Source organism: Nicotiana attenuata, unplaced genomic scaffold (genome assembly GCF_001879085.1).
Source record: "Nicotiana attenuata strain UT unplaced genomic scaffold, NIATTr2, whole genome shotgun sequence".
In the NCBI taxonomy this organism is placed as follows: domain Eukaryota; kingdom Viridiplantae; phylum Streptophyta; class Magnoliopsida; order Solanales; family Solanaceae; genus Nicotiana; species Nicotiana attenuata.
Window position 1 is genome coordinate 584,361 of NW_017670431.1, and position 72,089 is coordinate 656,449.

Here is a 72,089-nt window from a genome sequence, read left to right on the forward strand (position 1 = left end):
AGTGATGAAAAAGTGGGAGTTCCCAAGGCACATAACCAGAGCTGACAAAGTCTGGTGGGCTAAGTTCAAACCTGAATCATAGCGTCGGCTAGCTGTCTCATCTCCATATCTTTGTAATAAAGTATTTGTACTATGTTGAGGGTTTCCCCTCATATAAGGGGGTCCTTGCTACTTTGAAAAGGCGGTTGCTTCATACTAAATACACAAGAACATTCTTTGCTCTCTAACATATTCTGTTGAGTTCATTGCTTCATTTATTGCTTACATTCATTGTGTTCTATTTATTGTTCTTCATTTATTGTTTATTATTGGCTATAAAGAGCCGTCATTGATCTTATTACAACCGTTAGTCGCCCATCGACTACCCTCGATAGCTCCCAGCCGAGCATCCGACTCGACCTCGAGGCCCCGAATAAACAATCTCGAGGCCCCGATTGACAGTGATTCGGTTTGGTTAATATCTCGTTTTTAAGCTCTTATCTCGCTTCTAAGTCTTCCACATAGCATCAACTGCTTAACAACTAGCACAAAAATAGATCCACGTAATTTTTAGAACTTCACTAAATCAAATTTAATTGTTATTACCATTTTCACGGTAAACAGTTTGGCGCCCACCGTGGGGCTAAAAATAATAGTGATTATTTCTTGTTGGTTTAACCACGTAGCGCAAGTTATCTTTCACGCTTTTTCTTGTCCAAGATATTCGATTTCAGGTCAAAATGTCTAACTCAATAAATGGAGGTGAAAACAACAATCTTGAGGACCACGGAGAGAACGGTGTGAATGTTCCAGGTGTTGGTGTACCACCGCAAAACCCTGAGAGTACGCCGGAACCAATTCCCGAGTTTAAGACCTCATACAACACCCAACACGGTAACGACGGTCCTCACATTAGCAAGGGAGCATGCCGAGAGATTCAGCAGGAAATCCGGAAAAATCCAACACGGGCTGAGAGAGAGAGAGATTCCTCAGCATGTCGCTCATATGATCATCGGGGGGACCGACATTCCCCAAGGACCCGTGATCAAACGGATAAAAATATCCACCGCAATAGAAGGGTCGATCCGAGACCGCACGACCGAAGATGCCCTTGCATTCAGCGAGGAAGATCTCGGGACTTTAACACAGCCACACAACGACGCACTGGTAATTTCATTTCTTTTAAATAACATTCGGATTAAACGTGTGCTCGTGGACCCAGGCAGCTCAGCCAACGTAATCAGGTCAAAGGTAGTAGAACAGCTCGGGCTGCTTGAACAGATCATACCCGCCTCCCGGGTCCTCCACGGCTTTAACATGGCCGGTGAAATAATGAAAGGGGAGATCGCCCTCTTGGTTGACATGTCCGGTACAATTCAAAATACCAAGTTCCACGTCATCAGTGGTGACATGAGGTACAACGCATTGCTTGGCAGGTCGTGGATGCATAGCATGAGGGCAGTGCCATCAACTCTACACCAGATGATGAAGTTCCCAACAAAGGATGGTATAACGACCATATATGGAGAACAACATGCGGCAAAAGAAATGTTTGCGGTTTACCAGGATGCGCCAAATCCTATACGCTCTGTCCTGGATGAGTCTGGAAGCGTACAAACACCCGAAGATGATGAAGAAGATTTCCTCGCTCCTCGGGCTTTCGTTGCCCCCGAAGAGTCGGATGCAACGAAATCGACAATCGAAGAGCTGGAGCAAGCTGTTTTGATCGAGCATCTCCCAGATCAGAAGGTATACTTGGGAACGGGATTAACCCCCGAACTCAGGAAAAAACTCATTCAATTCCTTATTAATAACATCGACTATTTCGCTTGGTCCCACTTAGATATGACAGGAATCCCGCCGAAAATAACCACCCACCAGTTAAGTGTCGACCCCAGGTTTAAACAGGTAAAGCAAAAAAGAAGACCCCAGTCCAAAGTAAAACACGCGTTCATCAAGGACGAGGTAACGAAACTCCTTAGAATAGGGTCTATTAGAGAGGTAAAGTACCCCGAATGGCTGGCCAATGTAGTAGTAGTGCCCAAAAATGGAAACAAGTTAAGAATGTGTGTAGATTATAAAAACTTGAATAAGGCATGCCCCAAGGATTCATTCCCGTTGCCCAACATCGATCGCCTGATCAATGCCACAGCCGGCCACGAAACCCTCACGTTTCTTAATGCCTACTCGGGGTATAATCAAATTCAGATGAACCCCGAGGATAGGGAAAAGACTTCGTTCATCACGAAGTATGGTACCTACTGTTACAATGTAATGCCCTTCGGGCTGAAAAACGCAGGGGCCACATACCAACGTCTAGTTAACAGAATGTTCGAGCATCAAATAGGCAAATCCATGGAAGTTTATATTGATGACATGCTAGTTAAGTCCCTGCACGGAGATGACCATTTGAATCATTTCCAGGAAACATTCGACATTCTCAGAAGTTACAACATGAAGCTTAATCCCGAGAAATGCGCCTTCAGAGTGGGTTCGGGAAAATTCTTAGGCTTCATGGTATCGAACAGGGGGATCGAGATCAACCCCGACAAAATCAAGGCCATCGAGGAAATCACGGTGGTAAATAATGTAAAGGCCACGCAGCGGCTGACAGGGCAGATAGCGGCTCTAGGCAGATTCATATCAAGGTCGTCGGACAAGAGTCATCATTTCTTCTCTTTACTCAAAAAGAAAAACAACTTCGAGTGGACTCTAGAATGCCAACACGCCTTAGAGGAATTGAAACGATATTTGACTAGTCCGCCTTTGTTCCACACGCCAAAAGAGGATGAAACGTTGTACCTATGCCTGGTCGTATCCGAGATAGCGGTAAGCGGTGTGCTGGTTCGAGAAGAGCAAGGTACGTAATTCCCTGTTTATTATGTAAGTCGGACCCTAGGGGATGCCAAAACCAGGTATCCGCACCTAGAGAAATTAGCTCTTGCGTTAATAAGCGCATCACGAAAATTGAAACCCTATTTTCAATGCCACCGTATTTGTGTCCTAACAACGTACCCTCTCCAAAGCATATTACATAAGCCCGACCTATCGGGTCGATTGGCCAAATGGGCCGTCGAACTCGGGGGATATGCTATCGAGTATCAACCACGAACGGCCATCAAGTCCCAGATTCTGGCAGACTTCGTGGCCAATTTCTCGCCCTCCCTCGTGCCCGAGGTAGAAAAGGAACTTTTACTAAAATCAGGCACGTCTTCCCGGGTATGGACCCTGTTCACTAACGGCACCACAAACGTGAGAGGATCCGGGCTCGGTATAGTCTTGAAGCTGCCTACGGGTGGCATAATCAGGCAATCTATAAAAACTGCAAGATTGACTAACAACGAAGCCGAGTATGAGGCTATGATTGCAGGTCTGGAATTGGCCAAAGGCCTGGGAGCTGAGACCGTCGAAGCAAAATGTGATTCACTCCTGGTAGTAAACCAGGTAAATGGGAGCTACAAGGTCCGAGAAGACAGGATGCAAAGGTATTTGGACAAAATCCAAATCACATTACGCCGTTTCAAAGAATGGACCTTGGTCCACGTACCTCGGGAGCATAACAGCGAGGCCGATGCCCTCGCAAACCTGGGATCATCTGTTGAAGAAGATGACCTACTCCCCGAGGCTGTTATTTAGCTGTCCAAACAGCGGTCGAGGAAGGTCATGCCGAGATTAATTCTACTAGCCTGACATGGGATTGGAGAAATAAATATATTGACTATCTAAAAGACGAAAAAATACCCTCGGATCCAAAGGAATCGAGGGCACTGCGAACCAAAGCAGCCCGGTTCTCGCTCGATGAAAATGGGACTCTGTACAGAAGAACTTTTGATGGCCCCCTAGCAGTATGTCTGGGGCCAGGAGACACGGATTATGTACTCCGAGAAATTCATGAGGGTACTTGCGGAAACCACTCCGACGCCGATTCCTTAGTTCGAAAGGTGATCAGGGCAGGCTACTACTGGGACAACATGGAAAAAGACACTAAGGAATTCGTGCGAAAGTGCAACAAATGCCAGAAATTTGCCCCTATGATTTACCAACCCGGCGAACAGCTACATTCAGTCTTATCGCCATGGCCGTTCATGAAATGGGGAATGGACATCGTCGGACCTCTACCAACAGCGCCAGGTAAAGCTAAATTCATTTTATTTATGACTGACTATTTCTCAAAATGGGTGGAAGCGCAGGCTTCGAGAAGATAAGAGAGAAAAAAGTCATTGACTTTATCTGGGACCACATTATGTGCCGATTCGGGATTCCTTCCGAGATAACATGCGATAATAGGAGGCAGTTCATCGGGAGCAAAGTAACACAGTTCCTTGAGGATCACAAAATCAAGAGAATCCTGTCGACGCCTTACCACCCGTGTGCAAACGGCCAGGCCGAGTCCACAAACAAAACCATCATCCAAAACTTAAAAAAGAAGTTGGAAAGTGCTAAGGGTAAATAGAGAGAAATATTGCCCGAAGTACTATGGGCATACCGAACAACTTCAAAATCAAGCGCAGGGGAGAAACCTTTCTCTCTAGTGTATGGGGCCGAAGCTTTGATACCAGTAGAGGTCGGGGAGCCAAACGCTAGATTCCGACACACCACTGAAAGCTCAAACAACGAGGCCATGACTACGGCCCTTGAACTATTAGATGAAAAGCGAGAAGCCTTGCTGGTCCGAATGGCCGCCCAAAAGCAAAGGATCGAAAGGTATTATAACAGGAGAACAAACCTCCGACATTTCGGAGTCGGGGACTTGGTCCTAAGGAAAGTCACCCTCAACACCCGAAACCCTAATGAAGGTAAGCTAGGCCAAAATTGGGAAGGACCGTACCGCGTCCTCGGAGTAAAAGGCAGAGGGTCTTACAAGCTCGGTACCATGGAAGGCGACCAGCTTCCGAGCAACTGGAATGTATCAATGCTAAAGCGATACTACTACTAAGGTGTCCGATGAAAGATTCTAAAACACCCTCAAGCTCGAGGACCTCAGGCTCTTAAAAGCATGCGTGGCACTCTTTTCCTTCGACCGGATTTTGTCCCTGGAAGGGTTTTACTGGCAAGGTTTTTAACGAGGCAACATCCATATGCTGCCTAAGGAAGACTCAACAAGTATTCAAGGTTTCTTTTGCAATCAACCTCGAATACTGGGGGGCATCCCCCCGAAAGGTCACATACTCAGAGAAGCCGAGATACATCAAATGGGGTCTCGATAGGAAAGTAATGTACTGAGCCAAACGGTCGAACGAACCGTGTCCGTATAGAACAACTGAGCCCTTAACAGCAAAGGCATGTATACTTGTACCAAGTAATCAAAAAATACTTCCCAAAAGCATTCTGTGTTTCAAGAAAGCCCGATATTTTTTGCAAAAAATGGCTCCAGATCCAAAAACGTCCCGAACACTCGGGGACTGGCGTCGACAACTCGAAACGATACGACCCCCGGGTTAGAGCTCCTAACTCATAAGCCCTTAGTGAGGCAACACTAAGATCACAAAACAGCTCTAGAGTAAAAAATGTCCTGAACACTCGGGGACTGGCGTCGAAAACTTAAGTCCACATGACCCCCGGGTCGGAAATCGTAAGCCCTCAATGAGGCAATACCAAGTTTGCAAGTAATGGCTCCCGAGTCGAGAAACCCTCCACGACTCGGGGACTATCGTCAATCGCCATCTCCATCGTAATGGCTCCCGAGCTGAGAAATCCTCGATAACTCGGGGACTCCCGTCAATAGCCATGTCCATCGTAATGGCTCTCGAGCCGAGAAATCCTCGATAACTCGGGGACTGCCGTCAATCGCCATCTCCATCGGCTTATCAAAAATTCGAGGCCATAAGACCCCAAATGGGCAGCCTCAGTCTCGTAAGACCTACATATGGCAACAATGAGGCAACACTAAGATCACAAAATAGCTCCAGAGCCAAAAATGTCCCGAACACTCGGGGACTGGCGTCGAAAACTCAAGTCCACATGACCCCCCGGTAGAAAGCTCCGGAATCGTAAGCCCTCAATGAGGCAATACCAAGTTTGCAAGTAATGGATTCCGAGTCGAGAAACCCTCCACGACTCGGGGACTGTCGTCAATCGCCATCTCCATCGTAATGGCTCCCGAGCCGAGAAATCCTTGATAACTCAGGGACTGCCATCAATCGCCATCTCCATCGTAATGGCTCCCGAGCCGAGAAATCCTCGATAACTCGGGGACTGCCATCAATCGCCATCTCCATCCGCTTATCAAAAATTCGAGGCCATAAGACCCCAAATGGGCAGCCTCGGTCTCGTAAGACCTACATAAGGCAACAATAATATCTGTAAGACCTCAAGCAAGCATGAACCACACTTGTACCAAGTGGCAATATCTGTAAGACCTCAAGCAAGGCATGAACCACACTTGTACCAAGTGACAATATATGTAAGACCTCAAGCAAGCATGAACTATACTTGTACCAAGTATCCAAAACTGTAAGACCTCAAAGGCATGTAAAACTTGTAAGACCTTACTAAAGGCATAAACCCGATCTCAAAGTTAAGGCTATATATCGAACTTGTAATATCCCTAAAAGGCATACCCTCGATATAGACGCCGAAGCTACTTCACTCGGGACTAAAAATGGCTCCGTCCAAGCACACATGACTACGGTCACAAGGCTGTACCAGCCAAACTAACGCAACTCGGGGACGCCCGACCGTCGCTACAAAATCACAGGCCTTCAATTACTTCGAATCTACTTCGAAAAGAACCGGTTAAACAGGCTACACTCGACATAGGCAAAAGAGCTTCGACCATGTCAGGTCCTAAACACTGGCTTCGAGATACTCAGCCTCCGAGCCAAACCTCCTGAGGTGCTCGATCATCGCCATATAACGACTCGCAATCGAGGTTTTTTATTAAACCATCGAAGAGTCAGGCAAACACTTTCAAAAAAAATCCTTATCGAGGGAAAAATAAAGCCTACATAAAAGGTCGCATCGACCCAAGGCGTAAGAGCCATTGTCGCCAGCCCATACATAAAAGGTCGCATCATCCCAAGGCGTAAGAGCCATTATCGCCAGCCCACACATAAAAGGTCGCATCGACCCAAGGCGTAAGAGCTATTATCGCCAGCCCATACAAAAGGTCGTACCGACCCAACACGTAAGAGCCTAAGGGCCAACTTTAAATTTCAAAACTTGAGGGTCGAATGAGCTCGAGTCGAAACCCGATTCGGAGACTGAACCCAAAACAGTTAACTAAATATGCCTAAGAGCAAAAACGTAAGAGAAACTGTCGCTAGCACTAAAATCAAAGGGCGTACCGACCCGACGCGTAAGAGCCACTGTCGCCAGCACTAAAATCAAAGGGCGTACCGACCCAATGCGTAAGAGCCACTGTCGCCAGCAATAAAAACAAAGGGGAAAAGAAGTGATAAAGAAAAAAAAGCATTTTATACATATTGCTCACAGAGGCATGCTTACAAGCCCTGTAAAAACCTTTACAAAGAAGGAGACAAACAGACCCTAATCTATCATTGAGCCTACATCTTCAATGGCTCCGCTAGAGGGTACGCCCCAACAGTTCCGGCTCCAACTTCGGGTCCTTCAATGGCCTCCTCCTCTCTGGGGGCTCCACCTTCGTTCTCATCATCTTGTAAGCCGCTACCCTATGCACCTCCAGAAGCGAACAAGGCAGCACCCTCCTTTTCCAGGGTCTTCACCCTCTCGAGCTCGGCAAACAAATTGATACCTCCCGCTTGTATATCTTCGAGAGTCCGCCTCCGAGATTCTAACCAAGCTTGCTCCACAGCTCGAGTCAATTTCAACTCGGCCTCCTCAGGCGCTCTCCCGGTTTGAACGTTTACTACAACGTCATCCTCTTTGTGCGGAGAGATGAGCGCCTCGGCTTCAGTTTTGATTCCGGATAGTACAACAACTAATTTAGAATGGAGACCTCTGTACTTGTCACTATCCGCCCTCGCATCACGAAGTTGATGTCCAACTAAGGCCATCATTTCCTGGAGGATGTCCCTCTCGAAAGTTATCTCGCTCACGTGCCGTTTGAGTTCTAGAACTTCGGAGTTTCTGGCTCGGAGCTCCTACCCCAGTAGGGCATTTTCCCTCTCAAACTGCACAAATCAGATCAAAGATGTCAAAACGCTGGAATTTGGCAAACATCCAAACAATAGCCAACGGAAGCTAGGAAACCTGCTCAACAAGATGAGTCTTCTCACGCTCGTGACGAGTCACCTCAACCTGAAACCAAGCGAAAGTCTGATTATAAAGCGCCCTGGCCTGAAACCATGAAGAAGACTAGTTAGGAAGATAAAGATCAGGACAACGGGCAGGACTTACAAAAACTACCTGCTCATAAAGCATGTTCATCTCGCTGAAAACAAGTGAAGCATCGAGCTCAAGGATTCCCTTGGGAGCAGCTAAAGGCCTCTCAAACGTGTCTCTGCCTCCGATGGGTACCCCCACATTGGAAACTCCTTTATTCTAGGCATCTTGCGCCCCCTAGGAAGGTAGAATCGTCGTCCGAGGGGAATCACTCACGACAACAACACTAACAGGGTCAGTCGGGGCCTTTTCTTGTCCCCGTAGAGCTTCAGAATTGGTTTCCTCCGAGCCGCCTTCCGGGTGCGTCACGGCTCGAGGGATATATTGACCATCAGCCGGCTCGGGGACATCGCCCAATGCTTCCTCGGTGGCCTCTCCAGCCCGAAGTCAGACCACGACGACATCAAGCCCCGGCTCAGGAGCCATCGTATCTCCGACGTGAAGGTCGATCGGGTTTTCCCCCCTTTTGGGCGCTATCAAGAAATTATTTTCTCCCTAGCCTTCAGCTTGGGGACTTCCCGCTGCTTCTGGGGCTAAGACTGCTGGGCTGGCCTCAGTTTCTTCCATCTTGGTTTTCTTGGCTCCTGAAGTTTCATTCAACGGACCTCCCTTTCTTTTCTTCCCTTCGTCGGGTCTCAGGGTACCCTCTTCTCCAAGCAATATTTCCTTCATCAAGGGAACCTCCCCCAGACCTGCACGAGTGCAAGAAGTGAGCACAGGGAATAAGGACGCCATCGGTAGCAATTTAGATTAAAAGGTACGACTGCAGCAAAAGTAAGAGCTCACCGTGACTCTTGGCTTCCCACGAGCTTGGGCAAATCAAATCCAGCCGACCGATCCAGCCCGAGAGGTCTGCAACCGCACCGGGGTAAACTGCCACGGCTGCATCAGTAGAAGAAATTAGCGCATGGAAAGATGTACCCAAAAGGAAGTAAACAGATGCTGGATAATGTATCTACTTATGTTCCATGTTCCATCTCTCGGGGAACGGCATCCTTTCAGCCGGAATCAGGTCCGAGGCCCTAACATGAACAAAACGGCTCATCCACCATCCGTTCCCAACTTCATCGATGCAAGAAAAAAGGGCCCTCGAAGCTCGGCAGTGGAGCTTAATCAGGCCCCCACGAAAGAGACAAGGGTTGTACATCCTGACCAGGTGGTCGAGGGTAAAGGGTATCCCCCCAATCATTTTCACATAATACCTGATCATATAGACAACGTGCCAGAACGAAGGATGAATTTGGCCGAGGGTCACTCGATACCGTCGGCAGAAGTCGAGAACCACATGATCTATCGGAGGCGAGGATGGACCCACCGGCCCAAGGGTAAATGGATAAGTATACACACTGAGAAAATTGGCTTTGTATGTCGTTATATCCTCCTCTCTAGAAGGGATCTCCACAAGCACCGCATCCCCCCAGCGACAGTCAGTCTTCACCCTTCCCACGTCTGTTATTGAGCTAATATACTAAGACACAGGCTCGCGACGCCCCGGCTTCAAAGACTGTTTCTCGACCTTGAAATCGGAAGCCGTTGTAAAGAATCCCGGAACGCATTCCTCAACAGGAGGAGGCACTACCGCTTTGCCTTTAGATGAAAGCGAGGAGGAAGAGGTCGCGTTCTCCTGAGAAACAACGGCGAAAGTTCTAGCCATTCCTAAAAGATTTCAGAAGAAAAGGGGGAACTACGTCTCGAAGAATGAACGAAAGTGAGGGTAACAAGAACCTTTTTGGGAGCTTGGAAGTGCAGAGAGTTATGAAGAACGAGAAAAGGGGTATTTATAGAGGACCCGCACGCTCATTGAAGAAGGCCAAAAGACAGCCAGTCACTGTAATCAATGCAAAGGCTTTCAAATGGCTGTGTGTATGCAATCTTTGGCACCCTATGACTGCCGTCATTACGGAAGTGCCAGAGGGGGCAGGAATTCAAGGTCGTTTCTTATCATTTTTCACTCTAAGAAACGCGGGGACTATCTGTATGCAGTAAAATCGGAGGGTCCAATTTTCTATCGTTGCGACAGCTCGTAAGCATATTTCACAGGTTCGAGATTATGGTCGAGGTTCGCCCTCGAGGGCTATAGACGCTCGATCTCGGGGCAGTGCAGACCAACGCTAGTGATGAAAAAGTGGGGAGTTCCCAAGGCACATAACCAGAGCTGACAAAGTCTGGTGGGCTAAGTTCAAACCTGAATCATAGCGTCATCTAGCTGTTCCATCTCCATATCTTTGTAATAAAGTATTTGTACTATGTTGAGGGTTTCCCCTCATATAAGGAGGGGGTCCTTGCTACTTTGAAAAGGCGGTTGCTTCATACTAAATACACAAGAACATTCTCTTTGCTCTCTAACATATTCTCTTGAGTTCATTGCTTCGTTTATTGCTTACATTCATTGTGTTCTTTTTATTGTTCTTCATTTATTGCTTGTTATTGGCTATAAAGAGCCGTCATTGATCTTATTACAACCGTTAGTCGCCCATTGACTACCCTCGATAGCTCCCAGCCGAGCATCCGACTCGACCTCGAGGCCCCGAATAAATAATCTCGAGGCCCCGATTGATAGTGATTCGGTTTGGTTAATATCTCGTTTTTAAGCTCTTATCTCGCTTCTAAGTCTTCCACATAGCATTAACTGCTTAACAACTAGCACAAAAGTAGATCACATATTTTTAGAACCTCACTAAATCAAATTTAATTGTTATTATCATTTTCACGGTAAACATATGGTCAAGAAACAACTACTTTTAACTCTCCAAATCTTATGTCATATAAATTGGGACAGTGGCAGTATAACTTATTTGTAAAAAGTAACTAGACCAAAATGTAAGAATAGAAACTCAAGTGCAATTGTTAACTTCCACTCTATTACTCAACTCTCTCCTTCAGCTCGGGACTGTTCGAGTTCTATTCAGTGTGATCACAAATGGCTCAGAAGCGAACTAGACGAGTAGGTCAGAGCTCGAGCCACCGGTCCGAAGGAGTCGAGTCCTCATCCCAGAACCACCAGACCCACGGCTCAGTAAAATCTCACACAAATCGACATCGTTGGCTCACCACCTTCTGCATTCTGTTCTTTGCATTTTGTTTACTTATTTACCGTCAAAATTACTATTTCTCTACTACTGTTCGTGATGCTGATAGTAACAGACCGTATGTTTACCAGCGTGGCCTCGTTAAAACCGATTTGACCTACCGTGAAATTCTCACTGTACATTTTATACTCCGCCAATTTCTATTTCTTTTGTAAAAAATACATCTTTTTTTTTGATTTATTTGGGGAATTTTTAAGAATTGCAGGAGAATTCCAAAGTCTCAGAAAATATAAGTCAGCGGCATTTTAGGAATCCTGTCCTGGCCTATATTACTCCATGGTATTTGCATTTGTTTAACTCTATGTTGAATAATGTTTAATTGTTACTGCTTCAGTTTATATGACATAGTTTTACTCGGCTTAGAGTTGTAAGTAGAAAAAAAAGGAGACTTTTGAAACTTGTGATGTTAAAACATGCCATAATATTTGTGTTCTATCAAAGCTGCTCTCATTAAGAATAAATCGGGAAGTTTATAGTTAGATGTTTCTAAATATAGAAATATGTCATTCTTTTTTAAATGGACTAATAAGGAAATAGTGTCACATAAATTGGAACAGAGGAAGTATGAAGTTGTATACGTCGAAATCCACCTTTTTGTTAATCTTAGTGAGTGGTTGGTGGTTGGAAAGGACAAGAGAATATAAACTGATTTAGACGCTAAACCCTACTCCATCCGTTTCAATTTGTGTGAACTTATTTGACTTGACACAAAATTTAAGAAAGAAAGGAAACTTTTGCAATTTGTGGTCGTAAACTTGCCATAAAATTTGTGTGTCTATAAAAGCTTTGTCATTAAGAGTAAATCGGGAAGTTCAAGTTGAACTATTTTCAAATTCAGAAAAGGGCCATCTTTTTTATTTTTTTGGAATAGACTAGTAAGGAAATAGTTCCATCCTTTTTGGAACGGAGGGAGTACTAGATTATAATACCTGCTCTGGGTAATGTCCATAATGTCATGTACTTAAATAGGAAACTTCTTTTAGTGTAGAACTCCAATTATGTGGCTATTGAGGTTTGTAGAGCCGGAAGATGGTTGCGGTAGGTTGATGACTATTCTAAAAATAGTTAAATTATGATGAGTCTTCATAGGTGGAATGGATATAGAGGACTCTTATAGTCGAACCAACTACTTTGGGATTGAGGAGGAGTTATATTAGTAGTTTGTTCTTTGTTTTAAGCAAAGGGGTTATTTCGTGACAGGAAAATTCTACAATCAGTGAGGATTCAAGTGATGGATAAATGTGGAAAAATTAAAACTTTGAGAAGGGGGAACCTTTTACTAGCTTGTTTCTGTTCATTTTGGCATGAAAGAATGCTGATAGAAATTTCTTAGATGTGCCAATGTGGAACTACCTACTAAAAGAAATTGTTTTGACAGTGATAGATGTAGCTTTGGATTCTACAGTTCATGACGGTATGACCAATGGTGCAGGAATTCAAAAGGCTATGACCTGGCGAAGAAGTTCAGTTCTAAAATTACACATCTGTCACCTGTTTGGTATGAACTGAAGAAGTAAGTGAACTCATGATTAGCTTAACTGTTGAATAGTGAAAGTACCTTGGGGATACATTGAAGCATAATGCAGTTATCGTAAACTATGTGTTTTCATGCTATTCAATTGGCTCTGTGACGTTGTACATGAGATGATTAATTTTGAAGCCTGATCCTTCTCTTGAGAACAACGACTAAGCTGTTAGATATAGTTTTATTTTGTTGTTTTCTCTATAACCACCAGGTCCTTGCTACTATCAAATAAATGAAAGTAATGAATCAAAATTTAATCAAGTATAGGAATGGGTACTGATTTAGAGGGGCTGCAATATCAGGAATACTCTTCAATATATTACGACTATAAGAGAACTGTTTGTATTATAAGCATTTCCACGTTTTAATATCATTACTTCTTGTACTTTATGATGCCAGTGAAGGAAGTAAATTAGTTCTGAATGGAAGACATAATGCTGATAGAGGATGGATTTCAGACATTCGAATGAAAGGAAATTCTCTGGTATGGTAACCGACCACATTGAAATGTATATTATTGCAAATATATTATGTAATTTGTGGCACTCATACAGCCGGAACACCGTGAAGTGAACAAAAGGGGGGAACATGATTTCATCAGGAGTCTAGGGTGAAGTGTTGGGTTACTGCTTAGAATTGGTTCCTTTACCACTGTATTTTATTTCTGATAAGCCGAGGGAGGTTGGGTTTGGCTCGGGGGTCGAAGGCATCTGGAATTCTGTTTGTCTAATACTTGTTCGACCACTTGCTCCCAAGAAAGTTTTTTTCTCGGAACTGCTTGCCGTTGCCTAACAGGTCCCCTGAATAGAGAAGCCTATAGAGATGATGCTAATTGCTAACAGCTGAGAATTAACTAATAGTCTAATCTTTACCTTAAGTTGGGTCACCAACTTGTCTAATGGTCTTCTTCTTGTTCTCTATGTATAGATTTTACCTAGAGTTGTCCTGGAGGCAATTCCAGTGGACCTGCTTAAGAAGAAGAGGCTTAGGGAGAAAGCAATCAACCTTATCATAACGGAGTGCAAGTGAGTCTCTGTTTTAGCTGTCTGCTTGAATTTTCTTATCTTTATTGACTTTTCCATGAAGGTGGGGGGAAGGGGATGGTGTGGGTACTCAACTATAAGCTAAATTGGTGCTATTTGCTGCCACCTGTGCTGTGTACAAAGATAGTGAATGAATAATTTATGCATAGTATTATGAAGTAGAAAGTGTATGCTCTATCAGATAGTTTTGTTCTCCGGCTTGGACTATAGAGATAAGTTTTGCCAAATGTGTATCTGGTGAGTGTTTGCTAGCGATTTTCATTCTATTACCTACTTATTTTGGTTAAATTTGCTTAGAGATATTGTAACTGATTTGATATCTTTATCCTACCAATAATGATTGCTGACTTCCTATACTGTTACAAATAGTAACCTTCATTCAGTGGTTGGAAATGCAATTAGTATATCTTTTCTGTCTATACATTTTCTTCATCCACATACTTAGGAATCCTTTTATCTTATGTAGGGATTTGGAGTATGATGGTATTGTGCTTGAATCCTGGTCAAGATGGGTAGCTTATGGCATCTTGCATGATTCAGATAAGAGAAATATGGTTAAGTGCTTACCTTCTTTCTTCTTATTCTTGTTCTTTGCTTTTTCCTTTAGTAATACACTTAGTGTCACGACCCGGATTTCCCACCATCGGGAGTCGTGATGGCGCCTACTAATAGGAGCTAGGCAAGCCAATTGATTTAATATTACTCTTAACATCATCAACAAATATAAAGATCAACAAGACAGTTAATATAAAAGCGGAAGTCTTTAGAACTTAAATAACTGAAAACCCAAAAATTTGCGGAAGTTAACATTTCTCTACCCAAGACTGGTGTCGCTAACTCACGAACTACTAAAGAGTGCTAAAAAACAAGTCAGAATAGAAATACACCAATATTTGTCTCGGTACAAGGAAAACAAACTAAAAATATGGAAAGGTACCCCGGCCTGCGAACGCTAGCTAGGCTACCTCGAAAGTCCCTGGACTGATGCCAGCTCCCAATCAACTACTGCTGTGGTCCAAAAGCTGCTCCGGTACCGTGATATGTGCAAAAGAGCACAGAAGTGTAGCATCAGCACAACCGACCCCATGTGCTGGTAAGTGCCTGGCCTAACCCCGGCGAAGTAGTGACGAGGCTAGACAGGACCACCAATCAACCTGTGCAGATATATGTGTACAAGTACTACAAAAATAACAGCGGAAAATAATAATCAAGACTGGGAGGGGAAAAAAAAACATGCTTTTGGGGATAACGGATAAAAATAGAACATAGGAGTACATAAGGAAAAATCACAACTGGTTCCTTCCAACACAGATTACGTGGACGGCGTGCCACACGATCCCATCTTACAATATATAAGTGGTCGGCGTGCCACACGATCCCATTTTATAATATATAAGTGGTCGGCGTGCCACACGAGCCCATTTTATAATATCAACAGTTCTTCCAATGAAATTTACTCCATACAACGCAACAATTTATACGAATTCATAAGACAACAAGTACACAATAATTATGACTCACCGAAGAAAACAAGTAATGACAAGTAACACAATAAAGAAAAATGCCAACATAAAGAAACTCAGTAATAACGGAATAAGACAACTAATGCACTTGAACCGATAACAACAAGAAAATCAATAAATAGAAGTAGAGGACAACGTAACTCAATTATCAGCAAAAACATCAGGAAAATCAAAGACAAGTGCACGGTATCACCCTTCGTGCTTTTACTCTCGTACTCACCAAAACAATCAAATAAAGTGCACGGCATCAACCTTCGTGCTTTCCCTCACATAACTCTCATATCATGGCACAAAATGATCCTCGTGCACATTGTAATCAATCACAGCAGCGGATGTTCTTCGTGCATAAGATAATCAAAAACATGGCACGGAATGACCCTTCGTGCAAATATAATCAAACATGGCACGGAATGGTCTCCTTCGTTGCATAAATAAATCAAAACATGGCCGGAATGACCCTTCGTGCAATATCACTCTTCCTACCCAAACAACATATCAAACAACGGCGAGGGGATAGACAAACAATTAAAATATCCGGCAAGGGAGAACAAGCCAAACAACTAAATCTCGGCAAGGGAGCAACAACAATATGTTCAAAACATCCGGGGCGGGGAGATAAATACATTCCTTTTTACTACGTTCCATTCCTTACTTATAATAGTCAAAAATCGAGCAACGCTCCAAGGAGTTTACAAATCATTATTTCTTCTCTTCCTTCCATAGCATATAAAAACCACCAACTTAACAAGGAAGAGTCATACCGAATGCCCAAATAAGCAACAATACAGGACTCTCACGGTCATGTGTTAGACACCGGTGTATAGATACTCGTCACTGCTAATACACCGTTACTCACATTTACAATTAGCAAATAATACTTATCCTATTCCTCAGCCAAGTTAGATCGAACATTACCTCGATCCCAAATCTCACATCAAGCCTCTAGTATAGCTTTCCTCGAATTCGCCCGAACTCAGTCAAATTATGAAAATGACTTTACAATATTAATAATAGCTAACAAACTAAACCGCAATACTTAAATATGAATTTTCCAAGCTCTCTTCTAAAAATCCAACAAAATCGCTCGCCGGGCCCGCTTGTCAAACAATCAGGTTCGAACCAATTCATGTTCCTATTCCCACGAGCCCGAATATACAATTTGTTTTCAAATTCGACCCCAAAACGAGGTCTAAATTCAAGAAAATCGAAAAGCCCTAACACTACCCATTTCCCCCAATTTCAACCCTAGATTACATGTTCTAGGCCTAGGATTTCATTGGATGATGATAGAAAATGAAGAAAATGAGTTAGGTAATACTTACCCAAGAATATTTGGTGAAGAAATGCTCCAAGGATCGTTACAAGGCTGTGGAGAAGAATGGTTTTCGTGAAATGGGTAAAATTCCCGAAATGGGTTCTGTTTTGGGTATTTAAAATCGCTGGACAAATTTGCCTTTCGCGTTCGCGATATGGGGGTCGCGTTCGCGAAGAAGGGGGGCTGGGAAGCACCGCGTTCGCGACAGGGGGAGTGCGGACGTGTAGAGTAAATGGCTGGGGTCTGGGATCTGGGCCTACACGAACGCGTGAGGAGACACGCGAACGCGTTGAAGGAAGCAGAAAAGCTTCGCGATCGCGATGGCCAGAACGCGAGCGTGAAGGAGAAAAGGGAGCAAGGCTATGCGAACGCGGGAGGGCTAGTGCGAACACGATGAAGAAAATCCCTGTGTAAAAATTGCAGAAAATCTGCTAACTCCCTAAGTCCAAAACAACCCCGAAAACCTCCGAAAACACTCCCGAGCCCTCGGGGCTCCTAACCAATCACACTCACTAACTCGACAACATCTTACGGACTTAACCATGCGATTAAATCGCCAAAATAACATCAAAAACGAGGAATCAAACCTCAAAATCATCACTTTTTCATCAAACTTCATAAACTTCAAATTTGAGATATTTGGGTCCGAGACACGTCAAATGATGTCCGATTTCAACCAAATTTCACAGAAAGCGCTTAAACCATATATAAGACTTGTACCGGGCGTCGGAACCAAAATACGAGCCCGATACCACAGTCTTTTAATAAATTTTTATTTCAAATTTTCATATAAATTTCAGAAAAATAATTTCACAGAAAAATTCATTTCTCGGGCTCTGGACCTCGGAATTCGATTCCGGGCATATGCCCGAGTCCCATATTTTTTTACGGACCCTCCGGGACCATCCAATCACGGGTCCGGGTCCGTTTACCAAAAATGTTGACCAAAGTCAACTTTAATCATATTAATATCAAAATTCATCATTTTTCACACAGAAGATGCATATTTAAGCTTTTCCGGCTACGCGCCCGGACTGCGCACGCAAATCGAGGCAAGTAAAAAAAAAGAGGTTTTCAAGGCCTTGGAAGCACGGAATAAATGAGGAAACAGGTGATGACCCCTTTGGGTCGTCACACTTAGGAATGATGACCATTTGTGTAGAGCCTGAACTATAACACGCTTTGTTGTTCTTATAAGATGGTGTGTGGTTCTAACTTCTGCAAAACAATTGACCCCTAAGTTTTATAAGATCCTATCTTGTACTTTTCAATTTTCTTTTTTTGATTGCATCCAGAATTATACATGTTTGTGCAAGAGTACTATGATGTGACATCCTTGGGAAGTCTTCTTTGTTGTATCTCTTGCCGATCCCAACTTATTTGGTATTGAGGCATTGGTTGATTGCGAAAGTGAAAAATATTATTTACTAGAAAGTTGTAAGGATATGACTGAGTTGTGCTCTTAAAGAAAGCATATGTTTTTCCCATTAATTGCAAAATGGTTTCATCAGTGAATTGAGAATGTCACACTAAACAGTGCATATGTAACAGTATAAGACTTCGCATTTTCATTCAGTTTTTGGTTGGGGAGAATCATTTTTTCCTTCCCAACTGAGGTAAATGCCAAACATTATGTGTCATAGTATTTAAGGTTAGACCACTACCTTGATAGTAATTTTCCGGTAAAATGAGTAGTTTATTACCTATGTAGAAATTTCTATTCACTCTACTAATAAATACAAGGTGGAACATCATTTCCCAACTCTTTCAATCTACGCAACCCCTTCTAATTGTCATTTAAGTGCCAAAGGCCTTTAATTATTAGGAAATAAATGTCAAAAGCCCTAAAATTGTGGAGATATATTTTTTGCTATGCATCTTCTTGATGCCATTTAATGAAATTCCCTTACTTCATCAATTTTTTTTGTGGAGATATAACAGACCCTATAATTACTATTATATTATTTAAGTAGCACTCGCTTACAAATAAACATATCTGCCCATCAGTTCCTTTGCAAATCTAAGCTCAACAATGGTTCAAGTTGCCCACTGATATTGCTTCAAATAGGTATAGTTAGCCATTTCTTTCTTCTTTTGGTTTCGTTAAATGGCTATGTGGGTATGCTGATTACAAATATATGCCAAGGAGCATTGCCCCTTTGAACAATGCCGTTCTAATCAGTCCTTGAAACGATCATTCATCGAGGAGGTCCGAATTGGCATTATCTGAGCCCACCTTACTTTTGGTGTATAACGAGTCTTGTAAACAATTAATGGTCTCCTAACTTTTTTATGTCATAAAATTTTTACTTTTATTATCAATAACTTTTTATCTTCTGGCTGTCAATTATACAATAGTCAGCTTCACCCAAAAATAAAAGTAAAAATTATTTAATAAGTCAATTGTAGTCATTTATCCATTTTATTTTGACTAATTGGCTTGTGAGAATGTGGTGAATCCTTCTGGAAGAACATTTAAGTTCTCTATGTAAAGAAATAATAAAAATGATGAAAAACATTTAAGTCTAAAGCCCCGGGTTGCTGTTTCTGTTTGGTGACTGTGCCTAAGATGTAGGCGGGAATGTTCGGCTACATGCACTGTGACGGTAAGATTGGATGTAAAACACAGCTACAATGAAATTGAGGTTCTAAAGGCACAAATTATTTTCCTCACTAAACCAAGAGTGTTAGTTGTTGTTTCCTTTGTTCGTATAAGTCAATTTACAGTATGGATGCAGAAAAGTATGTTAAAAGATTTTAGAGAATCAGGGGAGTTTGACATTTAAATCTGCATTTTTGACCTTTTGGTAAGATGATTTGAACCTTCTTAGTTTATAATTTCTCTTTTTTTTTAACTTAAGGAACTCTGCATGGGTGAGTGTAATTTTGCTATATGGAGTAGTTCACAAGATTTTTAGAGAAAGGAGTTTACAAGATTGCTGATGGTTTTTTTAAACTTCTTTGATGGGTTGCAAGTGTAGGCATTACTATTTATAAAGCAACTCGGAGAAGCTATGCATTCTGTGCACTTAGAAAGGAATGGCAAGACAAATCTACAGTTAGTGTATGTGATAGGTCCACCACGTACAGATAAGCTGCAGGAGCATGATTTTGGACCAGAAGATTTACAAGTCCTGAGTGATGCTGTAGATGGTTTCTCTCTTATGACGTATGACTATTCAAGTCCTTATAATCCAGGTCCCAATGCACCTCTGAAGTGGATACGATCGACCTTGCATCTTCTTGCTGGTGCAAAAGGTAGGGGATTAGCTGAAAAGATATTTGTCGGGATCAACTTCTATGGCAATGATTTTGTCCTGTCAAAAGGTATGTATATATTTATCTTGCTGTGTTATATGTAGCAACAATACCCCCTCCCCCCCAAGGAAAAAGAAGAAAAAGAACCTCTAATGATATCTAGGATTGCCTTATAGAAAATGCTAGAAGTGCAAGGTTTACTGAAACTTACCAACAAATAGCTAAATGGAATTCTATCTTTCCCTAATCTGTAAAGTTTTGACGAAGATCATAGGAACGTTCTGAAATCATAGATGTAGCGACCAAGTTAATATTCATGTCATGCAAAGGACTGCTAAATTTTATTTTAAATGATTCAGTTGATCACTCATCTCCGTTGAAATCATGGGATATATATTTTGCTGGAAGGAAATGCAACTAAAATATTCAGTTAGCTATGGGTGAATGCAAGGATGTAGTTTCAAGTTATCTTGACCTATGAGAGTAACATCAGCAGAATATTTAAGGATAAATTTTAATGATTCAAGTGCAATGAAACACTCTTTAAAGTCGATTCAAGTATTAGTGATTAACAACAACAACAACAACAACCCGGTGGAATCCCACAAGTGGGGTATGGGGAGTGTAGTGTGTACGCAGACCTTATCTCTACCTATGAAGGTAGAGAGGCAGTTTCGAAAGACCCTCGGCTCAAGAACGTAAAAAATGGAGCAATAGAGAAACAATTGCAACAACAATGTAATAAGACAGTATGATGACAGAAATTCAGGGATATGAAACTGCAAGAATAGTGCCACATACCGTATAGAAACAAGGGACTAGGAATAAGAAGGTACCCGATTAGTGCTACTACTACTGGTAAGACAAGGCAAAACTCTAGACTGTTTATCAACCCACCATCCTAATTTTCGACCTCCACACCTTTCTATCGAGGGTCATGTCCTCGGTAAGCTAGAGCAGAGCCATGTCCTGCCTAATTACCTCACCCCAGTTCTTCTTAGGCCTCCCTCTACCCCTCCTCTGTCTCGCCACGGGAAACCTCTTGCACCTCCTAACCGGGGCATCAGCGTCTCTCCTCTTCACATGACCAAACCATCTCAGCCTCGATTCCCTTAACTTCTCTTCCACAAGAGCCACACCCACTTTGTCCCTAATATATTCATTCCTAATCTTATCTTTTCTGGTATGCCCACACATCCATCACAACATCCTTATTTCTGCTACTTTCATCTTCCGGACATGAGATTTCTTGACTGGCCAACACTCGGCTCCATACAACATGGCCGGTCTAACTACTGCTTTGTAGAATTTGCCTTGTAAGTCTAGGTGGCACATTCTTGTCACACAAAACATCAGAAGCAAGCCTCCATTTCAACCACCCTGCTCCTATACGGTGTGTTACATCCTCGTCAATCTCCCCGTTACTCTGTATAATAGACCCAAGATATTTGAAACTATCTCTTTTAGGGATGACTTGGGTATCAAGCTTCACGTCCACTTCTGCTTCATGCGTCCCAACACTGAACGTACACTCCAAGTATTCTGTTTTTGTCTTACTCAACTTGAAACCTTTAGACTCCAGGTCTGTCGTCACGCCTCCAGTTTAGCATTAACCCTACCGCGCATCTCGTCAATAAGCAGTATATCATCTGTAAATAACATACACCATGACGCTTCTCCTTGGATGTTACGCGTCAGCACATCCATCGCTAGGGCAAATTAAAATGGGCTAAGAGCTGATCCCTGATGCAATCCCATCACCACTGGAAAATAATCCGAATCCCCTCCCACAGTCCTCAACCGAGTCTTAGCTCCATCGTACATGTCCTTAATCACCCTAATGAACGCTACCGGAATGCTGCTAACCTACAAACATCTCCATAGAACCTCCTTAGGGACTTTGTTGTAGGCTTTTTCTAAGTCAATGAATACCATATATAAGTGCTTCTTCCTCTCCCTATATTGCTTTATCAACCTCCTCACAAGATAGATGGCTTCTGAATCCGAACCGATTCTCCGAAATAGACACACTCCTTCTCACCCTCCTCTCCACTACCCTCTCCCAAATTTTCATGGTGTGACTCAGCAGCTTGATACCCCCATAGTTGGTGCAATTCTGGACATCACCCTTGTTCTTGTACAATAGGACCATCCCACTCCACCTCTATTCTTCTGGCATCCGCTTCGTCCTAAAAATGACATTAAACAATCCAGTAAGCCACTCCAAGCCTGCCCGGCTTGCGTCCTTCGAAAATTCCACTGGAATTTCGTCTGGTTTGGTCGCCCTACCCTTACTCATCTTCCGCATAGGCTCCTCGGCTTCCCAATCTTAATACGCTTACAAAACCTGAAATCTCGCTCGCTTTCTGAGTTCTCCAACTCCCTGAGCACAATGCTCCCGTCCCCATCTTCGTTTAGGAGTCTATGGAAGTATGTCTGCCACCTGCGCCTAATACACGCCTTTTCCACCAACACTGCACCTCACTTGGTTCAGGTCTTGAGCCTTCTTCTCCCTCGCCTTGGCTAACCTGAACAATTTCTTGTCACCGCTTCTGCCCCCAAGTTCCTCATAATGCTCCCGTCCCCATCTTCGTTCAGGAGTCTATGGAAGTATGCCTGCCACTTGCACCTAATACACGCCTTTTCCACCAACACTGCACCTCACTTGGTTCAGGTCTTGAGCCTTCTTCTCCCTCGCCTTGGCTAACCTGAACAATTTCTTGTCACCGCCTCTGCCCCCAAGTTCCTCATACAAGTGCTCAAAGGCTACAACTTTAGCTACCGTGACCGCTAACTTCGCCTCTTTCTTTGCTTTCTTATTGCTCCATGTTCGTCCTCTTCTCCTCCTCGTCGGCGCTCTCCGTTAGCTTCATAAACGCCGCTTTCTTGGCTTCCACTTTTCTTTGGACTTCTCCCCCCTTTGTGACCTCTAGAGTGACCCTTCATGACCCCTAGCACCTCCCTAGCAGCTTCCTAATATAGCCCACTGTCATGGTCTACATACTACTCGCATCTCCACTACTCCTCCAGGCCCCCATAGTCAACAACTTCTCCCCAACTCTTGAGCTTTGTCCTTAGTCAAGGCTCCCCACTAGATCTTGGGTTGACCATTCACTGCTCTCTTCTTCCTCACTTTCTTAATCTCCAAGTCCATTACCAAGAGCGTATGTTGTGTCGAAAGCCGCTCACTCGGTAAAACCTTGCAATCCGTGCATAGACCTCTATTCCTCTTCCCGCAGAGAAGATAATTAATCTGGATCTTGACCACCATACTCCGGAACGTGACCCAGTGGTCCTCCTTCCGAAAACACGAGTTAACTACCACTAGATCAAAAGCTTTAGCAAAATCCAGCAGAGAAGCACCACCCTCGTTCCTAACTCCAAAACCGAACCCGCTGTGCACATCGTTATACCCCAGCCGTCTTCCAATATGGCCATTAAAATCACCTCCTATGAAAAGCTTCTCGGTGTGCGGAATACCGCGCACCACCTCATCCAAATCCTCCCAGAAATGCCTTTTGACCTCCTCGTCCAAGCCTGCTTGCGGTGGGTATGCGCTAATCATGCTTAAAGTAAGCCCACCAACCACTAATTTAATAACCATCAACCTATCGTTCACCCTTTTAACATCTACCACCAGCTCCCTAAGATCTCTATCTACTAAAATTTCAACCCCGTTTTTGCCCCTAGAACGTCCCGAATACCACAGTTTATACCGTTGATATCCCGCGCATTAGTACCCACCCATCTAGTTTCCTGGACACACACTCTGTTGATCTTCCTCTTCTGGAGAATCTTCCCTAGTTCTATAGACTTCCCCGTCAATGTCCCAATATTCCAATATCCAATTCTCAGCCTAGTGTCCCCCTTGCCGCCCTTAACCCCAGCCCTCGACCCACCCGAGGACATGACCTCAATACACCCCAACCACTCTAAATCAAGGGATACTATGCTAGTACCATTACAACACGCAACAAGGTAAACTAGGGAAAGAAACTAGTCTACCGTGAAAAAACACAGAGACAAACTAAGAACATAAAAAATTAAAAGAACACAAAGATGCTAATATGAATACAGTAAAGCAAGTAAGTTCTAGAGCAAATAATCTAACTAAAGGTACAAATACGACAGGAAAGAAAAGAATTCAAGAAAGATATAACCTTGACGTCAACCGGAAATGTAAGGCGCCGCCGCTAGAAAAGGACCCCTGGATGGAATGTCGCCGGAAAGAAATGGGCACACCGGAAAATTGAATGTATTGGCCGTATCCCGTCGTATTGCTGGAACCCTACTGGTTGGATACTTACGCTGGTGCGATTGAGTTCTGCCGGAAAATCCGTAGTCACCCGACCCTGATTTGCTGCACACGCCCGTAAACAAACACACACACACACACGCACATGGCTTCGGGAAAAGGGAGAGAGAGAGAGAGAGAGAGAGAGAGAGAGAGAGAGAGAGAGAGAGGAGAGAGAGAAGGGTTGTCGCCGGCACTGGGGTGTTCGCCGGTGACGAGCAGAAAGAAACAGAAAAGAAAGGGAAAGGAAAAGAAGAAAAGAAGAAGAACAATAGAGAGGGGAGAGCGGGGAGAGGGAGGAGAGAGAAGCAGAGTGACTTACCTGCCGGAGCTGATGGTCGCCGGCGTTTGGCTAGGTCACCGGCGTGAGTGACCGTTGAAGAGGGAGTCAGAGAGTTAGTATAATAAAATTTAACCAGACGATTGGGTGATTATTTCATCCTATATGGGTTTCCATGAAGTGGCACTAATCATAATCTTTAAAGAGCATAATGATTCTGTAGTTGTTTGTATCTGTTCATCATTTGCGAAGGATCATCACGTGCACAGGTTTAGGTGGGGGGCCTATCATAGCACACGAGTATCTCTCTTTGTTGGAGCAACACAAGCCTGTAATTCAGTGGGAGGAGGACAGTGCTGAGCATTTCTTCTTGTATTCTGACAATCAGCAAGTCCAGCATGCTGTATTCTACCCGTCGCTCATGTCACTTGCAGTGCGGCTTGAGGAAGCTCTTTCATGGGGGGCAGGTATTTCAATTTGGGAAATTGGTCAAGGTCTGGAATACTTTTTTGATATTATGTAGTAGTTTAATCTTCACTTGGCATTGTTGCCTAGTCTTACATTTCCATTTGTTTAATTGAATAGTAGAAAGAGACTTTGTTGGTGCATCTGTTGCGGATTAGTTTCTGAATCTAGATTAGTAACATCAATAGCAGCTCTATGTTTCCAGTTTCACTCCACTTGCACTTTTCTTGTATAAGATCCGCCTTCCTTTTTTTTAAAGAGTGTGGATCTTAAAATTGTTCTCTTTTGTCAATAGCAAGGGGTGATTGAATATTTCTTTCTTTGGTGAAATCCCGGGTGTTGTCTAATTTTGTAAACGTGCACTATTGTGCGTGGCTCTTTTCACTACTGCAATTGCATGAGTTTCACTCTGTTATCCAGTTTGGTCGATGAGTATATAATGCTACATTTGTATCGGTCAAGAAAACTCCCCTTTCTTCCGATTAGTCTCTATATGTTTATGGTAGATCATGTTCTCCCACATCTTGAAAAGGGATGATGCTTATTCTGGAATGCTGTTTACACGGAAATGATAGAAACAAGACGATTGAATAATCCCTACACAATTGAAAATTGATACTTCACAGCCAAGAAGATGGTTATACTTGGCATAGGCTCTGGGAATTTGCGGATATTACCTGGTCAGTCACATGACTAGAAATTCTTTTTGGTTTTCCATTGGGGGTTTGTATACATTTGCACTTAAGTGTGCAAAACTGTTGAAGAAGAAAGAAGCTCCAGCAGGAAGCAGTTGCCAGTGCCATTTGCTGTGGAACTACACTTTGCATTGGAGATTCTTGGAAATTTGGGTAGTCTTTTGCTTCAATAATTTCATTTTTTATAGGGAAAATATTTTTATGGTGATCATTCTTGTAATACTTGAATCGTAAAACTCTGTCAAGTTAACTTTTTGTCAGATTTAATGTCTCAAACAGGGTTCATTTCCAATTTCGAGTTGGCAGTTATGGAGTTCCCATTCAGTGGAAAAAAAAAATAGAAATAAAATATTTCTCCTATTTCATTTTACATCATTAGTTTGATTTGTACTAGTTTGAATGAATGTTGAAGTAATAGTAGTTAAAAAATTTTAATTTGAAAAGGAAATTAGTTTGATATATATTATCCAAAGGCTAAAGGCAAATTTATTCGAAATCTTAAATGGAGGATAAATATAATACAACAACAACAACAACAAAAAATTGTGAAATCCCACAAGTGGGGTCTGGGGAGGGCAGTGTGTACATAGACCTTATCCCTACCGATAATAAGGCAGAAAGACTGTTTTTGGTAGACCGTTGGCACAAGAAAATTTGACTATTTTCCCTTTGAAAAAAAAAAGAATAAAAAAGAAGAAGGAAGTAGTAGGTACTATGTAAGAACTGAGTTCCTATCTTGCATGTAAAAGAATGTCTTGATAGTCAACTAATACATTGTGCGTTGACTCTGTCAGTTACCTTTGTTAAGGGCATGAAGACTAATAAGCAAGTCTTCATACTTCATTTCCTCTAATTTGTATACCATCCCATCCATTTCTTTGAATATGCCCTTTTCATTCATTTTTATTCTCACTAGCAAAATTACTTTTTCTCATCAAGCTCAAATTCATATTCAGATCTGCAAGTTTTCTGTTGGCTATATTTATAGCCTTGTTTAAGTTTAACCATCATATCTGGTTTTGCGCTCTACTCGAGAGTAGTCAGCCAGCTTCTTGACTTTGCTTAGCGTTCAGATTTTGCGGAAAAATGGGAGAGGAGAATTGTTGGGAGAGAGAAGTTGTAATCACTGAGCTAACCAAGGGGAGGGAATTGATGTGTCAGTTGCAAAAGCAATTTGATCCCATGAAACAGGAGGTATGCCAGTATTTATCTGTGGAAATACTTTCTTCCTATGATAAAGCACTGTCCCTCTTAAATGGCACAGCTTTATCAATAATGAGCAAAGGCAAACAGATTATGAATTCAGCACCTTCTTCATCAACTGATAAGCTGGAATCTCCTCATCTTCCGGTTGATAGTAGCACAAAGAGTTATGATCGTCCTTCTAACTCCAGGAAGAGGTATTCTCATCCCTCTCTTTTTTCCCCTCTTCTTAGTTTAATCATCTGGTATCCGAACCAACTTCTCTGACTAATCCAGATTTGTGCTGTAGAAAGCCCACTATGGAGAGTTCCAACGAGAACTCCATTTCCAGGGCTCTAAACTAAGACCTCTCTTTTAAGGGTGAAGTAACTTTTTCACTATCCACAACCGCACCCTCTCACTTGTAACTGGTTGGAGTACAAAATTTAGTATAAATGGAAGTGATATGTGCTACATTTAAGCTTATAGATCTTTAGAACATTTGAAGAGTAGCGAATTGCTTTAGATCTTAGTGGTAAATTGAATGCTTTGCACAATCTGTCTCTCTTGGTACCTAGTTTAGCAAGGGCAGCCCGGTGCACAAGGTATCCCGTGTTCTCGCAGGGTCCGGGGAAGGGTCGCTCCCCAAGGGTGTGATTTAGACAGCCTATCCTAATGCAAGCATTAGTAGCTGCTTCCACAGCTCGAATCGGTCACCTGTAGGCTCTTGGTACCTAGCTAATCTTGATATAATATGGTTAAGTGATGATTTAAAGAAACATTTTATATGAATGAAATTGGAGTATTCTTTCATTTGATGGAGGTTCTTGTTAGGAACTTTTATTTTTGTGAGACAATTTATCATTGTAGGAAGATGATCTCGCGAAGGACAGAGTACGTATATGCTCGATCTGGAGCAGAGGTTCCACCTGAAGATGGATACAGTTGGAGAAAGTATGGACAGAAACCTATTTTGGGAGCAAAATATCCCAGGTGAGAATTTGTTTCTCTATGTTCCTTGCTCAGCAGCAACAAAATCTGGATATTTCTGTCTCCATGTATGTACGAACAGAGGCGGACCTATGCTATATAGAGAGGGGTCACCGGCACCTGTAAAGTTCGGCAAAAATTCCATGTATACATGTATATATCTTTAGAAAATAGTGATATATTAGTAGTGGACACCCTATATACAAAGCTGATTTTAGTTAAATCCAAAAGCACATGTGTACGAAGTTCCACTTTATTTGTTGTGACATGAATTGGCTTAAGGATTGGATGGTACTACACTATCCGGGTTAATTTCACATGTTGATCATTGAATTCCAGGTTAACTTCTAACAATTATTTTTCTATGGCATTGCAGAGAATATTATCGATGTGCTCGTCATCATTTATCTAAATGTATTGCTACTAAGATGGTCAAGCGAAGTGACACAGAGCCGCCAATTTTTGAAGTTATTTATGGAGAAAGTCACAGTTGTGGTCAAGAAAGCAAAAACCAAAATGAAGAATTACCTGCGCCTGTGCTAACAGTGCTAACAAAAGAAAAACAATCTGAAGAAGTTGGAAGAGGAGGGGAAATATCTGAATCTGATATCGCTGACATGGTTTCAACACCAAATAATTCATTCAACAATTCCTCAACAGGTGTTGTATTCTCATCAAACTCCAATTCCAATTCACTATTCAACATCACCAATTCTGACTTCATTTCTACACCAACTTCTTCACCCCATCCAGACTGGAATTCTTTGTCATTGGATGATTATACTACTAGACTCACTGCTTTACTTAATGATGGACTTGAAAATGCTAGCTGCACTTATAAAGGTGTCGATTTCATCTCCACACCAACTTCAGACCGCAATTTGTCACTTGATGTTACTACTAGTCTCACTACCTTATCCAATAGTGCACCTGAAAATGCTAGGCGTGCCTATAGAGGTGTCCGCCAGCGTCCTTGGAGGAAATGGTCCGCTGAAATCCGCGACCCCAATCGTGCTGCTCGCGTCTGGCTTGGCACTTTTGACAATTCTCATGATGCTGCTGTGGCTTATGATGCTGCCGCCTATAGATTCTACGGGAAAAATGCCAGACTCAACTTCCCTGAACGTTACATGAAATAGGCGTAGAATTTCAGGCCCATGAAGAATGCGCCAGGGGCGGATCTACAGTCAAATTTACGAGTTCAGTAGTATCAACAACTTTGGTTCAAGCCTTGTATTTGTGTTAAAAAATGCGGTTCGGTTGATGAGTAGACAATGCAACATTTGGTTTGTCCAAGAAGACACCCCTCTTACAATTAGTCTCTATATATTTATGTTAGATCATCTTCTCCCACATCTTGAAAAGGGATGATGCTTATTCTGCAACCTGTTTACACTGAAACGATGGAAACAAGACGACTGAAAATAATAAGAGGCGGATCCAGAATTTAAATTTAATGGGTTCAATTTTAAGATTTTTAGCATCAAACTAATTGTACTGTTAAAATTATGGGTTCAAATCTAATATTTATTAAAATTTTAGGAGACTTTTACATATAAATTCATACTCCGTATTGAAAGGTATGGGTTTAGTTGAACCTGTAGCCGAAAGGCTACATTCGCCCTTGACTGAAATAATGTCCTACTCATTTGAGTATACGCTTCACATGAGTAAAGCAAACTGTTGAAGAAAAAAACTCTGATTGGAAGCAGAAGTTACAAAAACTGCACCTTCAAATGTGATTTCATGTTAAATCTTTTTTGTAATCACCGTTCTTGTTAAATCTAACAACCGATTTTTGTTAAATGTTTGATCTTACTTTTGACAAACTTGAAAGACCATGGCTGCTTAAAAATATATTTAAGGGATCTTTTTTATCCTATTCTTAGACATAAGAAACCATTGTTGTTATTTGATCGAGAAAAGGTCACTCTCTTTGAATACTAAACATGTCCAATTCTGACTTCCTGACCGGTGTTTTAAAAGGCGTTTTCGGGGCGAGCCCTGGGGCAAGGCGCACCAAAAATGCCCTGAGGCAATGATGTGGGGTGCTCAAGAGACGTATGCCCAGCAATTCGGGGCGTACACCCGGGCGTTTGAAGCGTGTTTTTGCAGTGAGGTGTAAATACTTTTTCAAATTAAAACAAAATTTACTAAATAAGTCCTTCATATAATACCCAAATTCTCAAAAGTCAGCTTATGATTACTCAAAAGTTTTAAAAGGAATTGAAATATTAAATTTAAAAGTCAAGACCTTTTTTATTGATAGAAGTTCTAATTTATGGTCTTTCCCAATTCTTTATCTTGTCCGCTAGTCTGCTACTTTCTCCCAAAAGCAACGGATAGTCAATTTCTTTTTGTTGCAAATACAAAGAGAACTCCATTCTCCTTCATATCAACAAGTTCAAAGTTCATAATGCAGGTTAGGCATCCTCTTTGTTCCTTTATGTAGAAAACTTTATTCTTTTCAACTCAAGTTACCTGTGCTTGTAAGTAGCATATAATGGATTGTTTTGACTAGTTTTTTGTGGGGATGGAGCACATCTATATATATTTTTCACATATTAATAGTTTTCTTCAATTTTTATGCAATTTTACCTATTTATAAATATTTACTGCAACGGTAAGATTGGATATGAAACACAACTACAATGAAGTTATGGTTCTAACGGCACAAATTATTTTCCTCACTAAAACAAGAGTTTAAGTTGTTGTTTCCTTAGTTCTTATAAGTCAATTTACAGAATGGACACAGAAATCTGTTAAAAGATTTTAGACCTTCTGATAAGATGATTGGAACCTTCTTAATTTATAATTTCTTTTGTTAAAGTTAAGGAACTCTGCATGGGTGAGTGCTCACAAGATTTTTAGAGAAACGAGTTTATAAGATTGCTGATGGTCTTTTTTAACTTCTTTGATGGGTTGCGAGTGTAGGCATTACAATTTCTAAAACAACTTGGAGAAGCTATGCATTCTGTGCACTTAGAAAGGAATGGCAAGACAAATCTACAGTTAGTGTATGTAATAGGTCCACCACGTACAGATAAGCTGATTTTGGACCAAAGGATTTACAAGCCCTGAGTGATGCTGTAGATGGTTTCTCTCTTATGACGTATGACTATTCAAGTCCTTATAATCCAGGTCCCAATTCACCTCTGAAGTGGATACGCTCGACATTACATCTTCTTGCTGGAGCTGGTAGCAAAGGTAGGAGATTGGCTGAAAAGATCTTTGTCGGGATCAACTTCTATGGCAATGATTTTGTCCTGTCAAAAGGTATGTATATATTTATCTTGCTGTGTTATATGTAGCAACAATACCCCCTCCCCCCCAAGGAAAAAGAAGAAAAAGAACCTCTAATGATATCTAGGATTGCCTTATAGAAAATGCTAAAAGTGCAAGGTTTACTGAAACTTGCCAACAAATAGCTAAATGGAATTCTAACTTTCCCTAATCTGTAAAGTTTTGACGAAGAACATAGGAACGTTCTGAAATTATAGATGTAGAGACCAAGTTAATATTCATGTCATGTAAAAGGCTGCTAAATTTTATTTTAAATGATTCCAGTTGATCACTCATCTCCGTTGAAATCTTGGGATATACATTTTGCTGGATGGAAATGCAACTAAAATATTCAGTTGGCTATGGGTGAATGCAAGGATGTAGTTTCAAGTTATCTTGGCCTATGAGAGTAACATCAGCAGAATATTTAAGGATAAATTTTAAAGATTCAAGTGCAATGAAACAACCTCTAAAGTCGATTCAAGTATTAGTGATTAAACGTCTCTAATATTTGACAACAACAACAACATACCCAGTGTAATCTCACAAGTGAGGTCTGGGGAGGGTCTCTAATATTTGAATTTTCAAAATAATTTAACCAGACGATTGGGTGATTATTTCATACTATATGGGTTTCCATAAAGTGGCACTAATAATAATCTTTAAAGAGCATAATGATTCTTTAGTTGTTTGTATCTGTTCATCATTTGCGAAGGATCATTACGTGCGCAGGTTTAGGTGGGGGGCCTATCATATCACACGAATATCTCTCTTTGTTGGAGCAACACAAGCCTGTAATTCAGTGGGAGGAGGACAGTGCTGAGCATTTCTTCTTGTATTCTGACAATCAGCAAGTCCAGCAAGTTCATGTATATTTTGCTCTGTCCGAGTTTTTTAACACTAACCATCAGCAAATGCAGTTCAAACATGAGGTTAACAAAATCTCAAGCCCTATAAATATAAATTGATGTATTTGATGTCAAAAACTTGCATTACATTATTGACATGTATGTTACTGTACTGCTACGGGATCACTAATCCGTATACCATGATTTTATCCCAACCAAACATGGAATAAACTCATCTCAAATTTAATCCCGGTATTAACTGTCCCCTATCCCTCATACCAAACGAGCCATTATTGACATAGTAAATTCATCAATAATTATCAATATATTGATAGAATAAAGCCCTGCAAGTTCAACAGAGGAAAAAAATATTAGGTGATCTCTTCTCATCTGCCCAAGTTTTGGTGGATAAAGTTATCCGATACCTATGCTGTTGAGAGGTAGCAGGTACCCTGTGGAATTAGTCGAGGTGCGAGCAAGATGGTTCGGATACCACCGTCATAAAAAAGAACCTGCAAGTCCTCCAAAAAGAAGCTTTTATCTGGACTAGATAGTTACTTGACTATCAATCTCATTTCAAGGTAGAAAAAAATGTAGTCCAAAGATCCTCAGCTGAGGAATTCCCCTCTGCATGTGCTGAAGTTGGTGTTGTCATGATATCAGAATTGGTCATGTTGAGGATTGAATTGGAGTTTACTATCCCTGTTGAGGAATTATTGAATGAAGTATTTGGGGTTGAAACCATCTCAGTGAAATAGGATTCAGATATTTCTCCTCCTCTTCCAACTTCATCACATTGTGTTTCTTTTGTTAGTGCAGCAACTAATTCTCCATTTTGCTGCAGTTTGCTTTCTTGACCACAACTGTGACTTCCTCCATAGATAACTTCAAAAACTGATGCCTCTGTCTCACTTCGCTGGACCATCTTAGTAGCAGTACAACTAGATAAACGACGACGAGCACATCGATAATATTCTCTGCAGTGCCATAAGAAATTGTCGTGGGAACTTGTATTTCTAGGTAAAACATTGAATATAGTGTAGTATTATCCATCTTTGAGCAACTTTGTTCTCCGTTAAACTTTGATCTAAACTTACCCCATAATTAGGAAAAAAGGTTTCGTTTTTCTCCTTGACCCCTAACGGAGCTCCAAAAGTTAAATCTGGACACGTATTTACCTGGAGCTCTGTTAATGACAAGGACAATACGAGACGATTTTCTAATGCAAAGGGGTATGAATGGACTAAAATTCTAAGGGAGGACACAATTAGCAATTTCGGATACTATAAGAGCCAAATTTGGGCATTTTTCCCTTCACAAAGCGAAGGGAACTTCGTATAGACAAGAAATAGAACATCCAGGTTTTGGTTGCTGCTGGACAAGAAACAAACAGAACCAGATTCTCACCTGGGGTGTTTTGCCCCTAAAATATATTTGTGTCCATATTTCCTCCAACTGTATCCATCCTCAGGTGGAACCTCTTCTCCAGATCGAGCATGTACGTACTCTGTCCTTCGCGACACCATCTTCCTACAATGATTAATTGTGTGTAACAAGTTAAAAGTTCCTAACAAGGACCTCCACCAAATGTAAGAATGCACCAGTTTCACTTTCTAAAACTGATCTGTCGTCTCATCTGAGTAAACTACAATTAGTCTAAGTGAAGTTATCAACAATCATATACATATGGTTTGATATTTTTGTCTCCGGGATAAATATATGATATTTAGCTATCATGTAGCATTGATATGTTTTTATATACCTAGAAAAGTCATGACATGTTTAAGCCCATTATGTAGCATAAGTCTTTGTCTCTATCTTGAACTTCGTCCCAGTCAAATACTGCCCACATAATTGAAACTAGAATACCTCTCCTTACCCGGTCAAATAAAAGGGGCAGCCGGGTGCACTAAGTTCCCGTTATGCGCGGAGGTCCGGGGAAGGGCCAGACCACAAGGGTCTATCCTACGCAGCCTTACCCTGCATTTCTGCAAGAGGCTGTTTCCACGGCTCGAACCCGTGACCTCTCGATCACATGGTAGCAACTTTACCAGTTACGTTAAGGTTCCCCTTCTACCCGGTCAAATACTGATACATAAATTGAAATGAGAGTACCTCTTCCTGGAGTTGCAGGGACGGTCAGAACTCTTTGTGCTAGCATCAGCCAGAAGATGCAGAGATTCCAGCTTGCCAGTTGATGAAGATGGTGCTGGATTACTAATCTGTTTACCTTTGTTCATCCCTGATAAAGCTGTGCCATTTAAGAGGGACAGAGCTTTATCATAGGAAGAAAGTATTTCCACAGATAAATACTGGCATACCTCCTGTTTCATGGGATCAAATTGCTTTTGCAACTGACACATCAATTCCCTCCCCTTAGTTAGCTCAGTTATCACTACCTCTCTCTCCCAACAATTCTCCTCTCCCATTTTTGCAAAACTAGTTAGCAACAACAACAACTACCCCTATGGGGCAAAGATGCTGTTTCCAATAGACCCTCGGCTCAAGAAGATCGAAAATACGAGAAGAGACAATATATCAGTACCGTCAACGGAAATGCAAAACTAGCTAGCAAGGTCAAATATAGCCAAAAAAGAGAGAGAGGTAGGGAATAGATATGGTGGAGACTCAGGTCAAGGCGATGGATCACTATCACTTTAGATAGAAGCTTTCCCTAGACTGGTGTGCAGGGATGCGATTCATCAAGCTGAGACGAAGTCCTCTACTCGGCAGTAGTAGGAACAAGATGTAACCGATTTATCCGTGCCAACGAGAAGGGGGGACTTCACCTGATCCCTCTGAATCCGCTGATCCGGAAGAGAGAAAGAAAGAGGATTTCCTTTAGATATTGCAAATCTGTAGATGAGAAAAACTAGTCAATGACATAAGTCGATAAATGAAGCTGGTTAAAAAACAATCATTTGGTTTTCTTTCTTAGCAGCGGGAAAGGAGTCTATCTATCTGCCTAGCTTTGGTAGATTTCCACCAACGCAATCCACAGAGATTCCACGAATCCCTTGGTGGATAAGTCCGACGACTCAGCAGCAGTGTGGAATTGAGTTTCTTGTCCGGAGGATCTGATCTATAGTTAGGGGGCAATACATACCAAAAGGTTTGATGAAGGAAGGCGCATAAGAGTATATAACCAAAAATGCAAGATGAATCCAAATAGGACTTAAGATCTCAAAAAAGAGCTCTTTACCTTAGAGTAAGAAACAGATCAGAAAGTCGTTCTTATGATTGGTTGAATTTTGTTTGAGTCAATGCACATTGCAATTAGTTGACTATCAAGTCCTCTTGTGTTCACTCGCTATAGGAAGTAGCTAGGAACTTAGTTCTTACCAACTGCTTTCCTTCTTTCTTTTTTTTTTTTTTTTCATTTTTCTTTTTAATTATATTTTCTGCATGTGGGCATCAAATTTCGTGCGTAGAAATTAAAACAGGAGAAATAGCAACTTTCTGTAATATTTGATTCAATAAATGATGAGGATTCAGGGTTACAACGTTTAGAATATCTAAAATCTAAAGAGAATCTTCTCTAATTCTCCTCTTTTTGAAACTTGATTCAAGGATTTTTGAGCTTGATGTTGAACTTATATGATTTGTTATAAGCAATCATATGATCGTTACGAACAAGGATTTGAGATTCAACTATCACTTATTTTTTGAGCTTGGTCAGAGACTTCCTGATGTATGAAAAACTTGTTGATCACCATCTGTGAGAAGACTTCTTGATTGATGTATTTCTGCTTCTCCGTTGGCCTCACTAGAGACTAGGGTGGGCATAATACCGGCCGAATCGTAAATTTCGGTTGTTCAGTTTCGGTTTAATCGGTTATTCGGTCGGTGTGCGGTTTACAAATTATTAAATTTCGGTGTTCGGTACGATTTACGGTTTTGGTGCCTCGGTTGTTCGGTTGACCGAAAAAACCGAACTATGCTATATGGAATAATAAAAATTATTAATTTGTTCTGAAAAGAAATTTTTACATTCCTATACACTATTAAACTATATTACCCTTCCTACTCAAGTTTTACTATAATTATATTTTATATACTCAATTACCATTTATGTACATTTTAAGGGAATTAATGATAATAATTAGTGTCCTAAAATCACTCTAACGTAACGTTTCTCTCTCCACATCCCAACCCCCTCCCCACGTATCTGTTCAATTTTCATTCAACAGAATTGGTTTCATATAATGCAACAAGCTGTGGGATGCTATTTTAGTCTTTTGCTGATTATTATCACGAACTGTTTGAACGAACAACTGTTAGATGTTCTGGCAGGCTTTTGTACTGTTTGATTTTGGTGTATTTCATCTCCATATAGTGTCTTGGTCTATTCGTTTTTGCTATTGAGTTTTAACTTCAGTATTTGTTGTCAATTACTGGTATCCATTTTGACCCATAAATACATGCAATCAATCTTAAGAGTCTTGTGGTGTTACGCTTTCAATTGTGTGTTTTGGCCTTCTGTTTTGGGGACTAAATCAAGCTTGAGTAGTCTTTTGCAGTCTACAAGTGTTAATATTGACCTATCAATGTATAATTGAAAAAAGTATTTTAAGTTAAGACCAATGAGCAATGAGCAATTGAAAAAAATATTATACCACGTTTCTCTCTCCACATCCCAATCCCTAATTTCAGTAATGTAAAGCAAGGAAAAGAGAGCAGCAATTCCACCATTGACAGTCATTAAAAAGCTTTGAAGCTTTGAATTCGAATTTGGATTTTCAAAAACCATTATTTGTTTAGATTGGATGTTGTTGCAAACAATTGGGAATATGGTTTGGAGTTTATATCTCAATTTTGAGGGTGTTTTGGTGAAGATTAGATTTGATTTTGGCTGAATTTCAGATTGAAACTCGAAGAAGAAGAAGAACAAGACATGATATATATTATATTTACGAAATTGTAGTAAAATTGTAGAAAAATTATATATATATATATATATATATATATATATATATATATATATTATTTAACTATTGTATGAAAGTTGAACAATATTATGTAAAAATTATATTTAAGTTGTATTGTAGTTGTATATAACTGAGTAGAAATAATATAAGAAAATTGTAGATAAATTGTATAATATATAATTAGTTGTATGAAATTTGTTTTTACCATGTATAAATCAGATACAAAATATACAAAAGACATATTGTATAAAATTTGTAATTAAGTTGTACGATATTTATTCTTCCTAGTCTTCGGGTCTCATCTGAACGGCTCCATTCTAAATAAGAATGAGAGTCTTTCAACTAGATGTGCTCCTTTGGCTGGGTTTGAGAGAGAGAGCGTGAGATAGTTGGTCTAATAAATAGTCCAACTTCCTTGTGAATTTTTTTTGGCATCTTTTTCTTTGCTTTGACCACGACTTTGTTTGGTCTTCCTCTTGCCGAAATATATAAGGCCATGAGACAGCAGAATTGAACAGATTTATTGTTATAGAGGACCTTTAATTCGCTTGTGTTTTACACTATAAACACCAAAATTGAGTTTTTACGCCGTCTGGTAATTAAACTAGTCACATCATGAATCCAGCTTAGTAGATATTAGGCAGTATTAAGAAAACAAAACCATCAGCCCGTTGTTTGAAGTTCTGTATATCATGTTGTCCTTCAAAATTAACTGCATTTTTGGATGAAAAATTAGCACCCTCCAATTATTTGGAAATTATCACAACAAGTATGCTTCATCTTTTATTTTTGAGTTACAGAAAACACTTCAAACAAACATTTCTTTTGATTGATGTTTAGTTGCATAATTTTTCAAAACGCGATGTGCCGGGACAACCCCACATCTCTATGGCTTGGGCAAAATTGATGGCCGGAGTAGATAGAAAGGTGATTACAGAACCAAAACTAATTGTAATTTTATTGTTCCCATAAGTTGTATATTTTGTGTTTGATTTATACACAGTAAAAATAAATTTCATACAACTATATATATATATATATATATATATATATATATATATATATAGGATATTCCACTCGATATCAAAAGAAACAACAAGAGTTTAAAAGAAGAGATATAGTACGATTTCATAGACGCAAAAATAGGTTATTTATTGAAAAGAACACGAAACAGCTTCTAAAAACAAAGTATTCCAATGACACAGAGAAAAGATCAAATAGGGAGGACATAGACCTATAAAAACCAATATACAATTTTATTAACTTACATCTCAAGCAAAATAAAACAGCAGCTATTAATTCTACGACAAATAGTTAGTTCTTTTTTATTTGGTAAGATATATTGAAAACTTTTTAATTAGTAAACAGCGCAAACTTTCTGTCACGATTCGGATTTTCCACCCTCGGGAGTCGTGATGACGCCTACTAATGTGAGCTAGGCAAGCCGAATATTTAACAAATTACCATTTTACACATTTTATACTCTTTAACAATTAAAAACAATAACGTAAAAACAACGGAATATTGAAAATAAGCGGAAGAGAAGCAAAATATCTGAACATGTATCCAAAACAACTGTTTGAGCCTAACTACCCAGAACTGGTGTCACAGTTTCACAAACGATCTAAGAATACTATATACAAAGTCTGAAAAATAAACGACACACTGTTTCTGAATTAAGGAAATGAAACATGAATAAAGGGATACAGGGAGATGCCAGGGCCTGCGGACGCCTGCAGGTCTACCTTGGATCTCCACGTGGACTGAAGGTAGCCACTCAATCTACGGTCCAAAAGCTGCTCCGGGATCTGCACATAATGCAGAGTGTAGTATCAGCACAAACGACCCCATGTGCTGGTAAGTGCCTAGCCTAACCCCGGCAAAGTAGTGACGAGGCTAGGACCAGACTACCAAATAACCTGTGCAGTTAAATCATATACTGTGGAAATAGAAACAGATAATTATAACTAAAGTTGGGCGGGGGAAAACATGCTACGGGGAGTAACAGATAACAACAGAACGACTGTAGAGAAACATAAGAAATGCTCTAAATCAATTACCAGCAAAATAAGGAAATAGAAGAACAGACACACAAGTAACACCGTTGCAGGCGTGCAACCCGCTCCCATTTCTTACATTATCGTTGCAGGCGTGAAACCCGCTCCCATTTCATATATCACCGTTGCAGGCGTGCAACGCGCTCCCATTTCACATATTACCGTTGCAGGCGTGCAACCCGCTCCCATTTCACATATTAACGTTGCAGGCGTGCAACCCGTTCCCATTTCTTTTATCAACACCAACCAAAAGAATCCCGGCAAGGGAACAATAGTATTAAAACAAACATCCCGGCAAGGGAACAATGATGATAATAACATCCCGGCAAGGGAACTACAATGATAATAACATCCCGGCAAGGGAACTACTATAATAATAACATCCCGGCAAGGGAACATAATGATAATAACATCCCGGCAAGGAAAAAATAATAAAATCCTCATATGAAACGCAATAAACCACAACGGAGGCATAATAATTACAATACAAGACTCACGGGCATGCTTGTCACCGACGTATAGATACTCGTCACCATGCCTATACGTCGTACTCCACAATTAACACATAACAATTAAGACTCGACTCTTAATCCCTCAAGCTAAGTTTAGACCAAACACTAACCTCGATGCCACGAACACAATTCACGTCTCAACTATCGCTTTACCCCTTGATTTCACCACCAATTCGCTCGTATCTAGTCACAAGTTACTTAATTACATCGATAAACGCTAAATGAATCAATTCCAATGCATGAAAATGAATTTTCCAAAGTTTTACCCAAAAAGTCAAAAATCGCCCCCGGGCCAACATGGTCAAAACCCGAGGTTCGAACCAAACCCCGATTACCCATTCTCCCACGAACTCAAATATATAATTTGTTTTGAAATCGGACCTCAAGTCGAGGTCCAAATCCCCAATTTTTGAAAAACCTAGGTTCTACCAAAACACTTAATTTTCCCCATAAAAATTATTGATTTTGAGTTGAAACCATGTTAAAAGATGTTAATGATTGAAGGAAACGAGTTAAAATTAACTTACAATCGATTTGGAAGAAGAGTTGTTCTTGAAAAATCGCCCTAGGGAGTTTATGTTTGAAAAGATGTGAAAAATGGTTGATTTTCGGCTAAGTTATAAAATTGCAGGTTGCAGGTATGGGAATTGCGATAGGGTTCGCAATTGCAAACCCCGACCTCTGCTATGTTCGCATTTGCGAAGGAGTTCTCGCATTTGCGAGTTGGAAAATGCGAACAAAGGATCGCATTTGCGAAAACAGGCCCAAAAGGGGCGTATCGCATTTGCGGAGGGAATCTCGCATTTGCGAGGAAGAGCTGGCATGGGCTGTTTCGCATTTGCGACTCAGCCTTCGCATTTTCGAACTCGCATTTGCGAGCCAGGCCTGAACACACCAGCTAAAAACATGCAATCCACCAAGTCCAAAATCCACCCCGTGGCCTATCCAAAACTCACCCGAGCCCTCGGGGCTCCAAACCAAACATGCACACCAAACTAAAAACATCATACGGACTCGCTCGTGCATTCAAATCACTAAAATAACATCAACAACTATGAATTTAGCATCAAAATCATGAATTTTCTTAAGAACTTCAAATTTTCCATTTTTCTCAAATACGATCCGATTCACTTCGGTTCAAGTCCGTTTCTTACCAAATTTCACAGGCTTATCTTAAATCATATATAAGACTTGTATCGGGCGCCGGAACCGAAATACGGGCCCGATACCATCAAGTTTTAAACACATTTCATTTTCAAAAACTCTTAAATGTTCCAGAAAACAATTTTATTTAAAAATTCATTTCTCGGGCTTGGGACCTCGGAATTCGACTCCGGGCATACGCCCAAGTCCCATATTTTCCTACGGACCCTCCGGGACTGTCAAATCACGGGTCCGGGTCCGTTTACCCAAAATATTGACCGAAGTCAAATTAATTCATTTTAAAGTCAAAATTCACCATTTTCACAGATTTTCACATATAGGCTTTCCGGCTACGCGCCCGGACTGTGCATGCAAATCGAGGTGAGACAGAAAGAGGTTTTTAAGGCCTAGGAATGCAGAATTTACTTTTAAAACAAGTGATGACCTTTTGGGTCATCACATTCTCCACCTCTAAAACAACCGTTCGTCCTTGAACGAACATAAGAAGGAAGTACCTGAGTCGGGGAAAAGATGGGGATAACGGCTCCGCATATCGGACTCAGACTCCCAGGTCGATTCCTCAGCAGGCTGACCTCTCCACTGAACACGAACAGAAGGAAAACTCTTCGATCTCAACTGACAAACCTGCCGGTCTAGAATAGCTACCGGCTCCTCCTCATAAGACAAGTCCATGTCCAACTGGACAGTGCTGAAATCTAACACGTAGGATGGATCGCCGTGATACTTCTGAAGCATGGACACATGAAACACTGGATGCACGGCTGATAAGCTCGGCGGCAACGCAAGTCTGTAAGCCACCTCTCCCACTCGATCAAGAATCTCAAACGGGCCAATGAACCTAGGGCTAAGCTTGCCCTTCTTCCCAAATCTCATCACGCCTTTCATAGGGCGACACTCGAAGCAATACCCGCTCACCGACCATGAAAGCCAAATCTCGAACCTTGCGGTCGGCATAGCTCTTTTGCCTGGACTGAGTTGTACGAAGCCTATCCTGAAAGATCCTGACCTTGTCCAAGGCATCCTGTACTAGATTCGTACCCAACAACCGAGCCTCTCCCGGCTCAAACCATCCAACCGACGACCGACACCACCTACCATATAAAGCCTCATAAGGAGCCATCCGGATACTCGACTGGTAGCTGTTGTTGTAGGCAAACTTTGCTAAAGGCAAAAACTGATCCCACGAGCCTCTAAAGTCAATGACGCAAGCTCGGAGCATATCCTCCAAAATCTGAATGGTCCGTTCGGACTGCCCGTCCGTCTGAGGATGAAATGCTGTGCTCAACTCAAGCCGTGTGCCCAACTCTCGCTGAACTGCTCTCCAGAAATGTGAGGTAAACTGCGTACCTCGGTCCGAAATGATAGACACGGGCACACCATGAAGACGAACAATCTCCCGAATATAGATCTCAGCTAACCTCTCGGAAGAATAGGAGACTGCCACAAGAATGAAATGTGCTGACTTGGTCAGCCTATCAACAATAACCCACACTGCATCGAACTTCCTCAGAGTCCGCGGGAGTCCAACAACGAAGTCCATAGTGATATGCTCCCACTTCCACTCAGGAATCTCAATCTTCTGAAATGAACCACCGGGCCTCTGATGCTCGTACTTAACCTGCTGACAATTCAAACACTGAGCCACATATGCGATGATGTCCTTCTTCATTCTCCTCCACCAATAATGCTGCCGCAAATCCTGATACATCTTCACGGCGCCCGGATGAATAGAGTACCGGGAGCTATGGGCCTCCTCTAAAATCAACTCTCGAAGTCCATCCACATTAGGCACACAAACTCGACCCTGAAATCTCAAAACTCCATCATCTCCTAAGGTGACCTGCTTGGCACCTCCGTGCTGCACCGTGTCTCTGAGGACACACAAATGAGGATCATCATACTGCCGATCTCGGATACGCTCCAATAATGAAGAACGAGCGACGGTGCAAGCTAACACACGGCTGGGCTCAGAAACATCCAACCTCACGAACTGATTGGCCAAAGCCTGAACATCCAAAGCAAGCGGTCTCTCACCGATCGGTATATAAGCAAGACTGCCCATACTGGCTGACTTCCTACTCAAAGCATCGGCCACCACATTGGCCTTCCCCGGATGATATAAGATGGTGATATCATAGTCTTTCAACAACTCCAACCACCTTCTCTGCCTCAAGTTTAGCTCCTTCTGCTTGAACAAATACTACAAACTCTTGTGATCCGTGAACACCTCACATGCCACGCCATACAGATAATGCCTCCAAATCTTCAACGCATGAACAATGGCTGCTAACTCCAAATCATGAACCGGATAGTTCTTCTCATGAATCTTCAACTGCCGCGAAGCATAGGCAATGACCTTTCCATCCTGCATCAACACTGCACCAAGTCCAATACGAGATGCATCACAATAAATGGTATAAGGCCCTGAACCTATGGGTAAAACCAACACCGGTGCCGTAGTCAGAGCTCTCTTGAGCTTCCGAAAGCTCGCCTCACACTCGTACGACCATCTGAACTGGGCACTCTTCTGGGTCAACCTGGTCATCGGGCCGCAATAGATGAAAACCCCTCTACGAACCGATGATAGTAGCCTGCCAATCCCAAGAAACTCCGGATCTCTGTAGCTGATGTTGGTCTAGGCCAGTTCTTGACTGCCTCAATCTTCTTCGGATCAACCTGAATACCCTCTACTGACACAACATGACCCAGGAATGCAACTGAACTCAACCAGAACTCACATTTCGGAAACTTAGTATACAACTGACTATCCCTCAAAGTATGAAGAACCACTCTAAGATGCTGCTCGTGCTCCTCCCGGCTGCGGGAATATATCAAAATATCATCAATGAAGACTATCACGAATGAATCCAAGTAAGGCCTGAACACTCGGTTCATCAAATCCATAAAAGCTGCTGGGGCATTTGTCAACCCGAATGACATCACCAAGAACTCACAATGCCCGTACCGAGTGTGAAAAGCTGTCTTAGGGACATCGGATGCCCTAATCCTTAACTGATGGTAGCCAGATCTCAAGTCAATCTTCGAAAATACCTTGGCACCCTGAAGCTGATCAAACAAATCATCAATCCTCGACAATGGATACTTATTCTTGATTGTAACCTTGTTCAACTGCCGGTAATCAATACACATTCTCATCGATACGTCCTTCTTTTTAACAAACAACACCGGCGCACCCCAAGGCGAAACACTCGGTCTAATGAAACCCTTCTCAAGCAAGTCTTGCAAGTGCTCCTTCAACTCTTTCAACTCAGGCGGGGCCATACGATACGGCAGGATAGAAATGGGCTGAGTGCCCGGAGCCAAATCAATGCAAAAGTCGATATCCTTGTCGGGTGGCATACCCGGCAGGTCTAAAAGGAATACCTCAGGAAACTCAGGAACAACGGGCACAGACTCAATAGAAGGAACCTCAGCACTAGAATCACGAACATAGGCCAAATAGGCCAAACACCCCTTCTCGACCATATGCCGAGCCTTCACATAAGAGATAACACTGCGGGTGGAATGACCAGGAGTCCCTCTCCACTCCAAACGAGGTAAACCCGGCAAGGCTAAGGTCACAGTCTTGGCATGACAGTCCAAGATAGCGTGGTAGGGTGATAACCAGTCCATCCCTAATATGACATCGAAATCGACCATGTCCAAAAGAAGCAAATCTACACGAGTCTCAAGACCTCCAATCACAACTATACATGAGCGATGGACTCGATCTACCACAATAGAATCGCCCACCGGGGTAGACACATAAACAGGAGCACTCAATGAATCACTAGGCATGACCAGATACGGTACAAAATAAGATGACACATATGAGTATATAGACCCTGGATCAAATAAAACTGAGGCATCTCTGCTACAAACCAGAACAGTACCTGTAATAACTGCATCGGAAGCCTCAGCCTCGGGCCTGGCTGGAAGAGCATAGCATCGGGGCTGGGCCCCACCACCCTGAACTACATCTCTGGGACGGCCTGCTGCTAGCTGGCCTCCACCTCTAGCGGCCTGAGCTCCACCTCTAATACCTCTACCTCCACCTCTAGCAACTCTACCCCCACCTCTAGCTGGCTGGGCGGGCTGTGGAACACTCGGTGCTTGAACCATGGCACGGGAACCCTGATGCTGAGAGCTACTCGGTGCTCGATGGCAATACCTAGCAATGTGCCTTGTGTTGCCACAAGTAAAACAAGCCCTCGGCTTTTGGGGCTGACGACCCTGGAAACTCTGAAGCGGCGGTGCGCTGATAGGAGCTAGTGGTCCACTATATGAATGCTGACCAGAATACTGCATATGAGAACCACAGCTACCGGAAGCACCGTGAGAAACCTGAAGTGCTGACTGAAAAGGCCTAGGAGGATGGCCTCTACCATACGAATCCCTGCCTGCAGACGAGGTACCACTGAATCGGCCTGAATGACGAGGCCTCTTGTCCGAACCATGACCACTTCCCCGCGATAGAACCATCTCCACTCTCCTGGCCACATTGGCCGCCTCCTGGAAAGAGATCTCACCCCCTGTCTCCCTAGCCACCGGAACTGCTGGGGCCGGAACCTCATCATCAAAGTCAACCTGAGGCTCCACTGCTGGTGCTGCTGCTCGGGGCTGAGCTCTGCCCCTACCTCGACCTCAAGCACGGCCTCAGCCTCGCCCTCTGCCCTTCGTGGGAGTTGCTGCTGGGGGCTCGGGCTGCTGGTCAGCGGATGAGGAAGCACGCGTTCTCGGCATCTGCGAGAGAACAGAATAGAAATTCAATTAGCATTGAGAAACCAAACCACACACAAGAAAGAATAAATGTGAAAGTTTCCTAACTCTGTAGCCTCTGGAGGATAAATACAGACGTCTTCGTACCGATCCCTCAGACTCTACTAAGCTTGTCTGTGAACTGTGAGACCCATGTAACCTAGAGCTCTGATACCAACTTGTCATGACCCGGATTTTCCACCCTCGGGAGTCGTGATGGCGCCTGCTAATGTGATCTAGGCAAGCCGAATATTTAAGAAATTACCTTTTTTACCCATTTTATACTCTTTAACAATTAAAAACAATAATGTGAAAATAACGGAAAATTTAAAATAAGCGGAAGAGAAACAATAGAATATTTGAACATGTATCCAAAACAACTGTTTGAGCCTCAACTACCCTGAACTGGTGTCATAGTTTCACAAACGATCTAAAAATACTACATACAAAGTCTGAAAAATAAACGATACACTGTTTCTAAATTAAGGAAATGAAACAGGAATAAAGGGATAGAGGGAGACGCCAGGGCCTTCGGACGCCCGCAGGTCTACCTTGGATCTCCACGTGGACTGAAGGTAGCCACACAATCTACGGTCCAAAAGCTGCTCCGCCATCTATACATAGTGCAGAGTGTAGTATCAGCACAACCGACCCCATGTGCTGGTAAGTGCCTAGCCTAACCCCGGCGAAGTAGTGACGAGGCTAGGACCAGACTACCAAATAACCTGTGAAGTTAAATCATATACAGCGGAAATAGAAACAGATAATTACAACTAAAGTTGGGCGGGGGAAAACATGCTACGGGGAGTAATAGATAACAACAGAACGACTGTAGAGAAACATAAGAAATGCTCTAAATCAATTACCAACAAAATAAGGAAATAGAAGAACAGGCGCACAAGTAGCACCATTGCAGGCGTGCAACCCGCTCTCATTTCTTACATTATCGTTGCAGGCGTGAAACCCGCTCCCATTTCATATATCACCGTTGCAGGCGTGCAACCCGCTCCCATTTCACATATTACCGTTGCACGCGTGCAACCCGCTCCCATTTCACATATTACCGTTGCAAGCGTGCAACCCGCTCCCATTTCACATGTTACCGTTGCAGGCGTGCAACTCGCTCCCATTTCACATATTACCGTTGCAGGCGTGCAACCCGCTCCCATTTCACATATTACCGTTGCAGGCGTGCAACCTGTTCCCATTTCTTTTATCAACACCAATCAAAAGAATCCCGGCAAGAGAACAATAGTATTAAAACAAACATCCCGGCAAGGGAACAATAATGATAATAGCATCCCGGCAAGGGAACTACAATGATAATAACATTCCGGCAAGGGAACTACAATGATAAGAACATCCCGGCAAGGGAACAATAGTGATAATAACATCCCGGCAAGGGAACAATAATAAAATCCTCATATGAAACACAATAAACCACAACGGAGGCATAATAATTACAATACAAGACTCACGGGCATGCTTGACACCGACGTATAGATACTCGTCACCATGCCTATACGTCATACTCCACAATGAACACGTAACAATTAAGACTCGACTCCTAATCCCTCAAGCTAAGGTTAGACCAAACACTTACCTCGATGCCACGAACACAATTCACGTCTCAACTATCGCTTTACCCCTTGATTTCACCACCAATTCGCTCGTATCTAGTCACAAGTTACTTAATTACATCGATAAATGCTAAATGAATCAATTCCAATGCATGAAAATGAATTTTCCAAAGTTTTACCCAAAAAGTCAAAAATCGCCCCCGGGCCCACATGGTCAAAATCCGAGGTTCGAACCAAAACCCGATTACCCATTCCCCCACGAACCCAAATATATAATTTTGTTTTGAAATCGGACCTCAAGTCGAGGTCCAGATCCCCAATTTTTGAAAAACCTAGGTTCTACCCAAAACACCCAATTTTTCCCATGAATATCATTGATTTTGAGTTGAAATCATGTTAAAAGATGTTAATGATTGAAGGAAACGAGTTAAAATTGACTTACATTCGATTTGGAAGAAGAGTTGTTCTTGAAAAATCGCCCTAGGGAGTTTATGTTTTGAAAAGATGTGAAAATGGTTGATTTTCGGCTAAGTTATATAATTGCAGGTTGCAGGTATGGGAATTGCGAACAGGGTTCGCAATTGCGAACCCCGACCTCTGCTATGTTCGCATTTGCGAAGGGGTTCTCGCATTTGCGAGTTGGGAAATGCGAACAAAGGATCGCATTTGTGAAAACAGGCCCAAAAGGGGTGTATCGCATTTGCGGAGGGAATCTCGCATTTGCGAGGAAGAGCTGGCCTGGGCTGTTTCGCATTTGCGACTCAGCCTTCGCATTTGCGAACTCGCATTTGCGAGCCAGGCTTCACAAATGCGAAGCCTGCAGGCCTGAACACACCAGCTAAAAACCTGCAATCCACCAGGCTTCGCAAATGCGAAGCTTGCAGCCCTGGACACACTAGCTAAAAACCTGCAATCCACCAATTCCAAAATCTACCCCGTAGCCTATCCAAAACTCACCCGAGCCCTCGGGGCTCCAAACCAAATATGCACACCAACCTAAAAATATCATACGGACTCGCTGGTACATTCAAATCACTAAAATAACATCAACAACTATGAATTTAGCATCAAAATCATGAATTTTCTTAAGAACTTCAAATTTTCCATTTTTCTCAAATACGATCCGATTCACGTCGTTTCAAGTCCGTTTCTTACCAAATTTCACAGACTTATCTTAAATCACAAATAAGACTTGTACCGGGCGCCGAAACCAAAATACGGGCCCGATACCATCAAGTTTTAAACACATTTCATTTTCAAAAACTCCTAAATGTTTCAGAAAATAATTTTCTTTAAAAATTCATTTCTCGGGCTTGGGACCTCAGAATTTGATTCCGGGCATACGCCCAAGTCCCATATTTTCCTACGGACCCTCCGGGACCGTCAAATCATAGGTCCGGGTCCGTTTACCCAAAATGTCGACCGAAGTCAAATTAATTCATTTTAAAGTCAAAATTCACCATTTTTCACAGATTTTCACATATAGGCTTTCCGGCTACGCGCTCGGACTGCACACACAAATCGAGGTGAGACAGAAAGAGGTTTTTAAGGCCTCAGAATGTAGAATTTACTTTTAAAATAAGTGATGACCCAAACACTTTCTCACGTTGTTCATTGAATAGAGCTACATCCCTTGATTGAAGGCACAAATAATGGATTGGGAGCCTTTTAAGGTGGGTTGTATATATTTTGTAAATAAAACTTGTTTATATGGTAATTAACTAAATATGAACATTAAAAGTAATAATGTTTCAAATAGTATATAGGAATGAAAAAATTCCTTTTGAAAACTACGTCTTATGGGCTGGAACTTATGGACTCCTGAAAGCCCAATTTGGAGGAGTATCAAAATGTTAATTGTCTCTGTTATTCTTTAAAACAATGTGCAAGAGCAAAGCTTTAAAAGCTGAAATGTTTCTGCCCAGATGTTCGCTGAAGCATCAGTACAAAAAAAAGAAGCCAAATATGGCAGCCCATAACCGACCGAACAAAAATCGAAAACCAACCGAACCATAGTTTCAAACACAGAACCAACCGAAGTTATATTGATTTGGTTGTCGGTACACCAAGTCAATAACCGAACAAACCAAACCGAATTTCTTGCAAACTGCGCACCGTACCAACCGATGCCTACCCCTAATAGCGACCCCTATTTATAGTTGTATCAAAAAGGAGTTTGTAATGAATATAATTTTTTATTTCGATCTGATTGGATCACTTGAGTCATCAAATCTATCACAGAAGCGACGTGATATGATTGTATTTGATAGGTTAAACCATGTCATTTGGACACTTTACGGCTTTTTAATGTTTTATGTTGACTTGGATACCACATCATTGAGTTTGAAATTAATAAAATGAATTTATTATGGAATTTTTACATTCTTATACACTATATGAAACTATATTACCCTTCCTACTCAAGTTTTACTATAATTACATTTTATATACCCAATTACCATTTATGTACATTTTAAGGAAATTAATGATAATAATTAGTGTCCTAAAATCACTCTAACGTATCTTCCACTCCCCCCACGTTTCTCTCTCCACATCCCACCCCCCTCTCCCCCACGTATCTTGCACCCACCCACGATTCCACCATTGACAACCATTAAAAAGCTTTGAAGCTTTGAATTCGAATTTGGGTTTTCAAAAAATATTATTTGTTTGAATTGGATGTTGTTGCAAAGAATTGGGAATTCTCTCTACGTCTCTCTCAATCCCTAATTTCAGTAATGTAAAGCAAAGGAAAAGAGAGCAGCAATTCCACCATTGACAGCCATTAAAAAGCTTTGAAGCTTTGAATTCGAATTTGGGTTTTCAAAAATCATTATTTGTTTGGATTGGGTGTTGTTGCAAACAATTAAGAATATGGTTTGGAGTTTATATCTCAATTTTGAGGGATTTTTGTGAAGATTAGACTTGGTTTTGGCTGAATTTCAGATTGAAACTCGAGTTTCAGATTGAAACTCGAAGAAGAAGATTAGACTTCTTCTTCGAGTTTCAATCTGAAATTCAGCCAAAACCAAGTCTAATCTTCACCAAAATCCCTCAAAATTGAGATATAAACTCCAAACCATATTCTCACTTGTTTGCAACAACAACCAATCCAAACAAATAATGATTTTTGAAAACCTAAATTCGAATTCAAAGCTTTAAAGCTTTTTAATGGCTGTCAATGGTAGAATTGCTGCTCTCTTTTCCTTTGCTTTACATTACTGAAATTAGGGATTGAGAGATGGAGAGAGAAGTAGAGAGAATTCCTAATTCTTTGCAATAACATCCAATTCAAACAAATAATATTTTTTGAAAACCCAAATTCGAATTCAAAGCTTCAAAGCTTTCTAATGGTTAGTCAATGATGAAATCGTGGTGGTGCAAGATACTTGGGGAATAGGGGGGTTGGATGTGGAGAGAGAAACGTGGGAGGGGGAGGGGTTGAAGATACATTAGAGTAATTTTAGGACACTAATTATTATCATTAATTCCCTTAAAATGTACATAATGGTAATTGGGTATATAAAATTTAATTATAGTAAAACTTGAGTAGGGAGGGTAATATAGTTTCATATAGTGTATAGGAATGTAAAAATTCCTAAAATAATCCCTTTATTAAATTTGTAAAGTTCAAAGAATTATTCAGCCCAAATGAACTGAACCTTTATTTAAATCCATCCACATTTTTGGACTTAAAATTGAGCCCAAATTTTGCATGGACTAGATTCAATAAAAATGTAGAAATTGCACGGGCGTCCTATTTGGTCTTCCCCATTTAACCTATACTCATTTTCTTAAAAAGTTTTAACTTGTACCCACTAAACAACTTCAACCCCCTTTCTCCTCCTCCTTCTTCTCCTTCATTTTCTTCTTCTTCTTCTTCTTATACACTAGGCTGCCCTTCTCTTCGTAAACTTTATATAAAGTCAACTACAATTAACAAACTATGAATTGACAAGTGAAACAGAAGACAAATAGTAACATGCTATTACACTAAAAATATAAAAATATTTATATGATAACTGTTATATAATGTAATTCCTTAAATAGTTACATGACCCATCATCAAAGTTTGACAAGATACGCTTACTGAAAATGAAAACGAACAAGTATCACTAGTGGAATACAAGATGAAAGAATTTCTAAGAAGACCATCTCTTCTTCTGTGAATATGTTTAATCTTAAAGAAGTGTCTCTTGCGTCTTCAGACTACTCTAAATAAATACACCCAACTCATACATTACCCTAATTTGCTGAAGTTCAGCAAATATAGAACAAAACTTCAACTAAAGCATGCTGAAGTTCAGCAAATAGAGAACAAAAACTTCAGCTATTAGAATGCTTAAGTTCAAAAATTACAAATAAAAACTGTCACGACCCATTTTCTGAACAAGCCGGGACCGGCACTCGATCACTAAACCGGCACTCGATCACTAAACGTGACCGAGCGAACCATCTATGCTTATCAAATCTATTATAACTCCAAACTTTATATGCAACAAGGCAATACTCTAACCAAATACTTTTGATTAATTTAAATATTTAAATAAATCAACTCCAAAACTTTATTCGTATTAACTACTGAATTACTGCTAAGTTATTACCAAAAATATCTGAATCTTAACCCAATGACTATGTCTATGAAGCCTCTACTGATAAACTAACGCACTGCTTAGGACATAAGATTTCCTGGCCAGTTCTCTAAGTAAACAAAGAAATAACTAAATAAATATGACTCAAAGGAATACTCCACGAACAAAAGCGAATCTCACCGATAACACCGGAAGAGAAGGAAGTCCTAACCCCTAGCCTGCTCGCCTGCAAAACCGGTTCCTACGTTGTACCGCAGACCAACGTAGGTTCCCAAAAGAGAACGTCAGTACCATCCATTGTACTCAGTGAGTCTCCACAACAGGGGGCGAAACTTTAATAACATATACATTACGAGCAAAGATTCTAAATGCACGTAAAACATAAAGCTTTCAAGAATAATTCTAAAATAATTGCATAATAGTAGTTTATGAATATTCTAAAAGAAATTCTTTTGTTTTTCTTTCTTATAAAAAAATACTTCACTTTATACTTTGAGAGTTCCAACTATCCTGACTTAATTCTGTCTCAGTCACCGTGTGATCGGTACGGGTTCGATCCCAACCTGATCGAATAGGCCCAATCTACGAGGTGCCACTCGCTTCATGGTTCTCAGCGCTCATGTATCATACCTTAGCATGGCTAAGTAAATTCTCAGCAACGAGACCCTCGCCTCGTGTGCTCCCTACTTTGGCACAAGTAGTTTCAGGAAGTCAACGCCTTGGTCAGGACCTCGGCCTGGACGATGACCCCTCAGAATAAAGGATACTCCCAAAAATCTTTTCTTTCTAAAACTTCTTCTTGTGACTATTCAAATCTAAATCTTTTCTTTATAGAACATCATATACATGCTCATGCTGGTATCCTTAGATATAAAGCATGGCATAAGAATGAAATAAACATGTAAAAGTATTTCTAAAGATTCTTTCTTCTTCATAAATTTTCAACATGAAAATAGCAAATAAGAATAACACAAAAATCTGAAAATTTAAGCACATATATCATAATAAATCATCTAAACTTTTGCTAGAACTATTCTAAGTTAATGGGTACTCACTCGCTAAGTAATTATAAACTCTTTTAAGCAATTCATCAAACACCTTGTATGCGTGCTTTTGTGAGTTAAACCACTTTAGTAAAGGGTTATATCAACTTACCTCAAAACTTCTCGAGCCAATATGTAGTCCCCAGTCCAATTGACACCAATCAAACAATCGATTCTACAACAACCAGTGTATTTTAATCAATTTTAATATTTTACACCTAAACATGAAATTTATTGTTGATATAGAGGAAGAAGGGAATTAACTATCCAATTCTTACATACTACTACTTTAGGGTAATTGACAATAAGGAATTTTATATACCTGAGTTCAAGAATTAGTGGTTCGTAAAGAACCCAAAATTTACTTTTCGTTCCTGCGTGACTTGCGCTTGCTGCGTAAACAGAATAGCATTCTGTTTCTTGTACAAGGGCTAAGCCACGTGCTTCTTATTTTTGTTTTGTTTTCCTTTTTTTCTTTTGGTTTTTGACTTAACTAGTATTAACTTATACATACTTTTAATATTAAATAATATTAAACTTATTAATATTCCCCTATTTGCATATCCAATTATTTATAAATAGAAAAGTAACTCAAAAATCAATCACATGGGTTTAAATCTGTAATAGAAGTATAATTTAAGATACAAAAATTAAATTCTATATTTAGCGAGTCTTGAAATTTTTATAATTTTGAGGAGTGTTACAAAAACTTCAGCAGATAGAGAACAAAACTTCAGCTAGAATGCTTAAGTTCAGCAATTACAAACAAAAACTTCAGCAAATAAAGAACAAAACTTCAGCTACTAGAATGCTTAAGTTCAGCAATTACAAACAAAAACTTCAGCACACTTGGTTCAGCAATTTTTGCTACTTCAGGCCCGTCTACTAGAATGCTGAAGTCTGCATGATTGTCTTTGCTACTTCAAGCCCGTATGCCTGAAGTTACGCGAAAAGCGGGTACGTTTGCAATTTTTTTTGCAAAACGGATATAAGTTAAAATGTGACACAAAAAGCGAGTATAAATGCAAATGCCCCAATAAAATTCAAGTGTGTACACCTGCCCCTTTAGGTAATAGAGAAATGAACTTTTTGAAAAGATAATAAGAAAAGTAATTTTCTAAAAGGGAAAAGATGAGCTAAAAAAAATTCAAATAGTTCTGTTTTCATGTCCTCTGTTTAAGAAATATTTTAGAAGTAATGTTGTTTCCCCAAAACTTTCGTTCTGACTTTCTGTTCCTATTGGAATGTTTTTCCCTGCCTATAAAGAAGGTTATTCCGTCCGTATAAGACGAAGTTCGATTGTGCACGAATTTTATAAAGAAAGACTTTTAGTACATATACTTGGTACTTACCCGTGCTGAGGATGGGTACTCCTTATCTACTCGTTGTTAATATACTGTATTTGTAAAATAATTCTGGAAATATAAATGAATATAAACAGAAATAAACATAACTGAAATGACAGAAAACCAATTCGAGCCCACTGAATACACAGTATTTCCTTAAGGAATTTAATCCCCTCCTAGTACCCAAGGTTATGGATTATTTCCTCCCAGGATAGAACGAATTACACACTGGTGTAGTGGTACTTCAAACCCGAGTGTTTCAGCAAACACAAAGTTCGGTAGCAAATCACACTTACTGTTGCTTTGTTTGATGCTAAAATATGCAGAAGAAGGAGGAGAAACTCAGAAAATCGTAGTGAAATTCTGAGCAGAATAGTGTTGTATTTATAACCAAAGTTGGGCTGAAATCTGAAGAGGTGCAACTCTTCAGAATGACTGTTTATGCAAAACGGCCACAACATAAATGCCATTACATAAATGGCCATTTACTCAACAATAAAGAGGGAAAATAAAGAGGGAAAATTGAAGAGGGTAGTTACTTTTCTGTTACCAAAACAGAAAAACGGATTGGATTTAATATTAATATTCTGTTATTAAAATAAATATTTAATAACATTTCTGTTAATATTTTACTATTAACAAATAAATCAATCGATCATTTGTCCAAATCCAAATCCAAATCCGAAGCCGAAGCCGAAGCCGAAGCCGAGCCGAGCGAGCGACGACGACGACTGCGCGAGGCTTGCCTTCTTCTCAACTCTTAAGAGCTAGAAGAAGAGGAATTGCTTATATACCCATAAAAAACCTCTTCCTCTTCCAATATGGGGCAATGTCCATTTGCCAAGGGGGGAAACTTAAAATTTCACTCAAAATTTCATTTCCCTCCATTTCCCATTCACCCTCTTTTAAGTATTTAATATACTAATTAAATACATACAAGACCCAACAATCCCCCACATGAACGGGGAATGACTATATCATGGAAGTATGCATGAAAAACTGTGTGATTCGCAAGCAAGGATTAATTGCATCTGGATAAGTAGGTTTCCCTTTGAACTTTCCGTAGTGAACTTATGTCGGATATACTCGATCAATCGGTAGATTTGATATCTTTGAACCGTCGTACTTTGGTGTATACCTAGACAATCACAAGTCACACAACCAACCCTTAACCGTCTTTGGTTCTCATTGTTGTGTTCGTTTCAGCCATGAACACCGCCTGGTTTCATAAGTGCGTAGAGAACTAGCCTTACAAAGTTCTCCTTGAAGCGGCTAACACTTCACACTTACATAGGTGATTCCTAAATGTGTCATCCCGTATATACACTATTTGATATACCCCGTATCAAATTTAGAAATCATTAAAAAGCCTTAATGCTTTATCCTTGAAACTGAACATTGTCTCATCGCGAGAATGGACCAAAAGTTTAGTTGACAATGTTAAACCGTCATTAATGACTTTGTTTGATCTCCTTGAACCTAGATCTTGGGATCTCCATTGTTCTAGATAGAGTTACCGCCACTATGACTTGTTCTCGGCCACAGTCCCATTCCCCTTGATGACTTCTCAACTACCTCTCTAGTTAGGCCTTTTGTAAGTGGATCCGACACATTATCACTTGACTTTACATAGTCAATCGTGATAATTCCTCTAGAGAGTAATTGTCTAAGGGTTTTATGTCTTCGTCGTATATGGCGAGATTTACCGTTATACATAACGCTCCCAGCCCTTCCAATTGCCGCTTGACTATCGCAATGTATCCTCCATTGTAGAGCGGGCAATACAAGTTTGTATGGACGACTTCCAAGATACCGCTCCTCTACCAATAGTGAATACATATCCACTTGTGGACTTGGAATCAGTTGATCCGGTTATCCAATTTGCATCACAGTATCCCTCAATGACCGCAGGATATTTACTGTAGTGCAAAGCAAAGTCCTGGGTATGTACTAAATACCCCAAAACACGTTTCACGGCCATCCAATGAGATTGACCTGGATTGTTCGTATATCGACTCAATTTACTTATAGCACAAGCTATATCTGGTCGTGTACAATTCATGATGTACATTACGCAACCCAACACACGAGCATAGTCCAATCGTGATATGCATTGGCCTTTGTTTTTTGCTAATGCAAAATTCACGTCAATTGGAGTCTTTGCAACTTTAAAGCCCAAGTGCTTGAATTTTTCAAGTACTCCCTTAATATAATGAGATTGTGACAATGCCAGACCTTGAGAAGTCTTATGGATCTTAATTCCCAGAATTAAATCAGCAACTCCCAAGTCTTTCATATCAAACTTGCTAGTTAGCATACACTTAGTAGCATTTATGTTGGCAATGTCATTGCTCATTATGATCATATCATCCACATATAAGCAAACAATGACTATGTAATTTGGAACATTTTTAATGTACACACATTCATCACATTCATTTATCTTAAATCCATTTGACAACATTGTCTGGTCAAATTTCGCATGCCATTGTTTGGGTGCTCGTTTTAATCCGTAAAGGGACTTAACAAGTCTACAGACCTTCTTTTCTTTGCCTGGAACCACAAAACCTTCAGGTTGTTCCATGTAGATTTTTTCCTCCAACTCTCCACTGAAGAAGGCCGTCTTAACATCCATTTGATGAATTTCAAGACCATAAACTACAGCTAACGCTACTAACGTTCGTATGGACGTAATTCTAACTGGAGAGTAGTATCAAAATAGTCAAGACCTTCTCGTTGTCTATATCCTTTGACCACAAGTCTTGCCTTATATTTGTCAATAGTGCCATCATCTTTCATTTTCCTCTTAAAGATCCATTTAGAACCCAATTGGTTTATTTCCAGGAGGAAGATCAACCAATTCCCATGTATGGTTGTTCAATATGGATTCTATTTCACTATTGATTGCCTCTTTCCATAACAATGATTCCGAAGAAGACATAGCTTCTTTAAATGTTTGAGGCTCATTTTCCAGTAAGAAAGTCACAAAATCTGGTCCAAATGAAGTAGACGTTCTTTGACGTTTACTACGTCTTGGATCCTCCTGGTTAAGTGTACTTTCTTTTGTTTCTTCCCGAGGTCGCTTAGATCCTTCACCAAACGACACACATTCCTTTTTATACGGATATATATTTTCAAAGAACTCAGCATTATCTGATTCTATAACCGTATTATTATGAATGTCGGGATTTTCTGATTTATGAACCAGAAATCGATATGCTTTACTATTAGTCGCATATCCTATGAAAACACAATCAACGGTTTTCGGTCATATTTTTACCCTTTTGGGTTTAGGAACTTGCACTTTTGCCAAATACCCCCACACTTTAAAATAATTCAAGTTGGGCTTCCTTCCTTTCCATTTTTCATATGGAATGGATTGTGTTTTGCTATGGGGTACTCGATTTAGTATTCGGCTAACAGTAAGAACGCCTTCCCCCCACAAGTTCTGCGGCAAACCAGAACTTATCAATAATGCGTTCATCATCTCCTTTAATGAACGATTCTTTCTTTCTGCAATCCCATTGGATTGGGGCGTGTAAGGGGTCGTTGTTTGATGAATAATTCCATATTCTAAACATATTTGTTCAAAAGGAGATTCATATTCACCACCCCTATCACTTCTTATCATTTTGATTTTCTTATTAAGTTGCATTTTAACTTCATTTTTGTATTGCTTGAATGCGCCTATTGCTTCATCTTTACTATTAAGTAAGTAAACATAGCAATATCGAGTACTATCGTCAATAAAAGTTATGAAATACTTCTTTCCACCGCGAGATGGTATTGACTTCATGTCACAAATATCTGTGTGAATTAAGTCTAAAGGATTTGAATTCCTTTCAACCGACTTATAAGGATGTTTAACATACTTAGATTCCACACATACTTGACATTTTGATTTGTCACATTCAAACTTGGGCAATACTTCCAAATTAATCATTTTCCGTAAGGTTTTATAATTTACATGACCCAAACATATATGCCATAATTCTTTTGACTCAAGTAAGTAAGACGAAGCTGAAATTTTATTATTATTTTCAACAACCATTACATTCAGCTTGAAAAGGCCCTCAGTGAGGTAACCTTTTCCTACAAACATTTTATTCTTACTTATTACAACCTTAACGGAAACAAAAACACATTTAAAACAAGAAGTCCAGTAGAGACTAAACTCTTCCTAATCTCGGGAACATGAAGGACGTTGTTCAAAGTCACCACTTTGCCGGAAGTCATTTTGAGAAATATCTTCCCACATCCTTCAATCTTGGCCTTTGAAGCATTTCCTATAGAAATCGTCTCATCGGGTCCAACAGGAGCATGAGTAGCAAAAACTTCTCTAACAGCACAAACATGGCGAGTGGCTCCAGAATCAATCCACCACTCTTTAGGATTGCCCATCAAGTTGCATTCGGAAAGCATGGCACATAAGTCATCAACATCATCATGCTTTTCAACCATGTTTGCTTGATCCTTCTTCTTTTCTTTCTTCGAAGCATGACACTCCGTAGATTTTTGTCCGGTTTTTCCACAGTTGTAGCAGTTTCCACTGAACCGCTTCTTGCTTGGGTTGTATTTCGGTCCAGAAGCCTTCTTCCGCTTTTTGTTTATTTGCTCCCATTATTGTTGAGTTTCCACAGCCTCTCTTTTCAGCAGCTTTGTTGTCCTCTTCGATTCTCAACCGAACAATGAGATCTTCAAGGGACATCTCCTTGCGTTTGTGTTTCAAGTAGTTTTTGAAGTCCTTCCACAAAGGAGGCAACTTCTCAATCATCGCTGCTACTTGAAATCCTTCATTGATGACAAGGCCTTCAATGAAATTTCTGTTAGTAAAAATACTAAGATTACTACTTTCAACATCAATATTAATTTGATATATACCTTCAGCAAGGAGATCGTGAATAAGCACTTGCAATTCCTGGACTTGGATAATAACAGACTTCTATCTACCATTTTGTAGTCCAAAAACTTTGCAGCAACAAACTTTTTCAACCCAGCATCTTCGGTTTTGTATTTTTTTTCAAGCGCAGTCCACAGTTCCTTTGACGTTTCCACGCCACTGTAGACGTTATACAAAGCATCCTCTAGCCCGCTTAGAATATAATTCTTGCACAAAAAATCTGAATGCTTCCACGCCTCAATCACGAGAAAGCGTTCAGTTTCTGGAGTTTCATCGGACAGCACAGGAACATCTTCCTTGATGAACTTCTGGAGACTTAGAGTAGTCAAATAGAAGAACATCTTTTGCTGCCAGCGCTTGAAATCAATCCCAAAAAATTTTCCGGGTTTCTCCGCCGGTGCCAATGCTGCCGGTGTCGTTCGGCTTGTTGAGGCAGTGACAGTCACCATTGGAATAGCTTGGTTCTCATTCTCATTAGTCATTTCTGTAAAAGAATGACACAAATGTTAAAATCACGTAGATTTTAATAGAGTACAAAACCATAGAGGTTTTACTCTTCCAGAAACAGTAAGTACAAATACAGAAAATATATTAAATTCTTTAAGCTTGTTAGTATACTGTATTTGTAAAATAATTCTGGAAATATAAATGAATTTAAACAGAAATGAACATAAACAGAAATGACAGAAAACCAATTCGAGCCCACTGAATTCACAGTGTTTCCTTAAGGAATTTAATCCCCTCCTAGTACCCAAGGTTATGGATTATTTCTTCCTAGAATAGAACGAATTACACACTGGTGTAGTGCTACTTCACAAAGTTCGGTAGCAAATTACACTTAATGTTACTTTGTTTGATGCTAAAAATATGCAGAAGAAGGAGGAGAAACTTAGAAAATCGCAGTGAAATTCTGGCAGAATAGTGTTGTATTTATAGCCAAAGTTAGGCTGAAATCTGAAGAGGTGCAACTCTTTAGAATGGCTGTTTATGCAAAACGGCCACAGCATAAATGCCATTACATAAATGGCCATTTACTGAACAATAAAGAGGGAAAATAAAGAGGAAAAATTGAAGAGGGTAGTTACTTTTCTGTTACCAAAACAGAAAAACAGATTGGATTTAATATTAATATTATGTTATTAAAACAAATATTTAATAACATTTCTGTTAATATTTTACTATTAACATATAAATTTCCGAAGCCGAAGCCGTAGCCGAACCGAGCGAACGACGACGACTGCGAGAGGCTTGCCTTCTTCTCAACTCTTTAAGAGTTAGAAGAAGAGCAATTGCTTATATACCCATAAAAAACCTCTTCCTCTTCCAATATGGGACAATGTCCATTTGCCAAGGGGGGAAACTTAAAATCTCACTCAACTCCATTTTCCATTCGCCCTCTTTTAAGTATTTAATATATTAATTAAATACATAAAAAAACCAACACTCGTACTTAGCACGAGTACTTGGAACCTCATCACAGATACTTAGTATCTTAATATGAGTACCTAGAACCTGCACGAATACCAAGTACTTAGCCGTGCTCTGCACGGATATCCGTTACCTACCCGTGTTCAACACAAGTACTTAGAATCTCAACATGGGTACTTAGAACCTCAGCACGGGTACCCAAAATCTAGCACAAGTGCATAAAACCTCAGTACATATACCTGATACCTACTCGTGTTCAACACGATTACTTGGAACCTCAACATAGGATTTTTTTACATGCCATAATATTTTTATGTCTATATAAGCATGTCATTAAACATAAATTAAAAGTCTAAAAGTTAGTAAAATTTCATATATAAAAAAGTGAACACATATAATGATAAAGACATAAAGTATTCCATAAAAAGGAGTGTAATAGTTTAAGCATTTGAAATATCAGCAATTAGGACTAGTACAATAGAATAACATGTTATAATGAACGCAAGTTTTTGATATCAAATACATGATACATTATTTTCTATTTATATCATCCTGAGATTTTGTTAACAACATGCTTGAACTGCATTTGCTGATGGTTAACATTATAGAACTTTGAAAGAGTAAAATAAATAAGAATTCTAAAAACATAAGAGTGGTACCATAACTTTGTGTAGTAAGAGTGTCCAAATGACAATCCCTTTGAATGGTTGGAAATTAGAATTCAAGAGTTATATTTTCTCTAAAAGTTGTAACCAATTTTTCCTACATCATGATGTTATATCTTTATGGAGTTTAAGCTTTGTTTTATAGAATCTTAGCTCTTTACTCTTTTCTTGTGACAATAAAATAATTTGACATATGCTACCCTGCTTTGTCTTATTAAAATTTTGCCCTGCCCTGTTTCGCCTCTCGTACCGCTTCGTTGCCATAACTACCAACAACTACTACTACATTATGACTTCAATCTTGAGATATAGCCTGAGACAAATTTGACGATGGCATCTTGAATAATAAAAAAAAAAAACAATTAAACGTTTAATTGGTAGGGGTCATGCATATTGTGTAACAATTAATGTTTCTCTCTCAAAATATATAATTAGGTTTTCCAAGCTATGTCTATTAGAATACAAAAAGTTAATTTTGTCACCAACTACATTCATTTATTACTAAAATACAAACAAATAATTAAACATTAATATGTATTCCAAAGCATATCATTTGTTGGGTTTTGTTTACAATTTCAAATGAAATATTGTAGAATCTTGATTACTATTTGCGCACGGCACGTTTGAAGTACTAAATGAATGCTATGAATTAGGGCTTTTTTCACTTTTAGCCGGCGCTAGAAATTTTTTATATTTGGTAATCGAAAAAGTATATATAGAATCTTGATTACTATTTGCGCGCGGCACGTTTGAAGTACTATATGAATGCTATGAATTAGGGCTTTTTTCACTTTTAGCCGGCGCTAGAAATTTTTTATATTTGGTAGTCGAAAAAGTGTATATATATATATATATATATATATATATATATATATATATATAAATATTTTTCTGATTATTATTTTGAGAGCGACTATACAATATCATTTTATTGATATGACCATCCAAAGATAATTTTTTAATGACTAATGTCTTTTCTTCCACCGCCGTTGCCGTTGCCTTCGTTCTCAACATCACATAAGTATAATATATACTCCAAACTTCGTTTAATTCCATTTTTTTTTTTTTTTGTATAAATGAAAGTGGATCTCTTAGTTTATTAGTACTAATTTAGCATTGTTATATCATGAAAATAAAGTATTTACCATGGGTTACATATGGGTGTACACGTGCATTTGTTTCAACCTACTTAATTATGATATCATAAACTAGACCGAGCCTCCATCTAAAATTGAAGAAAAATAAGTTTCAACTAGGGGTATGCATTCGATTTATCGATTCGATTTTGACCCTTATCGATAATCACTTATCGATTATCGATTTGTACATATGCTTATCGTTATCATTTCAATAAGGTTTCGATTTTTTCGATTTCGATTTATCGATTTTGGGGGCTTATCGATTCGGTTATCGATTACACCAATAAGAAAATTTGCAGGATTCCATGGAAAGTATATCGCTATAAACGCGCCTAACTAATATGGACAAAAAGAAGCTAAAATAAGACGAACACCATTTATAATATAAAAATTATGTCAACAAGCACATGCAACAAAACTAAAGTAAGGGATCAAATGTATGCCACCAACACTCCAACGGTATAAAAAAACCAAACAAAACAAAACACATCATCACGGCTAATTCTGTTTTCCATTAATTTGAACTTCATTCCCTTGATCTTTAAATATGATCATTCCTTAAATGTGGTAGAGGAAATAATAGGGTAAGGGACTTAGGGTAAAGGAAAGGGTATAGATTAGGGAAAATAATATTGTATAGCCGCTTTCAAAATAGTAGCGGAATATATATACATTCTGTATGTTATATTAATCTACACAAATAGGTAATTACTCATTTAACAAGTGTCTACAGTCTAGGGGTGTGCATTCGATTTATCAATTCGATTTTGACCCTTATCGATAATTACTTATCGATTATCGATTTGTACATATGCTTATCGTTATCGTTTCAATTAGGTTTCGATTTTTTCGATTTCGATTTCGATAACAAATAATCGATTCGATTTATCGATAAACCGATTCGAATGCACACCCCTAGTTTCAACAACAACAATGACATGACTGTTAGACTTTTATTTTTGGCTTAAAATATGACTAGACTTACCTTAAAACATTATTTAGTAGGAATTTTTACGTTATAGCAAAGGTTGATATCTTATTTATTTTTAATAAATACCCTTTTAAAAATTTATATTCCATAGCTACCTTGTGATTTTTATAGCCAAATATCTATTTATGGTTACCTCCTATCCTTAAGCCATAAAATACTCTTTGTATTATTTTTCTCTCTCATTCTTTCAGATTTTTCTCCACCCTCTCTCTCTCTCAACGCCAGTCTTTCTCCATGAATACAACCACTATTCTCCATTGATTCATCTCCATTGTCTCGCAAAAATTTTCATTATCAGTGGGTTGGGGCTCTGAATCAATGTCGAAATCAAGCCCTAGAGAGAAAGATCCACTCAATTCTGATGGTCGTTGCTTTGCAATAAAATCTGGACATGGCCACTGCAACTCTTGCCTCTCACCACCTTCATTGCTACTTTTCTTCATCTACCAAATTCGCAATTACTAACAAAAGAAGATAATCTGCTATTGAAAATAAAGAATTTCTTTCGTTTTTGCGCCCAAATTTTGAGAGTTTCGAGTCAAAATTACGGCCCTCTTGACGAGACGACATTAGGGTTGTTCTTGAACAAAGACGACGGAGTTTGGGGTTGAGCAACTTGAAGAGTCTGTTACCTTTTTTTCCATTATATTTCAATGTATCTCGCTGTATTCTATGTATTTCACTGTATTCATGTCTTTTTTTTTCATTGTATTTCAATGTATCCCGCTGTATTTCATGTATTTCATTGTATTCACTGTCTCGCTATATTCTATGAATGTATTCATATATATTTTTTTTAATTAATATAATTTATGTATTCAGATGTATATATGTATTCAAATGTATCTGCAGTATGTATTCATATGTTTTTGCACTATAGATGACCTGCTATACTTCATGTATTCAATGTATTTAACTGTATTCAATGTAATTATATAATTTCTCTGAAGATTGCTATGTTTTTGGGATATTTTTCTACTGAGAATCGTTTTTATAACTGAAAATACAAATTTTGTGTGTTATAGTTGAGTTTTAGTTATATTAGGAGTCTATTATGTTAATTGATTCACTTTCCGTTTAAAAACAACTGAATAGACCATGAATTGTGCTATTTACATTACTGTATTCACAAATACATATCATGAATACAGTCGAATACAATAATCTGTCTAGCTGTAATCCCCTGTTTTACGCTGTGAATACAGTCGAATACAATAATATGTCTAGCTGTAATCCCCTGTTTCATGCGAGAAATGCTACTGTATTCATGAATACAGTTGCTTAAAACATCGCATACACTCTAAAAAACCTGAAAGATAGCTATAAGAAGTAATATAGTAAATGGTAGCTACAACTAGCTAACAACCACTAAACAATAGTGGTTTGTAAAAAATTCTCTATTTAGTAAGCCGTGTAATGATCTTCAACCTTACTGTTTACTCTTAAATCGGATAACAATTAAATTTGTACGCAGTTTTACGAATATGTGGATTGATTCAACACAAATAATCAAGAATATTAGATAAACGAGTTAAAGATAAAATGAACTATCAAACCAGTTGTGATGTTATGGCCTAGCCTGAACCTAGGTTGAACAGTAAATTTTCCCTCGATTGGACCCTTGGTTCGAGCCTAATTATGTGCAAAGAACAGAACAATTAAATAAGAACTTTTACAGTAGCTAGAAAGAAGAAAATAAATTTGTATTGCTTTGATTCGTGTGTTATGTGTGTGTTACAAAAGAAAAACTTCCCCTTTATATAGTAGGAGAGTTTCATCTCTAGTACAAGTCTACAAAAGGTAAAAAAAATTTCCTTTCTCGTTAATTACTGATCAATAACCGACATCGAGCGAGATCTGCGCCATGATATCCAGTTAGGTACGGATATCACGACCCTCTATCCGTCGTGCATAACCGTTTGCCATATTTCTCGAGGTTTTAGAGCTCGTTCTGGGTACGGGGAGCGTTGCTTTATAACGCCCGATGATGAGCACATTATTCACCTTTCGTGGATCTCGATCCGAAGGGCTCCCAGCCTCGATTTCAACCTCGTGCATCCATGCCTTTCTTCCGTCTTCTTCACCAGGAAATCGGGGTATGCATGATCCCCGATATTACCCGTATACAGATAGTCCCCTCATTTTCCAGAGAATAGGTTTGTCAAAACGATGGAAAAGATAGACGAACCCCGGTTCCTTTCTTCGCATGTTACAACTGAGATGGCGGGTAAACCAAAACGTCCCATCAGTCGCGTCCTTCTGACTTCGGACACGTGTCAGTCACCGGCTGGCTGCCTTCGAATGCAAAACATCGCGCATTCATTGTTTTTCCCCTATAAAAGCTTCGACCTTTTTCACTTCTTTCACTTTCCTACTCTAGAGTTTATCCCCGAACTTTCAAACGGTTTTCTACTTCTCCAAGTCTTCATACCTTGTTCTTTGAGCCTTTATATCTTCATCTTCATCCTCATACATTTTCTTCGGACCTTCAACCCAGACCTTCATACCTTCATACCATATTCAAATCTTCATATTTTTCTTCAACCCTTCATACTCTTCTTCAGACCTTCATATTTCACAAATTTCAATGGCCAAAACCTCCAAGTCAGTGCCTCAGTAGGCTGCTCCTTCATCTTCCTACCGACCGTAGATGCCGAGGTGGCCGTTCCCGAAGTGGCTCAGGAGCCTCCCATGAAGAGCTTCATACCCGGGGGATGCTCTACGGGGGACGATTTCAAGGTCGAGAAGGCCTCTAGCTAAAATGACTGAGGTGAGGGAGCATGGAGATACATATGCTCCGTCACTGAAGAGACCCTATCCATAGTCCGAGCGGACTATAAATGGGAGGGTAAGGACGTGGTTTTTCCCGGGCCCAATGACGATATGACTGCTCACGTGAAGGGGTATCTGAGTGTTTACACTTACCCCTTCACACTCGCGTCGGTGGACCCCATAGTCCTTGTTTTCTGCAAAAGGTACAAGGTGTGACTTGGGCAAATCCACCCGCCCTTCTGGAGGATCGTGATCCTCTTACGCCATTTCGTGAACATCCCCCATTCACCCTCGACCATCTATTTCGCCTATACAGTTCCCGAATTTTCTGAGGGAGACTGATCAAGCTCGTTCGCCTAGCAAGAAAGGCTCCTTTATCAAGCATGGACGAGGACCGAGACCGAGGTTGGCAGGGGAGGTTCGTTCGGGTGAAAATCGAAGACCTGATCCCTCCTGAGTTCTTGTAGTTCCCCCAGGAGTGGAACGTATCCCATAAATATTGTCTTTCTTGAGTATTCCATTTTTTTAATTCTTTCTCTCATTGCCTGTGCTTGTGGTCGTGCAGGTGTTGCCCAAGTTCCTGATGCAATCCCTTGATTCAAGGAGTGGATCGAGGCTGTACTTCGAGCACGCATGGCGCAAGCTTTCGAAGGGCAAATGGGAGGCCCGTTCTTATGGTGAGGTTCTTCCTTGAATAATTATCACCATGTTTCTTAACTTACGTATTGCTAACATTTTCTTTTTTCTTACAGGTTTGCCTAAGACCTTCGAACTTAGGCCATTGGATGAGGATGAGAATTTGTCCTCACTTTTTGAGCCCTCCGTTTTGGGGCAGCTCAGGGCTGTCGTGAAGGAGGAGAAGAAGAAGAAGAAGAAAAAGAGAAGGTCCTCGGGTTCCCCGAATGCCGAGGCCAAGAAGAAGAAAAGGGTGGCCATCCGGGTCCGGAGGCCCAAGAAGAGCACCAAATCCATGGTATTGGACCCCGATGCTCTCTACCGGCTTAGGAACGAGCCCGAAGATGATGACCTTTTCGCTGCTCATGGGTCGACCCTTAATGAGGGGGAGCATGCGATGACCGAGAAAGAGGACCATGAGGTCGATCCCCCTCTAACTCGGGAACTAGAGGAAGAGACGGAGGCTGTGGCCTCCCAGTAAGCTGCCCCTGCTCCGAAGGAGGCAACATGTGTTATTGACCTCGCGAAGACGCTCTCTTATACCGAGTCTATGCTCGAAGAGGCCCAAACGGGCAAAGAGAATTCAAGCGAGGGAGCGCAAGGCCTAGACGACGCCCTTAACACGTTCTTTGACGGCATGGATATGCCCGCATTTGAGGATTTTTTCGTGCTTGGTCACTTGGAGATCCCGAAGAAGGATGTGCCCTCGGGGGAGGGCGGGCCGAGTTTAGACCAAAACTAGTGAAGCAATTCTCTGCTCCGAGTGTGGACCCCAACCGCAAGAGAACGATCGTTCTTACAATTCTGGAGGATGTCCAGGTCCTGTCTGCTCCGATGGGCGTAGCCAGCTACCTCCGATGCTTGGTGATCGAGGAGGACCAGGCAAAGATGAACGAGGTGGGAACGTCGGCCTTTTCAACGAGGCGCAACAGGCGCTGAACCGGGTAAGGCGTCAACCGTTTGTACCCCTTTGTGAATCTTATCTTAGTTTTTGATGTCCTCTACTAACTTCATTGTTCTTTAAGGCTTTAGTGCTTCACTATTAAATATTCCTCCGGTACCGCTTGGAGATTAGCCAGCTCGAGTTCGAGCTTAAAGAGCAGGTCCGGAAGAAGGACATGTATAGGGCTCTTAGTGAGTAGTAGAACGAGGCCCTTAAAGACCTCCTGATTCTCCAGGCCGAGCTGGAAAAATCTCAAAAGAAGGCCTTGACCTTGAAGCGGGAACATGCCGACCTGGTTGAGAAGGTAAAGATCTTTGAGGCTAAAAATGAGCAGCTAGTCGTGGTGACTAACAACACAACTTCGCAGGTCCAACAGAAGATAGGCCTAATCGACCAGCTTCGGGCCGAGATGGACAAGGTCTAGGCCATGACCGAAGTGTGGAAGGGAAGGATGGACCTGCTGGCTTGGAGAAGGAAGCTGCGAAGGCGGAGCTGGCATCAGTTGAGAACCAACTCTGGGTGGCGAAGGACAAAGCCGCTAAGTGGTCTTAGCTGAATGATGATCTCCGGGCACAGCTGAGCTCGGCCGTCACTGAAAGGGATGTCCTTGGACAATAATATGCTGCACTAAGGTCCAAATTGGATGCGACCTTTGCTGATGCCGAGGAAATGTAGCCCAGTATAAGGCCGATGTGGAGGCAGCTGAGACCCGCTCTAAGACGAAGACTGAGTACATAAAACGGCTATCCCCGAGAGAGATACCCTAGAAGAGATCCATGCCTGAGGCTTTGACTTATCGGCCGAGATTGAAGAAGCTAGGAGGCTCGAGGCCTAGGAAAAGGAGCTCTATGAGCTCGAGGGTCCCGAAGGCTCCGAGGGTTCCGAGGGATCTGAGGGCTCGAGGGCTCTACGGTTCTGGCGATGAGTTGGGCCCCGATGAAGACCAAGTATAGATGCCTTAGTATTTTTCCAACCTTTCCTTATGTATTTTTTTTCTTTGTTTATTTTGAGGCTGTTCTATCGGGCCTTTGTAAATATATTTTGGAGTATATAAAATTTTTCCCTTTCTAGCAATACCGTGTCTTTTCTTTTTAGCATCCTCTTGCAATTTCTATTTGTGGCATAAAATCAGACTTCGATGCCACTTTGGTTTACTTGTGGCTTCGAACCCTCGGTGAGACCGAAGGTTTTTAAGATGCTTAAGTGTTTTTTGACAATGTTTTTGTCGAGGGTAACCATTTAGTAGGTTTCAAATTTTTGTAAGGGCCTTACTTTCTGGTTACGGACTTCGAACATCTCCGAGCCATTATTAGGGTTAAGAAGATACTCAGGGCCGGTTACTTTTGGATGACCATGGAGATGGATTGCATCCAGTATGTCCGCAAATGCTTTCAATTCTAGGTGCATGCCGATATGATAAAAGTGCTGCCAAACGAGCTCAATGCAACAAGCTCACCTTGGCCATTCGCCGCCTGGGGAATGGATGTTATTGGTCCGATAGAGCCTACTACTTCAAACAGACACAGGTTTATTCTGGTAGCCATTGATTACTTCACAAAATGGGTAGAGGCTGCATCTTACAAAGTTGTAACTAAGAGTCGTCGCAGATTTTGTCAAGGATCGTATTGTTTGCCGATTCGGGGTTCCTGAGTCCATTATTACTGATAGTGCCGCCAATCTCAACAGTGATCTGATGAAGGCTATGTGTGAAACTTTCAAAATCAAGCACAAGAATTCCACAGCCTACGGACCTCAGATGAATGGAGCCGTAGAAGCCGCCAACAAAAACATCAAGAAGACACTAAGGAAAATGGTAGAGAACCACAAACAATGGCATGAGAAGCTACCTTTTGCTTTATTGGGATACCGCACTACGGTTTGCACATCAACTAGGGCGACTCCCTACATGCTGGTTTATGGTACCGAGGCTGTCATCCTAGTCTAGGTAGAGATTCCTTCTTTAAGAGTCATACAGGAAGACGAACTCAGCGATGCAAAGTGGATAAGAAGTCGCTATGAACAATTGGCCCTTATCGATGGAAAGAGGATCAATGTAGTAGGCCACGACCAACTTTATCAGAATAGAATGTCCAGAGCTTTCAACAAAAGGGTCAAACCAAGACAGTTCACACCAGGGCAGCTGGTATTGAAGAAGATCTTCCCACATCAAGATGAAGCCAAAGGGAAATTCTCTCCCAACTGGCAAGGTCCGTACATGGTTCACAGGGTGCTGACAGGAGGAGCACTCATACTTGCAGAAATGGATGGAGAAATCTGGCCAAAACCAATCAATTCCGACGCAGTCAAGAGATACTATGCTTAGATATTTTACATTTCCTCATTTGATGTAATTGAACTACGCTTGACCTGATTCTCGTTTAAAAGGGGATACGTAGGCAGCCTTATGGGTTCGATCATATCATAATAAAATTTTCATTCCCCCCAAGATCAGAAACTGGGGCAGAATTTTGAGGAGGACCCTCAGAATTCTGGAGTAAGTCCAGCCGACGCCATTGCATGCCGGAAAGTCATAAATTGGTTAAGAAATTGGGGCAGAGTTTTGAGGAGGACCCTCAAAATTCCGGAGTAAGTCCAGCCGACGTCATCGCATGCCGGAAAGTAAAAAATTGGTTAAGAAACCGGGGCAGAATTTTGAGAAGGGTTCTCAAAATTCCGAGGAAGGTTCAGCAAGATCCATTATCCGCAAACAACCGAAGGATCATCTACTAAATTGGGGCAGAATTTTGAGAGCTGCAATGCCTTTGAGATGTGTTACAGTCACTAGTTCATCTAAATGTATCAATATATTTCTAAAACAACTCTATTTTTTTTATCAACAATCGCATATTTTTCGAAAAACTCTATTTCCATAATAGCCAGGTGTTACCTAGGGGAACTCGAAAGGGCTTTCAGAACGGAGCAGAGCAAGGCCAGCAGACGAAGCACGAACCAACCTTCCCCCACAAAACTTACAATTTTTCTTTGAATTGAGGCACATCTGACGCAGCAATAACATCCGCAAATATATACACGTAACAAATTCGCTATCAATCAGGACATCAGACACCGAATATACCTCCAGCTAAGACATACACTACTCTTANCTAATACATGCCTCCATAGCTACATGAGGCTAATCCCTGCCTCCATATTTGCATGAGGCTAATCCCTTCCTCCATACTTGCATGATGCTAATCCCTGCCTCCAAATTTGCATGAGGCTAATCCTTGCCTCCATATTTGCATGAGGCTTATCCTAGCCTCTATAGCTGCATGAGGCTAATCCCTGTCTCTATAATTGCATGAGGCTAATCCGTGCCTCCATATTTGAATGAGGCTAATCCCTGCCTCCATATTTGCATGAGGCTAATCCTTGCCTCCCCATAATTGCATGAGGCTAATCCTTGCCTCCATATATGCATGAGGATAATCTTGCCTCCCAAATTACATGAGGCTAATCCCTGCCTCCATACTTGCATGAGGCTAAACCCTGCCTCCATCTGCATGAGGCTAATCCTCGCCTCCATATCTGCATGAGGCTAATCCCTGTCTCCATACTTGCATGAGGCTTATCCCTGCCTCCACATCTGCATGAGGCTAATCCTTTCCTCCATATCTGCATGAGGCTAATCCCTGCCTCCATACTTGCATGAGGCTAATCCCTGCCTCCACATCTGTATGAGGTTAATCCCTGCCTCCACATTCGCATGGGACTAAGCATTGTCCCTTTTCGCCCAAATATTGCTCTATTTCTAGTACTATTTATTTGCTTTTCGATCGGGCTAAGCTCTGCCCTCCATTTCACAAGACTGAGCCTTGTCTTGTTAACATCATGTTATTGCATATCATGGGCTGAAATATCGCCGATCTATCCAAAGGCGTCATAGTCTAAAAGGCATCATCCTCATAGCCGGAAGACACCATGCCATGGCCTGAGGATCCCTCAAATTTGCATATCATTATTCAAAGGCGTCATGGTTTGGAGGTACCATTTGTCATGGCCCGAGAACGTCATTTCATGGCCTGTGAATCCCCCGCTAAACAATTCATGGCCCAGGACGTCATGGTCTAAGGACGTCTTCCCTAACCGTCCGAGGACAGCTTTCATAGTCCAATGGGAACCTGCATCATGTTTAAATTTATGCACAATATATGCTTGTAGTATTCTTATTTGCAGGTAACCCAGCAAGCAACGGGTATCCCAGCGGGAGCGATCCCGCTCCAGTTCCCTCAACTATATCAAACCTGATCTCCCCCATAAATCGTTCATCCGCCCATCCCTAGATGTTATGTCCGTTCTTGTGATGATTTCACCAGTATACTTCGCCGATGAATCTGGAACTACATACGGCCTGATTCTTGTAAAACCAGGGATATATAGGCAGCTCAGAAGCCAAGGTGCGACCTACATCTCGCTCGGTCAAACGTTGGCCATCATATCTTTACCCGACAACTCTTTCATCCTTTCTGGGTAAAGAGGGGCAGCTGTTGATACCCAATTTTTTCCAAAAAACATTTTTAAATT

General features: G+C 40.8%; 4 protein-coding genes across 9 annotated transcripts; 3 read left to right on the forward strand and 1 right to left on the reverse strand.

Moving 5' to 3' along the window:
* Positions 1 to 11,102: 11,102 nt before the first annotated feature.
* Positions 11,103 to 25,220, forward strand: LOC109239296 (chitinase domain-containing protein 1). Of its 2 annotated transcripts, none has more exons than XM_019405837.1 (8): positions 11,103 to 11,488; positions 11,578 to 11,651; positions 12,805 to 12,885; positions 13,297 to 13,381; positions 13,825 to 13,922; positions 14,407 to 14,494; positions 19,760 to 20,105; positions 24,880 to 25,220. In XM_019405837.1, exons 1-8 carry the CDS (start codon positions 11,204 to 11,206, stop codon positions 25,131 to 25,133), a joined length of 1,311 nt encoding a protein of 436 aa, XP_019261382.1. In that variant the 5' UTR covers positions 11,103 to 11,203; the 3' UTR covers positions 25,134 to 25,220. The 2 variants fall into 2 exon arrangements, with proteins under 2 accessions (XP_019261382.1, XP_019261383.1); XM_019405838.1 differs by having other exon boundaries at positions 11,103 to 11,324; positions 11,570 to 11,651.
* Positions 25,221 to 25,499: 279 nt separating this feature from the next.
* On the forward strand, positions 25,500 to 29,260 carry LOC109239297 (probable WRKY transcription factor 41). 4 transcript variants are annotated; one of them, XM_019405841.1, is made up of 5 exons: positions 25,500 to 25,923; positions 26,844 to 27,170; positions 27,823 to 27,945; positions 28,319 to 28,602; positions 28,696 to 29,260. In XM_019405841.1, exons 2-5 carry the CDS (start codon positions 26,857 to 26,859, stop codon positions 29,079 to 29,081), a joined length of 1,107 nt encoding a protein of 368 aa, XP_019261386.1. In that variant the 5' UTR covers positions 25,500 to 25,923; positions 26,844 to 26,856; the 3' UTR covers positions 29,082 to 29,260. The 4 variants fall into 4 exon arrangements, with proteins under 4 accessions (XP_019261386.1, XP_019261384.1, XP_019261385.1 ...); XM_019405839.1 differs by having other exon boundaries at positions 28,319 to 29,260; XM_019405842.1 differs by lacking the exon at positions 25,500 to 25,923 and having other exon boundaries at positions 26,881 to 26,964; positions 27,035 to 27,170; positions 28,319 to 29,260.
* Positions 29,261 to 30,829: 1,569 nt separating this feature from the next.
* LOC109239300 (chitinase domain-containing protein 1-like) lies at positions 30,830 to 32,193 on the forward strand. The gene is made up of 2 exons (XM_019405846.1): positions 30,830 to 31,218; positions 31,957 to 32,193. The coding sequence occupies exons 1-2, from the start codon at positions 31,050 to 31,052 to the stop codon at positions 32,190 to 32,192; spliced, it is 405 nt and encodes a 134-aa protein (XP_019261391.1). The 5' UTR covers positions 30,830 to 31,049; the 3' UTR covers position 32,193.
* LOC109239299 (probable WRKY transcription factor 41) lies at positions 32,172 to 35,407 on the reverse strand. 2 transcript variants are annotated; one of them, XM_019405843.1, is made up of 4 exons: positions 35,275 to 35,407; positions 34,188 to 34,928; positions 33,480 to 33,602; positions 32,172 to 33,049 (listed from the first exon to the last, which is right to left on the reverse strand). In XM_019405843.1, the coding sequence occupies exons 2-4, from the start codon at positions 34,499 to 34,501 to the stop codon at positions 32,644 to 32,646; spliced, it is 843 nt and encodes a 280-aa protein (XP_019261388.1). In that variant the 5' UTR covers positions 34,502 to 34,928; positions 35,275 to 35,407; the 3' UTR covers positions 32,172 to 32,643. The 2 variants fall into 2 exon arrangements, with proteins under 2 accessions (XP_019261388.1, XP_019261389.1); XM_019405844.1 differs by lacking the exon at positions 35,275 to 35,407 and adding an exon at positions 35,179 to 35,266.
* Positions 35,408 to 72,089: the final 36,682 nt, after the last annotated feature.

Bases quoted from the DNA above. Each gene is read 5' to 3' on its own strand.
- LOC109239296 (XM_019405837.1), top strand. From the start codon at position 11,204: ATGGCTCAGAAGCGAACTAGACGAGTAGGTCAGAGCTCGAGCCACCGG. The intron at 13,382-13,824 runs GTATGGTAACCG...CTCTATGTATAG, and splicing joins GAATGAAAGGAAATTCTCTG to ATTTTACCTAGAGTTGTCCT. The intron at 13,923-14,406 runs GTGAGTCTCTGT...TATCTTATGTAG, and splicing joins CTTATCATAACGGAGTGCAA to GGATTTGGAGTATGATGGTA.
- LOC109239297 (XM_019405839.1), top strand. From the start codon at position 26,857: ATGGGAGAGGAGAATTGTTGGGAGAGAGAAGTTGTAATCACTGAGCTA. The intron at 27,171-27,822 runs GTATTCTCATCC...TTATCATTGTAG, and splicing joins CCTTCTAACTCCAGGAAGAG to GAAGATGATCTCGCGAAGGA. The intron at 27,946-28,318 runs GTGAGAATTTGT...ATGGCATTGCAG, and splicing joins TTGGGAGCAAAATATCCCAG to AGAATATTATCGATGTGCTC.
- LOC109239300 (XM_019405846.1), top strand. From the start codon at position 31,050: ATGACGTATGACTATTCAAGTCCTTATAATCCAGGTCCCAATTCACCT. The intron at 31,219-31,956 runs GTATGTATATAT...TTACGTGCGCAG, and splicing joins TGATTTTGTCCTGTCAAAAG to GTTTAGGTGGGGGGCCTATC.
- LOC109239299 (XM_019405843.1), bottom strand. From the start codon at position 34,501: ATGGGAGAGGAGAATTGTTGGGAGAGAGAGGTAGTGATAACTGAGCTA. The intron at 33,603-34,187 runs GTACTCTCATTT...TAATCATTGTAG, and splicing joins CCCTGCAACTCCAGGAAGAG to GAAGATGGTGTCGCGAAGGA. The intron at 33,050-33,479 runs GTGAGAATCTGG...ATGGCACTGCAG, and splicing joins TTAGGGGCAAAACACCCCAG to AGAATATTATCGATGTGCTC.